We start from the raw sequence: 72089 nt of genomic DNA, 5'->3' as shown, positions 1-72089 counted from the left end.
AGCTGGCAAATCATTAACTATATGTAGGGAAAGAAGGAATTAATCACTCTAATGTTTCCCCATATAGAAAACCTGCTAACAATAGTTCAGGGAAAAATCCGATAGAATAGTAAACTACAAACATCTTTAATAGAAACATCAATTTCGAATTGCAATTACAGTCGCCATCATGACTCAGAGTTGGATGGATGTTGCCATTTTATCGCCCTTTTGCTCAATCCAGTTTTCATTTAATTTTGTTTGAAATTTTATTGTTTGATTTGTGGCGCCCCACAGCATTAAAAACCCCTCATAATTACTTAAATTAGTACCTCAACTCAAACTACCATTTTTTTTAATTTTTATATTTATTTTAAGTAGTTTTTATTATTATTGTTTTTTATTATTTTTATTTTTATTTTTATTTTTATGCAATCTTCTTAAATTATTTTGTAAATGAGATTATTGATAATATTTTTTACAAATAAAATTCATAAGCAAAATTTTAGGCAAGTAAATAGGAGAGCAAAAAAAAATGGTGAAGCCATGTGAAATGGGAATGTGAAATCTCTCCTTGTAATTATATCTTAAACATACAATTATATCAATTTTATTTTTTTTAAATTGATATCTGCAAAATTGGATTTGAAATTTCACATTAGATAAAAGATTTGGTTATTTCATATTAGACTTAATGATGTAAATTTCTATTTGCAAACATGATTTTAACAAGTACCGCAAGTACTTGCCTTTATAGTATTGTAATAAAAATATTTGTTGTAATTCCTGATTATTATAATTTTGAATTATTTTTATTTTAAAATTATATTATTTTAATTATATTTTTGTAATGTTAACTATAACTCTCACTTCAATAAAATAATATTAATAATTATACTATAATATTAATATTGGCCTCTCGAGGTTGATCTCGATTCTAAGGGAAAGGAAGCTTTTGATTGGATGAAACCAGATGTAGGATGGGTAAAGTCAACTTTGACAAAGCGTCAAGAGGGAATCCGAACCCTTTAGGTGTAGGCTTTGTGGCAAGAGATTGGACAAGAAATATTTTGGCAATTGGAGGTAAAAGATTGAAGGAAGGTACAAACAATGAAGTCGAAATAGATGTGGCTTTATTAGTAGTCAAGATGACCAAGAAATTATCATTATCCCAATTGCATTTAGAGGATGATTCTCTAATTGTTATCAATGTCATTATCAGGGGTGAAATTTCAACATGTAAATAAAATAAATATGTTAAAATTATAAGAAAACTTTTAATATTTTTTTAGGATTGTAAAATTACTCATATGTTGAGAAATGAAAATATGGTGGTAGACAGGTTGTCAAAGTGGGCGTTGTCATTAATGGAAGAGAAAATGAATTTTATTGGGAGGATCTTTGAGAGATCCAACTTGATTAATAGTGTTGGATTGTACATCGCCAATTGCAACAACCATAATCGAAAAGTGTGTAATTTAAGTGCAATGGGACATGCATTTTGTTTTAAAGGCATTTTGGCCATTTTATCGCACAACTATTCGAAATTGGTGTAAGGTGGCATGTAGAGGGTTGGTGGAAAAGATTTGCAAGATAGCGGCAAATTTTACCCTAGTTACTAATAAGCAACAATTGGCATTTTTGGTTCGAATCTCAAAGAAGAGACTATAGAGCATTCCCAAGCATGATGATCCTCTATGTGTGTAGAATTTGGACATCTTGTTTGGGGAAGAATTTATGAAAACAAAAGTACCGATATCAAACTAATATCGATATCGTTTCACTGCTTGTAGCGTGGAGGTTGGAGCTAGGAAGCAAGGAAGATGTTCAATGGGTCCTAAAAGAATTTGTGGATGAGGAGTGGATGTTTGGTTTGAGGTCGATTCTGGAGTGGGTGCATTTGGAAGAAGGTCTCATGGCACCGAAGGGTGACTGGTTGAAAATTGGAGATCAAAATCCATCGCTTCAACCTTTCAGTCGGTGAAGTGAGTCAAGTGATATGGATGAAAGGAAAGTTGAAGCCCATATTGGCTATAGGCTTTGAAAGATTATCTTCGTGAACGGAGATTGGAATGAGATGGTGTTGGCATGACGAAGAAGTAGAAAGAGAAAGCTCGTATGAAGTTCAAACTTGAAGATTACTAGGTCAATGGACCTCTCAAGGCAGCCAAAAAATAGTTTGTAAGGTAAATGGGCATTTTTTTGTAGATACTATATAGGTTTTTTATAATCCGTATATATATATGTCTCCAGATTTGTTGATATTTCGTAATTTTGTATGAATGGACAACTATAGTAATGGCCTTGGAGTATATTTCATGTATTTATGAACAGGGAAGCAGTTGATATAGGGAATGTTGCAATGTGTTAGATACAGATGTGGTGGTTTAGTGTATGGAGGGGTAGTTAGGTTTTGTAGTCCTTTGAATTTTATAGTTATAGACTTATGTATACTTTATAAAATATGAAATTTAAATATTAATAAAAATACTATATTACCCAACAACAACAAAAAATACAACATAAATATTATAATGAAAATATATATTTTTCTTAAGAATATAATTGTAATTTAATTATTAAATCTACATATTTATAATTATAATCATAAAATTAATCTTAAACTTAATTATTAATTATTAGTTTAAGACTATATATTGTTTTAATTATATATATGTAATATTAATTATAATTGATCTTAATAAAATAACTATTAATAATTATAAAATTATATAATATAAATAATAAAATGACTTTAAATGAAAAATATTTAAATTTATGATTAAATGTTATAAAATTATATTGTATATATTAAAATGATTAAAAATACAAAACTATAATTTTAAAAGATATCACTTTATTTATAAGATTATCAATAAAAAGTGAAAAATGTTAGTTAAAATAGATATTTATTTTTTAAATATAAAGAAATCTATTAAAAAACCTATAAAATTTATCATTCCTATAAATTTGTTCCTATAACACCAAAAAAAATCATCCAATCATATTGTAGATAAATAATTTCTAGTTTAAAAATATAAATCTCAACTTTATAAAAAATCATGTTTATTTTGAAAATAAAAATAACAATCACTTTTGATTGGTGCAAAAAAATAATAAATTAAGCTTAACTGAATGCAATGGTACTAACCACAACAAGTACTAATAATTTATCATAATATAATAATAACCCAATTAAAATATAATAATATGATATTTTTTTAATGAAATAATGAAAAAATAAAATATTTATTTTGATAATGATATATATCCATGTTTTTTACATAATTTTTTCTAATCCTTATTATTTAAATGAAAAGTTAAGATAAGAGTGATGTTTTCTTCTTATCCAATTAGAAATGGCAATGCCTTCCACTACCTCTTTTTTACCTACAAAACATGATGAGGGTAAGGATAATGTCTTCGAATTAAAGTGGAAAGTCTCTATTCATTTTTGAACAAACGTTGAAGGTCTTCATTGAGTTTTGAATGAATTCTTACTCTAATATATTAAGAATCATGACTTGGTATTATGCAAGCGGAACATTTTTTGTCCAAATTGTAGTTGGTATTTTGTATCTCAAATTAATTTTGTAAGTATGAAGATAGCTATCAGATACTACTCTTGACATGTTTTCCTCTTATGACAGATTATGTAGTCTTTGTTTGGTTAATTTTGGTAATAGTTGTGAGGTTTGCTTTCTCTAAATTTTGGGGTTAACTCTTGGTTTTTCAGTGGCAATGGTATGCAATTAAAAACCAAAGAACCCATTAAGGCATGAAGTGTTCATGTATTGTAGGTTGTATAAATACTTTCTGTCATGAATCGTTTTATTTGATATTGTGCAATTTAAAGATGTAATGTGATTTTGAAATTCAAAATAGATTAGATCATTCATAATCTAGTATGAGGAAATATAATATGCTTTTTACTCCTGCAAATAATATGAAATTCGATATTCTTTTGGGTTTGTCAATGCTGATAAAATTTTGAGTGCAAGTAATGCAGGATGAGGTGAAGGAGGTCGAAGGCGAGAACACGAATCAGGTAGAATTTCTTTTAACTGAACGACTTCGATAGAAAAGGGAATCTTTCACACACCACATTAGGATTTATATTTTGCATCTTGAAAATGTGGATGATTTAAATGATCTTATGGAGTGTTTGTTCAAACTGAAATGATGAAATTAGAATGAGTAGTAGATTAATTTAAATGTTTATATAGGTGCATTAATTGCATGATGTGAGTAGTGTTTGAAATAAATATAAGTTGTCTGAGTAATTGTGAAATAGTATGTTTTATGGTTTAAAGAGATATATGTGTAGATAATTCGAAAACGAATATAGACCCTAGGTTTTTATGTCCTTCTTGTTCAGATATGTAAATAGGTTTGAGGAATAATCTATTTTATAAAAATCCATAATATAAATATACATTTATATATTGAATATTTAAATATGCTTAAGTGATTATCTTCTTGATTTATGATCATAACCATTCGAAATAATGTATTTATAAATATTGTATATGTATTTATGAAATTAAACTAAGTAATGAAAATTCGATATATATATATATATCAAAGAAAGGGTTTATTAAAAAAAACAAAGTTTAAAGTTTAATATTAAAAAAGAGTCATTTATAAATAAATTATAAAATAAACCATATTACACATATAATATAATATATCCCTTTATTAAACATGCTAATAAAACATACCGTATTGTATATATATTAAACATATTAATAAAAGGTGGCGGGGTGGTCGACCGTTTGAAGCAAATGGAAGAGCCGCCTTTGTCGATGTGTAAACAGACTCCTCCACCATGATAGCCGCTTTGGTAGGTTAGTTAATAGTCTCCCTCCACCCACGATAGCTGATATCCAAGCTTTAAACGCAGATCAAACGTGGAGGCAAAGTCATTTAGGTGGGCGTAGCTTAAGGAGAGACCACCGCCTACCACCACTACCACTATCAAACATAAAGCAACGTGCAAAACACTTCCTCCATCCACGGTGATCAAACATCCGTAGAAAAAGATGGAAATTCCTTATTTATACTCTCTACCACATCCTAGTATGATAGTGAATGCTTGTTTCTTAGAATGAAGTAGGAAAAATGAAAATGCATATATCATCTAGGCATGCACCAGATTCCCTCTTGCTTTCGAATTCTTTGGTTAAACCAATTCGTGCAAGGTTGGGTATTCTTGATTGACCAAGAATTCCGGGGAAGCGTAAGCTTCAAGGTTGGGCGGAAAAAGCGCCTAATTCTTGTTCTCGTCTGCGTTTGAAAGACAGAAGGAAGCGACTCATACTAAAGATCGACGGATGTATCTTTTTGTATATTCTTAAGGCAATTTGGAAGCCTAAGTAGGAAATGAGAACTTCTTTGTATTGGATATTGTATTATTCATGTGCATTATTATGATATATTCGATGTTTGTTTATATTTTGTATAAAATATGCTTAGAGATTGAAATCATAAGTTTATTTATGAATAAAGCATAGTTTAGGGTTAGATCCTAGATTGACGTCTTTACACTTTCAACTATAATTCTGCAAAGAATTTGAGGATGGTGAAGGTTATTTTAATACAAGAGGGATTGTAGAACTTAGATCTATTGCATTCACGGGCCATAATAATGTAAGAATTTGGAGATAATTTAAAGGAGATGGTAAAGAATAGTCTCTCAATATGTCTCACTAAAGTCTTCCAAATTTGTTACTATATATTGCAAGAGGGGGTATTGGTCAAGAATTTGGAGATAATTTAAAGAAGATGGTAAAGAATAGTCTCTCAATATGTTTCAATAAAATCTTCCAAATTTGTTATTACCTGTTGCAAGAGGGGGTATTAGCTAATTGATCCCCATGTGTAGATGTCTGCAAATTGCAAGTGTGCAGATAAAGGTGATAATTAAAGTGATGCCAATACATTTTCTTTCCTAAATTCATTCTTCAACTCATTGGTTTTGTTATTTTTTTACTTATTTCATATGTATTCTCCTATATGGATCGATGGAGCCTAAATATAATTTTAGGTTTAAATATAATACTTATTTTTTTGTCAATGGACATTAAAGTTGAGGCTTTATTTAAATTGAAATTGAAGAGTTTTTAAATTTCGATGAACATTTAAGCAAATAATTTAATGTTTTCCTAAATTTTTCTTTCTTTTAAGAGGGTTCCATTATCATTTTTATTATTAATCCACAAGAAAAGAATTGTTGACAATCTTTACTTCAATTAAAATTCTCAAATGGAAAGATGCAAATTGTTTCTTTATTGTAAGGCACGAAGAAGTTGGAGCATAGTTATAAAAATGTCAAGAGCAGCATTTTTATAGTTAATGAATTCTTGATAGTTTTTAATAATGAATCTAGTGATTTATTTATATTTATGAATGTAAAATATTTTAAAAATTGATCTCTCAGCATAGATTACATAAATTTTAAAAATATAAGTATGCTAGAAGATATATGTATTTAAAATATTTGTTATGGTAATTTAAATAAATTAACTTCTTATTTTATGAAATATCATATATTATTTTTAAAATAAATAAATAAAATCAAAATAAATTATTTGTTATAGAAATTATTTTTTAAATTTAAACTACTTCAATTGCACAAATAGATAAAAGCTAATTTATTTTACTTGACAACTAATGTATGATTAGATAAAATTTACCAAGTAATAACAAATTTTGTTCATCTAGGTCAAATGTATCATAAATTAGTTCTTGTTTATATAGAAAGAAGATGTGAACCAAAACAATATATATATATCAGAAGTATAGTTGTGGAATTTTAAAAAAAGGTAAGCATTTTTGTTTCCACACTCACATCACTTCACCCCTTGTGTTTTGTCATTGTAGAACGGGTCTTGGTGTAAATATACTAGCAATTGCACCTTGGTGTGCAATGGGTACACTAAAGAGGTGTGGAAGGTCAATTAGGGAAAAAATGATCTATTTATATGCATAAATTTGTGTAGTACATGAGGTCAATTGGCAAGTCATTTAGAAAATGATGTTGTTTGTGGTGATAGCTTCAAATCAACTATGCATCCACTTCCAAGGATCCAATCATAATTGAAATAAAACCTCAGAATCGACAAGATAATCAAGTTCCATTACCAACAAGTTTGTGTTATGTTTGCAGGAGAGAGAGGTACATATAGGGATAGAAAGGTAGGGAGATAGAGGGGAGGAGAGCAAGAGAGGAGGGTAAAGAGATAGATACAAAGAAGAAGATGGAGATGGAGATGGAGATGGAGAAAGAGGAGAGATATGAAAAATAAAGAGAGATAAAAGGGAGGAATACATAGAAATGGAAGAGAAAAATAAATAGGGGGAGAGATAGAAAGATAAAGATCAGGGAAAACTTTAAGAAACCCCCCCCTTGGACAAGGTGTAAAAATATGGTGAAAGCTGTATAATTCTAGAGGAAAATTTTAATTTTACTGGCGAATTTTTGCGGTTTACGGAGAAAAAATAATAATCTCCATTAGCGAATTAGCCGTGATTGCTCAAAGTTTGTGAAAAATCCTGGCGAATTGTAATGTTTTTAAAACCAAAAAAATATTTGCATGGGCGAATTGTAATGTTTTTAAAACCAAAAAAAATATTTGCATTGGTGATTTCAACCTATTTTCAAACCATTAAAAAAAAAATATTGGCGATTTCAACCTATTTTCAAACCATAAAAATAAAATATTGGAGATTTCAAGATATTTTCAAACCATAAAAAAAATATATTGACGATTTCAAGATATTAAGTCATTAAAACACGTGGCACACAGTCGTCAACTCTCTGCCTGAAAGACTGCCCATTAGTAAATCTCGCGACCTAGCAACAAGCCCTTATGACTCTATCTCCAACTCAAAAGCTAAAAATGATAAGCCTTCATAACCTCGAGATCTAGCGACTGAGGGAAACTGAACTGCCACTCGCCAATTCTCGACCACAAAATGTTAAGTCCTCATCATCGCAGCGACTTGGAGATAGTGGTAACTTTAACCCTTTTCGCGTACTCGCCAACATAAAACTATTTATCTCTTAACCACTAGCACTTCACTCACAAGCTCATGGCTTGATCAAGTCTTCAGACATTTAACTTCGCGAGTTGGCGATAACCATAAAACTTAACCACAAACTGTCTAGTCGCTAGCTCGCGACCTAAAAATGCTAACATTAAACAAACATGAGAGCTAGCGACAACTGTATGAAATGAGTTACTCGCTAACTCTCGTGACTATAATGTATGACATCAGACCAACTCGAGACCTCGCGACCAAAGCAATTTCATTAACAATCTCCAGCTCAGTAACATAAAATGCTAACACCCAAAAAGCTAGAGACCCGCGATGTAAACCCAAACCAAGCTAGAGTCCAGGTTGATTAGACAAGTGAGGACGACGGTTTCAGAGGCATACAAGGATTGGATAGCTTCTAAGTTAGAGATGGGAGATCATGGATTTCTCTGAGAAATCAGAGCTCAGGTTGCTTGTTGTCAGGGATTCTGAAGCAGAATTTGTCCAATCAAGGAGGAATAAAATCAGAACAAAATTGTTCACAATAGATGAGCCTTAGCAGGATGCAGTGGATTTGATAGGTATGGCAATGACTTCTAGAGTCTACAATCATGTTGAAAAACACCAAAATGATGATTTTTCACGTGAATGAGCATCACTAAATGAAGTGTTAAAAGGTTATATATACAATGGAGTGGTGACTTAATTGGTAGAAGAGAAAAGAAACCTTTTTCATTTTGAGAGTGGTTGTTTCCTCAGAAAGGAAGATGATGTTTGAGCAGGATCGTGCATGGAGTTGTTGTGTGCTCTGTGATACCGGATGGGTGTTTTTTGGTTTTCTCCTATGTGAGTTTGTTTATTGTTAGAGGGGTTGTGAAAGTGAGAAGGATTGCCAAAGGGGGTGTGAAAGCCTTTTCTTATCAAGAAAGGCCAAGCATGGCACATCCTCTACTTCTACTCTGCCACATGATTTCAGGGGGTTTGAAGAAGGTGCCCGCAGAGGAATGAAAGAAGGATTTGTTTGGGTGGGGAGTGGCAGCCAATCATCTTTGTGATGACATGGAAGATGCAACCCCTCCCCAACAAATTACATTTACCCTAAAGCTCCTCTTTCCACTTTCCCTGATCATGGGCATGAAGGCTTGAGCTCCTCTTTCCATTTTCTTTGTTCCTGGGCATGAAGGCTTCCTCCTCTATTTGGAAATGATCTATTGGACAGAACGTAACATCTTGCATTCCATCTGAAGGCATCAGGGTGATAATGGCATGGCTCAAGCAGTTTTGCAAGTTGTATAGTCATTGGGGTTCCTTTTCTGGTTCCAGTAGTGATTCTAGACTCTAGGTGAAGGGAGGAAGTTGTATAGTCATTTACAAAGCAAATGAAAAGCATTTAGTCTCAAGCTTTGTGCAGGTTCTTGAAGGAGTTATATATAAATTTATTTTGTGATGATCGATAGAAGTAGTAATTTTATTCAATAGAAGTTAAATTCTGATCTATTTCTCTCTGGTGTATAATTCTATCTCTTTCAAATGATCAGAATCGTGAGTTTTAACTTTTTTTCATTTGTTGCATTGTTATGGTGTATGTAATTTTTCATTTAATGCTTCCTATTATGCCCAGTAATGCATAATATATTACTTAAACATCCATAGCATATATATTACATAAACATCCATATATATTACATAAACATCCATGGACCATAGCATATAAAATCATAAGAGTATTAAAGAATGAAAGTATCAAACACCACAATAGATAGGAATACAACATAATTAGTAAAACATGCATGCAACTCAATTAAAGGGATTATCTTTTGAGGATCCAATTCCATGATAGATGTTATAGACAAATCACAATTTCATAATCAAAGGCAAACAAGAAAACATATTCACCCACAATGAATCAACTATTATAATTGGAAGGTCACTTCACCAAGTCAACATCAAGACAACAGACCAGTGCCTTATCCTAGGGCATAGAGTCACTTACAATTCAAAGATAACCTGATAATAAACTTCAATAAGATTCATTTGTAGATAAATAGGAATAAATATGCCATTACATACACAACCCAAATTCATACGTAAACTGAAAAACCCTTGACCATTCAATTCATAGTGAAAACATAAATTCAACACAGAGACAACTATGTGAAGATCTCAAATTGCAAATGATATTGATATTATATTCATAATGATATCAAAAAGTAAATTCAAAATGTGATTCAACTATGCACTTATCAAATTCTTGAATAGTTGAACTATTATAACTATATAAGAGTTTTCAACAACAATAAAAGTTGCCAACTGGCCATCCCTCACTACCAATCAAAAAGAAAAAGTTGTCATCCCTCTCAAATTAATCTTGGAATCCTTTTATAAGATGAGGATTCAACAAGCTTAGAATTACTATGAGGAATCTTGGGTAGCTACCTCAACCTGACATTTCTTCTTTTGCTTTGTTTTTAGCATGGCTTGCCACCTATCCACCTCTTTGTCTGTTGGCCAACCGAATGCCTTTACCTCTTCCAACTTTGCAACTGAATCTGTCCATTTGGCGTCTGTAACTACCTTGGCCTCAACAATAAACTTTGCATAGTCAACCTCAACCTTGAACAGTGAATCAAGCATACCGTTAAGGAAATCAGCATGAACATGTTCATCTATATGCTTGATTATTTCTTCTTGCTCCAGAATCAATTCAAATTCATTGGTTGAATCAGAAATTGATTTCAAATCTCCATTACTAGCATAAATTGAAGGCGCCAATTTACTATAACCTTCCCCAAATGTCTGCAATTTTTCATTTATAAGCACATCCTTCCCTGTGAAAAATGCATAAGTTGCATTCATTACCTCCACCATGTCTTTAGTGTCACTGATCTTGGGAGGGAACTTGTCACTATACATCATTGCAGTATCTATCTTATCCAGTAATCTACTTCTTCTTGACCAAACATTGAACAAAGGTCCAAGAAAAGCGACAACCTCAGAGGATATTTTACTTGCCTCTTTCAAAGAAATGTGCAAATCATGCACTACCATCAATTTTCCTTTCAATACATTAATCCTGTGTTTCAAAATTCCTAACATTAGAGAGATAGCCTTGACATTTCGTTCCTTTTCAAGATTTTCAATTTTCTCTATGTATTCCTCCATTTTTGTTGTCACGTCAGCTAGTATTTCTTGTACTTGTTCTGTAATCTATATTGGAGGGGGCTCGTTTGCATTTTTTTCTTTCAACACCACTAATTCTTCCTCCAGAGCACCCTTCTTCATCAGTGTCTCTTCATATTTTTAGATAATGCAGTCAATTGGCTATATGTTTATGTGTATCATCTTGACAAATCCCCTATTTTTAATAAATTCATGAAAGAAACTTGAGTCAAAAATGAGGCAATCTCTGTGTCAGTTGTGTTCTGCAAATTCCAAATCATTATGTCAGCTTTCTTTTCTACTTGGATATTTAGAAGGTGGGGCTTTTGAGTGGAAGGGGCCAAAGACCAGGCAGCAAGTGTCTTTGACTTAGGATTAAATCATGATCCTCTTATTACATCTCCAGTTTCAAATTCAGTTTTAAACATTGGGTCCTCTTGCTTCCTAATCTAATCAATAATAAAAATAGACTGGATATCCCAGTCAAGCATCATAATCATACCAGTACTCTTAATCAATTGTCTTTCCTGTTCCACGGATATTTGCACCTTGTCAGAATCATATTCCTACAGTGCCTTAATGATCTCCTCTTTCTTTTCTACATTTCCTTCCTCTATGATCAGATTTTGTCTTAATTGATTTTGTTTCAACCTTGTCAAAAAACTTAAATTCATTTGACTTAATAAATTCATCATCTTTCATGAACTCATTTGACAACATCACACACTCATCAAAGCCTTGAGCAAGGGCTTCGTTTGTTTCTCCCTGCTCTTCATTTTGCCCTGCTTCTCTGAGATGTGTCCTTATTTGATGAAAGTATTGTCCTTGTTCTGTAACAATTGCTCTAGCAGGGTCTCTCCTCACAATTGTACCGACCTCTTTGGTTTTTTGTTTCTTTGCAGGTGACACTCAGGTAGATTCAACTTCATCCCCACTCTCTACATCATCAGCATACACACTAAGTGGCCTCTTGTCGTGTGAAGAATGTCCATCTTGGGGGTCTTGCTGTTGAGCAGCCACTTCTGGAATTTAAGGCATTTGTTCCATTAGAGTTTCATATAAACTCAGCATTTTGTCAATCCTCTCTAGGTACGGGTTATCAGGGCAAAAACCTGAGAAACTAGGGTCATCAGCCTTCAATTCTGCTTCAACTCTCATCAAATTTTTCCATTTTCTTCTCCTTTCTTGTACTTCCTCTTTTCTCAGCAAATTTCTAACCACATCTTCATCATTCAATGGTTCGTGGTCCTTTATTGTGGCCCAAGGTGTCATTTCTGGCAATGCACGTTTTATAAATTATTCAGGATCACAAAATCTAAACACAGCATTAACCAACCTATATTGTTTAAGGAAATTGTTTACTTCATCAAAGGAACTCCTACCAATGGTAAAATTAGATGCAACCTAGAGCATAGGAAGAAGAGAACCCTTCCTGTGTTTCTCAAGGTATTCTTTTTCAACTAGGGTCAATTGCCAAATAAACTCCATAAAAGCAATCCTAATTGGAACAAATTTTGGTAAAATATGGGGAGGCTGAGGACACCCATAGACTCTGATCATAGTAAAGTTATCAAAAAAGAAAAAGTCCCCCCAGTTATGTGAAATAGACCAGTTTGGAACATACTGGTAAGGTCTCAAAACTCTCCTAACATTAATTGGTAATATTTCCCAATTTATTCCTAGCATTTCCATAATTGGCAAAACAATCCAATTTTCAAAGAAAAGGAAAGAAGAATGGGGAGAACTACTGTCCCAAACGTGGGTCCATCTTTGTATTGGCATTAAGACACCCAATTCTTCTCTGAAAAGCTCCAATTCTTAATCCATGAACTCAACATTATAGAACAAGATTAAATGCATCAGTAATGAATAATGATTGAATGTAGGGTTGGATGCACCACTCTGAATTTCAACAAGAGCATTATGAATGTGTTCAACCACATAGCCCACATAATCGTAATCTTTGTTAACATCTGGGTGTTGACTGTCCATAGCCATCATCAGTAATTCAACTAATACTATTGAATCTCCATCAAAACCCAACACTCTGCATAATCCATAGATTGTACAATGCATATAATGGTGGAAAGGTGTGATGTCAAATGGTGGTTGGATACTATTTGGAATTATAATCGGTTTCCTATTCACCCTAGTCATGTATCTGGGCATTGCATGCTTCTTGACAACACCTTTGTATTTGTCATAACCCTCTGCAATCCACTCCAAATCTATATATGTACATGCAACACCAGTAATCTGGAAAGCTTCAACAAAGTTATCTCTATTAACTGAAACTAGGGTAGACTGGTTCTTTCTTCTGATTACCCTAGATACTGGGCAATAGCGTTTGGCCAACTCTTTGATCAAATCCACATCAACATACACATCTAGCACAATTAACTTTGCCATATTTAAATCCCAAGGATTTGACATCGGGATACCCTTAACCCTATTATTCCAGAAATAATGAAACGGAGCAGAAACAGTCATATGAAGCGTGGTCAGGTTTCTGCATTGGCTCCATAAATCTTTCCTTGCCAAATCATTTGTATTCAAAGCAACGGAAGTCCCTGGCAACAAATCTATAAATTCTTCTTTGTATTTATTAACCGCCTTTTCCTCAGTGGCCTTGGGCTTGGAACCTCCAGGTCCTCCACTTGTCATGGCCTTGGGCTTGGAACCTCCAGTTCCACTCGTTGCCTTGCTCATTTTAGCTGCAGGAGAAAAAATTAACCAATTTTCTGAAATATTCTCACACCCAACACTCTGAATTCTCCAACGTTGTTGCAGAGCTCAATTCACTGGATTACCTCAAAGATAGAATGCATTAATGCAATTATTTTTTAAATCTTGGCTCAATCATGCAATTTATGGTATTTGGGAGCCGTCACTTCTCTCAAGTCTCATTAATTTCCACACTTGCAATGTGCATGAACTTCAACTAGCTACTATGGCATTAATTCAAAGCTGAAGTACTTGAGCAAAATTTGAATTCATGTCATTGATCTGCATCAACCCCTTCAGTCGCAACTTCGCAACAACATTTGTAATATTCTTTCCTTACCTGCGAGCTGGCGACCACTGCAAATCTAACAAAATAACTTATTTCATCGCAAGCTCGCAACTCAAAACTTAACTTGACTTAAACCCTTGCGATCCCGCGACAACAAGACACTTAACCGCCATCGCATGGTCGCAACACTTTTACATAACCCGACAAACAAGTCCACGTGTCAATCCCCATCTTTAATCGCACACTTGTAACCGGTTATAACAATTTGGAAAGTAACCAGCGAGTTAGCGACAATGCTACCAAATCCTCTTAATCGCAAGCTTGCAACCCCTTTTACGAATCCTCAAAGAATCTCGTGACTGATCGAAAACTGTTGATCTTCATCGAGCCCTTCATTCGCAACCTCGCAACAACATTTGTAATATTCTTTCTTTACCTGCGGGCTAGCGGCCACTACAAATCTAACAAAACAACTTATTTCATCGCAAGCTCGTAACTCAAAACTTAACTTGACTTAAACCCTTGCAATCCCGTGACAACAAGATACTTAACTGCCATCTCATGATCGCAACACTTTTTAACATAAGACTTACAAACCCGCAAGCATGCGATGACCACAAAATGACCAAAACTTACTTGTTGCCAGATCGCAACATAAAATGCTAAATAACTTCAAAACCTGCGAGCAAGCGACAAAACCAACTAAGCTACGATACCAACCACATCGCATGATTTCAAATTAAAATGACTTAACCGCGAACACCTCGTGACCTTGCGATAGCATAAAATCACACCCAGTCGCAACCTCGCAACATAAAATGGTCAAGTGCAAAACATCTTGCGAGGTAGCGACAACTAAAATCTCCCAGTACTCGCAAACTCGCGACTTAAACTGACTTGATGATAAAGGACCTACGAGCTAGCGATAACCATAAAATCTCAAAACTATTTATCTCTTGACCGCAGTGACCCAGCGAGTACCAACAAAAATCGATGTTTTATGTTAATTACCGTCATAAACAAATGCAAGCAATGGCACACAAACCATTAATGACTTACTCGCTAACTCTTGCGGCTATAATGCATGGCATCAAACCAATTCGAGACCTGATTGCGACCAAAGCAATTTCATTAACAATCTCCAACTCGCTAACATAAAATGCTAACACTCAAAAAACTAGAGACCTCGTGATTTAAACCCAAACCAACACTCTCTAACTCGCCACTTAAATTGTTAAACATGAAATTTATCTGCGAGTTAGAGATGAAACATTAAACATGTCTCATTGTCTCACCAACCGGTTGACCACACTTGACGTTGACATGGACAAATAAAGAGAGGACAACTCAGATTTTCAACGCACGACTTCGGTTTACTAGCCAACTAAGACAAAAAAACCAAACACAAAACCCTAATTGCCATGAACATCATGTTAAGAATTTAATGTAGAACAATAGAAAGGTTCTAAGAATTATGCAATATGATTCATTTTATGGACCTTGTGACACAAATTGTTGCATTTCATGTTCAGCATAATGTGGAACCAATTTACTAATAATTCAATTGTTTACTAATAATTCAGAAAATAAATTCTAATTGTTTACTAATAATTCAGAAAATAAATTCTAATTGTTTACTAATAATTCAAATTCACAATTAAAAATATGAAATAAGTATCTGTTCTGATTGACAAATTCAAGGAATACAATATAAAAAATCATCAAAAACAACTATAGTATTGCAAATTGAAATTGTAATATGACTCAAGAACTGTAGTATAATTATAAATACCTGTAAACTGACTGCTAATTCACTTCAGTGACTCAGTCTGAGGCTTCTATATCCCAAATGGACTCAAGATCCGGAAACTGACTAGTACTAACAAGTTCATCTTCATTCTGAGTTGGGTATTCAAAAATTTCTTCGTCTTCATGCTGAGTCTGAGTTTGCAATCCATCATTTTTCTCAGCACTAGCACTAGCACTAGCACCACCAGCTTTTAAAGTGTTGCACAACCCTCGTCTTTCACGCATGGAATTCCAGATTGCAAGTGCCCTATCATATGGAAAATCTCTAACATTATACTGAGTTACAAACAACCTCAAGCAAGTTTCCAATTTTTTGTCTAATTTGTTTCTGATCTTTGATTTCAAAAACCCTAATGCACTGAAAACTCTCTCATCTTCCACCGACCCCAATATCATTGTTTGACATAAATCAGCAAGTTTCAAATATTCTGGTATTGCAGTACGCAATGCTTCACTTTGATCTATCCTTTTCCAAAGCCTTGTGATTGATCCAGGTTCAAATGGATTCTCCAGGTCAACCAACTATTATTTCATAAACAATGCAAAGTGTTTACATTGTTTTTTAAAATGATCTGAATTTCAAATTCCTTCTATTGGTTGTCCATTGCAATATGCATCTTTTGTAAATGTCAATATCAATTCCTCTAGTTTTTTATGAAACATCTTTGCATCATTTGGATTATCTCCAATTGAATGCCAAAATTGAGGATACACACAACCCATGGCTTCAAGTATTTCGTCTCGAGGGAATCTTTCACGAATCTCGGTTGAAAGTTCATATGCAATAGACTTCAAATTATCACTAACAGATTTAACAATCCTGTCAACATCTTCCTTTTTAACTGGTAGTGCTCTGCCTCGCTTGCCCGTCTTAGATTGGTGTATTGGTATCTGAAATCCTTTTACAAAGACACATAACTCATTTTTTGTATGGAAATATAGAAAAAATTCAGCATTATTTAAATCTGTAATTATCTGCCACCTAAAAAAATTTGGGCTTCGCCCTGTTAGATCTGAATATAGACCATCCAAGCTCAAGCATGTCATTTTACGTAAAGTGCTATACTCATTGATATACATAGTTCTGTCTTGGGCTTTCTTAACAAGTTTTTTCATTGAATCCAACATGGGGAGAAGACTAGCTAAAGTTAACAGAGTCTCTATATCACTTAACTTATGTAAGAGATCGGGAGCTTTGTCTACTGTGAGGCGTTGCTCATACATTAGTCCGATCAAGGATTGATATTCTGTTAGAACTCGTTCCACTGGTCTATGCAAGGAGATCCATCTAGTCTCAACATCCTTGAGAAGCTTGTTTCCTATTGTTACTCCCTCAGCAAAAATCTCAAATTATGCAAAACGTTTAGGACTTCGGCAAAAGTATGAGTGGAGCTCGTGGACCAGATCTTCAACTTTTGACACTGTAGCATTCAACTGATCTATGTCCATACATTTTGCATGTGAAGCAATGACCTTCAAATTTCTTGGATACATACCTAGCATTTGTATTGTAGCTTGCATTTCCATTAGGTTTGTTTCTACAAACATTTGCAGTGTGACTAGGTTTATGGAAAACAAAACAAACAGGTTTAAAGACCTTCTTACTGGTAGGCTTTTTGGCCTTAGGAGGAGATTTGTTCTTATGAGTGTTTCTCTTGGTACCGAAGCATTCTCCTTTTTCAGATGTGTGAAAACCAAGTCCAGAGGTATCACCATTCATTCTTTGTGATTGAATTTTCTCTTCTAGCAAGGTAGAACTTCTGTTGAACTTTTCCACTTTCCCATTTGTTTCAGTGAGTTGTTTGGTGAGATCTTCATTATGTTTTTATAGGCTCTCTCTTAGGGATGATGCTAATTCAAGATATAGTTGTAAGTTATCTTTTTCTTCTCTCTCTGCATTTAAATTCTCATGCAAAGTAGTGTTCTCTTGCTTGATCTTGGTAATCTCATGATCTCTTTCCTTTATGAGATCTTCAGCAGTTCTCCTAGCTTCCAGTTCCTGACTCATGTGGATAGTAAGACCTTCTAGCTCTCTCCTCAGATTTAGCTTCTCACTATTTAGGTTTTCAACTTCCTTAGCTAAAGCATCAATATTGGCCTCATCTGAAGAACTATTATTAGATATTTCTAATAGTTGTTCAGTTAGCTCTCTTCTTTTGACTTGAGAAGCTTTTAGTTTGACCCTTAGGGTTTCAAGCTCATTCCTACTAGTCTCAAGCTCTCTAGCCATCTCAAAGTAGCTCATATCCCCCATGGTAGATTTAGGGTTTCCTTCCAAGCGATTAGGCTTTAAAGAAGTTAAGCTCTGATACCAATTGATGGACTTGTAAAGCACTGAGAGGGGGGGTGAATCAGTGACACCAAAAACAAAACTACTTTAAACACTAACCGGTAGAAATACTTAACAAGTTTGTTAAACAATATGCATGCAATCCAAAATGATATAACAGCATCCACAATAAGTATAACATCCACCATAACACGGGTGTTTATACGTGGAAAACCCAACTAGGTAAAAACCATAGTGAGATGGGACTCACAAGTTAACTATCTACAGTAATAGATAACTGACTAGTTAAGGTCTACAAAGTGCTTTTCTATGAGAGAATCCTATTAAAGATCCCAAAGCTTAGTTAAAAGTTATAACCTATAAAAGGTAATACCCTGTAAGGAGTAACCTCGATGGAGGATTTCTGAATCCAAACTAATGGATCACCTGGTTAGAGGATTTGTACAATGAAACTTATTAGAGCTTATCTGGTTAGGGGATTTGACTATTACAATGATTAGAAAATAACAGGTAGTGTGATCTAATAGTAGCACAACTTGCTTGTATAGATCCTCTTTTGTGCACTCAACACTTCTTTACCATCATACTCTGCAACTTAATACTTCTGCCTTTGCACATAACATATCTCCTTCGCTCATACAAAATAATTCATTGTGTTGTCAATATATAGACATTTAGATTTCATGTCGGACTCTAGAAATCATATCACAATTACCTAGGTGCAGTGTATCTAGTCAAACAATCATAGCGCATCACAAAAATACTGCCAAGAATTGTCGGTAAGAATAACTCATCACGACTAGTGATAACTCATCACATAATCAATGAATACCGGTTGGAACAATCAATACCGATTGGAGTTAAACATATAAACCATTTATCCTTTGATGCTCCTTTGATAATAATCTTTGGATCTTCATGTTAATGTCGAGTTAAGTATATTCACTGGTTGTCTCCATGCATATACTGGTTGTCACCATGTACCAGTTAGATATAAACCTCTAGTATACTGGTTGTAATATAAACAACTTTGAAGTCACACTGGTAGGCAATATGAACATATGTGTGTGTATGTGTTTCATCAATGACAACATATGATGAAGTTAATCATTACAATCATCATCAAACCAACAAGGTGTATCCATGAAGCCTCCCCAATCGTAAAGGGAAGAGGTAGGAAAAAAAACTCATGTTGAATGGAATCTCTGAAAATTGCTCAAGTGTCCCCATGTCAATGATGAAAGATACCCCCTCCAAAGGTGGTGAACTGCTTCACACTGCTGAAAAAGGCACCCCAAGATCTAGTGGAGAAGAATGTAGAACAATATCCAAAGACTCACATGTCTCCTCTAAAGATAAAGAGACCTCCTCCAACTGTTGTACAAAAGTATCCACAATCATGTCAACCTCTAAAGAATGATCATGTAGAGAATGCACAAGAGGGTCATAGTGTGCCCTCGCAACAATCAAAGAAGGATCATCTTCATCAAAGAGAAGATGAATATCATCAATGATGTCTCCCAAATCTGCAATGTAGGACTCCAAAAACAAACTTGCAATATATGTCAAGTAGTCATCCCAATCAACTGAAGCTGGAAGACGAGGAATATCCTGTCGCACTAAATCACAAGAAGGTAAAATTATCGCACTAGCTACATCATTAGGTGCAAGAGGCGATGTGATATCAATAGGAGGAGATGAAATGTAGGGCTCAAGAACGGGGTCACATGTGAGAATCCTCAAGTTCAAGTACCCAAAGTTCTCCTCAATCAATCATCATGTGAAGAATCAACCTCATCAATAAGACCAAAATGTGAAAAGGAGTACAACCAAGATGTATGATCAACCACCCCAGTCGCAATGATAGCTCTTGTCTCCAAGTCTCTAATGATAATTAAATTAGGTGTGAACTCCACGGTTTTTCGTGTTGCCCCATGTGTGATTTGATAGATGGAAAGAATATTGTTTGTCAAATGGGGTACACACAACACATCATTGAAGGAATTATCCCCAATGGCAATATATCCTTTCCCAATCACATCCATGTATGTATGATTGCCCATCAAAATTTGTGGCATGTGGCAAGGCTCAAATGAAGAGAACATAGACTGTGAAGATGTCATATGATGAGAAGCCCCTGAATCTAGAAGCCATATCCCTGAATCATGACTTGTAGTAGCACAAAGAGCTTGTCCCTTTCCTTTATCTGTCCCAAAAGAGTGATCCTTTCCTTTATCCTTTTTCTTGGAAGAAGAAGCAGATGTAGACATTCTAGAAGGTAGGTTGATTTTGTTCTTCTCAAGAAGATTCTTCAACTCATCAATATCCTTCTTGTAACAATGTTGTTCATCATGTCTTGACTTCTTGCAATATGTACAAAAAAGATTGTCCTTATAGGATTTCTTCTTAGGTGAGAATGTAGAATCACCTTGTTGTGGAGAGGATGATTGTGCTCCATCTTGTTTAGGCTTACGTTGCTTTTGGTTCTTGCCTTTTCTTTGATTGCTTTGATTCCCTTTGTTAGCCACCAAAGCTTGTGACTTTGAAGATTTGAGAATCCCCATCTTGGTCAACGTAGATTGCTCAACTATCAACATCTTTGTGAATGCATCAAAAGACAGAGAAGTGTATGAGGAACCTTGAGCTAACCTATGGGTGTGAAAGCTAGATACAAAGGCTGCATACTCTGATGGAAGCTTTTCCAACAAGTTGTAAACCAATTGAGCATCCTTTTTGTCAATGCCACAATCCTTTAGCTTTGCTCTTAGCTCATTTGATTTTGTGACATAATCTTGCATTGTATCAAAATCCTTGGGATCCAAAGTGGGAGTTCACTATCAAGCTTGTAGCCCTTAATCTCATCAACTTGACCATACAATTTCTCATAAATAACCCAAGCCTCTTTAATTGTAGTACACTTATCAATGTGAAAAATGAGGTCATCTGATACATACTTTCTAAGAGTTCCAAGTGTCATATCATTCTTAGTGATCCATTCAATTTGAGCATTAGGATCAGGTGGTGTTGTTATAGTTCCATTTACATAATGAATGAGTCATTTTTCTATTAGTTTACTCCATGCCTTAATCTTCCATGAAGCATAATTATCAGGAGTTAAAAGTGGAAATTTAGGAGAAACCATAGCACCAAAATGAAAAAACAAAAGATAGAGAGAGGCACAGTCACAAGACACCCCCCCCCCCCAAATTACTCAATCAAGAAACCCCCCCCCCTCCCCCCCCCCCCCCAAAAAAAAAGATGATTTGGCACTTTATACTTGGTGTGTATACAATGGGCCGCTTGCAAAGCAACGAAAGGTGGACATCTGATTTCAACTTTGCAACTGCCTCAAATAGGCTATAAGAGACTCCAACAAATAATGCAAGTGATATAAACTGAGATCCAAGTACCAAATAGGCCAAAAATGACCAAATACTAAAAGTACAATTTCTACTCAAAATCACTACAAAATAATGGCAGATTATGAAAGTAGACAAAAAATTATGCACTTTCAAAAAAAACGGCACATGAAAAGGAGGTCGTATGACCCCGAATGAAGCCTCTGAAGTTGCAAATTCTGGGATTAGACAGGTACAGTCATGAAAATCTGTAAATTCTAAAAAATTCATCCATTAAAATTAGAAAATTCCTCGACCACTACGAAAAGCACAAAATTCTATCCCATTTCAAAAAAAATTGCACCAAAAAAGGAGCAAAAATGAGCAAGATATAGGCATTTGAAGTTGAACTGCAATTTCAAAAATGCAAATGAGAAAGGGGGTTAAAATTTTCAAAAAGTGCTGACGTGTGCTAACGTTAGCATTTGACTACATTAAAATTGACAGTCATATGCCCGTCAAAATGACCGTCACACCCCCTGCCCATACTGTACAAAAAAGTGATGACGTGGGAAAGAGCGATTCGTTCCTTACAAGATGACGTGGCAAAGCTGCTCATTGGGCAAGGTCTGTGTGGCGGAGAGCTAGCAAGCCTGTGTGGCGAATAGGAAGACGCCACATGATGATGTGGTATGTGTAGGCACCCAAGTGGATTGGCGTGGTAGTCGTGTGGCGTAGGCCGAAACAATGGTCATCGTCGGGGAGGTTGTCGGTCAAGGAGACAAATAGCAGCGGTGGGAGGAGACATCACTGAGGAGACCAAGCAGGCCTAGAGAACAGGAGAAAAAGTAGACCAAGAGAATAGGAGACCGATGGGGGCCAGTTTGTAGGGGAGTTAATGTTGGCGGTCCTAGCGGGAGGAGGCCAAGCAGCCCCGACGGGAGGAGGCCCAGAGGTCGCCTGTAAAGGAGCACGGAGCGGTCGGAACGGGCGGCGAGTCGGAGCACAGGCGACGAAGGGCAAAGTGGCACCAACGGAAAGGGGCACAACCAACAGGACTGCTCTGGTCGACGGGGAGCTGCATGGAGACCACGGGAGCGGAGTGGAGCATGAGGGGCGGGGGCCCCAAAATGTTCTGCAGGCCCTGCAAAATTTGTAGGCATGATAGTGTACGGGGGTCTGCGGACCCCCAAAAAAACTTTTTTATTTTTTTTTATTAAATAAAAACTTTTACAAACCAAAAAATTGCGAATTAATACAAATATTTTTTATTTTTTTTAAATCCATAGAAAATAATTTTTATTTTTATTTTTTTGCAAAATCCGTACAAATATAGCAAAATTGGCAAAAAAAATTCCCTCACCAAAATAGGTCGACTTTATAGTCAAAATTCATGGAAATGGCCACCTGAATGCAATTGTGAGGTCGAAATTGCCATAGGACGCCCCAAAAAATAGCACCTCCCCAAATCTGAAAATTGAAGCCTCCAAAATGTCTCCAAAAAGACTAAACGAAAAAGCCCTTTAGGCTCTAATACCATGTGAGATTTTTCCAAGATCAAGAGCTCAATGAAAAGTACAAAATAGTGAGACAAAATATTGATAGGAATAAACTGTATTCTATCAAGAGCAAATACTGATCAACTGGATCATCAATCCATACATACAATGAATATGAGTCTGCTTATATAGGCAAGGCTATATGGATATGTGAGCACACAAACATGACATGTGGCTCAATGAGAAACAAGGGTAGGTAGAAAATAGGTGTGGTAGGTAGGAGAAACGATAAATTATTCCACATGAGGTGGATCACCCACTGAATGTGGAATGTAACAACAAGATAAGACCACAAAAGGTGGAAATTCTCCTACACACACAATCCCAATGTGACACAAACACCCAAGTGTCTCATACCCAAAATACTATGATATGCATGTACCTAAGTAAACTTAAGTAAGCTGTAATAATACCCAACGTGAATAAATAAGTACACCAATTTTTAAGGCTACTGAAATCTTATTTGATTTGAAGATCTAAAAAATTGGATTTGATTTAGAGATTTGAAATATTAATTATGAGTTAAAAAAAAATTAAAGTGTAAGATTCCCAACATGAATATTAATTGTGAATCAAAATTTATTTTCACGCCTAAGGTTCTCCGTGTGAGAATATTGAATTCTAGTCCATGTTGCCCATAATATATAGCCTATTGGCTAATAAAAGCTAAATGGTGGACTTCCACATTATTAAAAAAATCAACAAAACTCTTTATAATTTCAAATAATAATAAATTTATAAAGAGGAAGACTTATGATTGAAAATAAAGGATATTTCACAAAGATAGGTTTGATTGGACATTTTAGAGGGTTTTGGTCGAGCCTCTTTGAATTACATCAATGGATAATAGTCACATGGTACCCTATTTTAGAAGGTGATGTTTAAATTTACCCTTGCACATGGGGGCTTTTTGTTGTGATTTCCAATAATTTGTGGGACAGAAACATAATTCTCTATAACTAACAATAAAGTTATGAACAAAATTTATTGATGTTGAAACCATGGTATCTCTCCTTCAATCCTATCACTAAATATTTCAATGTTGCTACAATCAGGGTAAGGCTCTCAAATCTTCCTTTGCAATTTTTTTATAATGTTTTGAACCCATGGGTAATTTGTTGGGGAAGTATCTGGGGGTGGATGAGGGATTTTCAAATTATTTTCACACTAGTCACACACGTATCTTGGTGGATATCGATATTGCCAAAGATCCTCTAATAGATATCTCTTGAAAACTATAAACGAGTGTTTATATGTTTATCCACACAAAATGGGTGTTTGTTCATACACTACAAGCATATAATTATATGAAATATGAATATCTCCATATGGGATAGATAAACATCTATCCATTTGGAATAGGCATCTATCCATGTAGGATAGTTTCATGCTTTGGCTAGAGACTTAGACATGTCGTGATCAAATGGATCTTGAGTCACTCATTGAAGACTAACTCTCTTATTGGAAGTGCACTGAAGTCACCATCTTTTAGGAGTATATTTTTTATATATGTTCAAAAATTAATAGGCTTGAGTCCTTTATCATAATTTGGTCTAAAGCCTTAAAGAATCAAATAATCCATTCAGAAATCTTTTAAGTATAAAATAAATATGTTTTATAATGTAATTTGTCTTAATGAATTCATCCTTAGATTAAATTGAGTGGTTCTCTTGAACTATTAATTAAAATCAATGTTGAAGTTGATAGTTCATTTATTGGATACTTCCCCAACCTCATACTTGAACACCTACATACTGGGAACCTCCTTTGTTCAATAAACTATCCACATACACCACTTCCAAACTATAAATAATTCTATTTTCTAAACTATTTTAATGAATTATTTATTGTTAAATTTTGTATAAACTATCTTCAATCACACTCAACATATTTGTGAGTTACAATCATGGCCCGTGAAAGAGACACGGCTCTCCATGTATGTTAATTATTTAGAGAATTTTTAATCATTTTATTTGATAATAGAGTATTTATATATTTGAAAATCTTCATTTTAATTAATTTTTATCAAAGCAAGTTGTGACATTGATTACAAAGATTGTGTTGAATCTTGAAAGGAAAAATGTAATATTATTTGCAAATATTAAAAAATTTAAAAGTTTATTTTGATGATAAAGATCAATGCAAATGATAAATAATTTATTGGGTGTAATTTCTATTAAGTTTATTGGTGTTAATTATTATGGGGAATGACATATCATCAAATGAAAAATATTTTTCTTTTATCAAACCTCACCTCTATTGTCAATGTAACTATAGACACCTAAAATTGTCCTCTCATAATTAAATAAATATTTTTATTTATTAATTATTTTTATCCTAAGCCTTCTATTAATTAAATATATTTTTATTTATTTATTTAATTCATTTGTCCTCTTCTAGCCTTCCCTATTTAAATAAATATCTTAATTTATTTTAACCTTTCCCAAAATTAAATAAATATTCTTATTTATTTAATTGGTCTCACTTCTTCTATTAATTCAATAAATCTTTATTTATTTAATTAACTCATTAGCATTTTCCCTCCATGACACATGTCATTTATCTTACCTACCCCCTTCATATTTTATTATTTCCTCTACCTACCCTTTAATCCTAGCTAACCATTTATTCTTTCACCTCTTAACCTTATCCCTCCATTTTCTAAGGTGTCTTCTATATAAGAGGATTTCTTCATTCGTTCATAACCCTATCTAATCAAACTAATAATCCTAATGCATTTGTCTAGCCTTCAAGAAACCAAGTGACTTTACAACCACAATTCGTTCTTTGTTGAGCCCTTGTGCACACATACAAAATCTGAGAGAAAATATATCAAACAAGATCAATGGAGATAGAAGACAATGGAGATCAAACCCTACTTGGCATGTGAATGGTATTATTGTCTTATTTGTTGATTTACATGTTCTTAGGTTTCTTCATTGGTGTATGGGAAATGCTTTATTGTAGAGCTAGGGTTTTGCTTGTGGTTGGACATTTTATGGTTTCGCAATAGTTTATCATCATCATTTTTCACCGCACACAGTAACTATAACAAGACATCCCAAAGATGTTCATCTACAAGAAGAATTTGACAAAAAAACATGTCAAGTGTTGCTTTGATTAACTTCTATATTGGTGGTACATTGATAAAAAAAATGTGTCAAAACCAACTGCATTGAAGGGAGCTTGGGATGCAATCACTGTACAGTTTTTAAACACAATAATGATGTGGTAAAACACATGCTCTAAACTCAATTATATAATCTAAGATTGGATGGATCAATAATTGAGCATGTATCAAAAATCAAGGCTATTTTAAATCATCACACTAATGCAAGTGAGACTATAGCTAATAAAGGTTTTATCTCCATAACTATTAATTGTATCAAAATCATTTTTAAAAAATAAACTACTTTGACATCAAGTGGAAAATTGGCAACCCAAAAATTCAATGATCTAGAAGGTCTACTATAACTGTAACAAGACATCCCAAAGATGTTCATCTACAAGAAGAATTTGACAAAAAAACATGTCAAGTGTTGCTTTGATTAACTTCTATATTGGTGGTACATTGATAAAAAATGTGTCAAAACCAATTGCATTGAAGGGAGCTTGGGATGCAATCACTGTACAGTCTTTAAACACAATAATGATGTGGGAAAACACATGCTCTAAACTCAATTATATAATCTAAGATTGGATGGATCGATAATTGAGCATGTATCAAAAATCAAGGCTATTTTAAATCATCACACTAATGCAAGTGAGACTATAGCTAATAAAGGTTTTATCTCCATAACTATTAATTGTATCAAAATCATTTTAAAAAAATAAACTACTTTGACACTAAGTGGAAAATTGACAACCCAAAAATTCAATGATCTAGAAGGTCTACTATTGCAACATGACGAAAAATTTAATAGAGATAATAAAGTTGAATCAACAAATTATTTTTCCTTTAAGTTTAAGGACCAAAAGCCTTAATAAAAAAGATGTTATATTATGGATAATGATGAACAAGGCAATGGAGTTTTTGTTATTATTACAATCCACTTGGTCATTGTTAGAATCTATGTATGGACACTTAGCCATGAAATGTCCTACTTTGCCAAAATTGAAACATTCAAAGGTTAACTTGCCTTTATACTTTTTGGAATTCATAGTTAATGTATTCAAATATTTAGCTTAACATTTAGTATCAAATTTAAGTTCCTTGGAAGAAGCTTAACAAATTAAGGTAGATCTAGGATGACACGGTCGGCTGCTCAAGAAGGTCTCTCTTCAAACAAGGTACCACTTTTTGATGAATCCAATTATACATTTTGCAGTGTAATGATGGAACCATATTTGATGGCCCTAGGGTTTGATGTACGACAATCAATTGTAGATGGCTATGAATTCCTTGAGAGTCTCCCAAGAGATCAGACCAAAAAGAAGGCTTATGAGAACAATGTCAAGACAATAAATTCTATTTTGTATGGTTTATCAAACTCTGAGTTTGTAAAATTTATGCATTACAAGAATACAAAGGAAGTGTGGGTTAATTTGCACAACGTTTATGAAGGAGATGATAAGATCAAACAAGAAAAGCTTTAGACCTAAAGAGGTCAAATTGAGAGTCTAAAAAGGAAGGAAGAAAAGAGCAGCGTCAAGGTTGAAGATTTTGTAGAGAACATAAAGAGTTTGCATGAAGAGGTGAATTCTCAATCCAAGACTAAAGCAGATTAGGAGTGAAAATTCAAGGAGTTCTATGTTGGAGATGAACTCATGGTTCACCTAAGGAAAGAGAGATTCCCGATGGGAAAATATAACAAGTTGAAAGTGAGTAAATTTGGACCATGTAGGATCTTGAAGAAGCATGATTCTAGAAATTCTTATGAGCTAGATTTGTCGAGTGGATTAAACATTTCTCCTCTGTTCAACATTGTTTATTTAACAAAATATAATGGATTCATGGATGATGAATCAATAAGAAAACAATGAAATATTATGGCACCTACTTCAAAGAAGGGGGAGATTGAAGACATCTTGAATAGTTATGTTGGATGAAGTACAAGAAAAATCCAATATGAAGAATACTTAGTTAAGTGGAAAGGAAGGCATGTTGAAGATTTTTCATGGCTACCTAAGGTAGAGATTGACAACATTGGTTTTCCTCAAAAATCTTGAGATGTGACAAGGTCACTTCTCGAATTATCCTGAGTGTCTGATGCAAGAGCATCTAGGGTGTTTCAATCTTGAATCAAACAAAAATATTGTTTATTTTTCAATAAGGATTAATAGGCTAGGGTTTTGCACCCTTGCTTGGTCTGTTTAAAATTGATAGCCTTTTGGCTATGTAAAGGGTCAGCGCCCTAGTTAACATTGCTTTTTTAATCAAAAACAGGCTAGAGCTACTATTTTTAGTAAGGTGGTATTTGTGCATATATGGACTTAAAAACTCACCTCAAGGTGAGAAACTAAAATATGAAGTAAATGGTGGAAGAATCATCTCAATGTCATGTGAAATTTGAAAGATATTAAAAAAATTATTATGGGAAATTTCTCCAATACATTTTCAAATTTAAATTTGAGGCCCTGAAAAGCCTTGTTCAAGTTTGAAAAACTACACATGGGGATAAGTATTAAATATGCTTTTTTGCAAATTTGGATCTCAATCTTATTGATTTGAAGGTTGGTTTGAAGGTTCATTTTTAAGTTCACTTTTAGGTTCCTTTCGGTCCGCTCTTTGGATTGGATTGTCAGCATTTACAGATTTTCAATTGGTCGCGAGTAACTTCTTTCCTACTAGAATCCATTTCAGCATTTACAGTAAAACTAATCTACTTGTTTGCATAAAATTTTAATATAAACTTTTAAAAATAAACATTCAAAAACCAAACCCACCTGAACCATAAACCCTTGATTTGGGAGAAAAACAATAAATTAATAAAAACAGCTGTAAGAAAATGGATGCCTGCAAAGTTGGATTGTAGCAGGGCGGGGAGAGAGGAGGCTGGGTTGAGTCTCTGGTAAAACAGATAACTGGTCGTTACATTTTATTTTACTTTTCAAAATTGCTCTCTACAAGGATGCTGCAAATTCATGTACAAGAATCTTAGCACCAAACTTTGTTATTCAGGAGTCTTAGTAAATGATAAAGTTGAGACTTTCTGAAACCCAGATCATGAAGTGCACTAAATCCAATTACGAAACGAGTCATAAGTAGTAATGCCAGTTACCGAGCTTGAATGCTATGATTGCTACAACAATGGAAATATGACATCTGAAAAATCAATTACAAGGACCACATTATATGGATTGGAAGTGGTAGAGCAAATGGAGCACCTAGTACCAAGCTTGTTAGTGGCAACAAGATTACAAGAACAAGATCTGAATAATGTATATACTAATATGATAAATCTTACTTAAACATACTTCAATATTAGTGCACTGTAATGTTTTTTTGTTAGCTATTATCAGTACAAAGAAACAATTAACAAGCACGTTCAAAACAAATATGGTAATCTCAATTATGTGATCTTTAGTGTTAATTTCTATTAATGTTCATTGCTGTCGAAACCAGCATTGATCACAATCCAATTTACTATCTTCAAAATTCGCAATCCAACACAGACAGGAAGAAAAGCTCCAACCAGCATGAGATCAAACTTTGTTGCTGTAAAAGAACGTCTCTAAATCTTATATGCAAACAAATAATTCCAATCATAACTTAGTCCCTCAACTACCAGAACCGGGCATACCATTAAGCAAAGTCACCAAAGCATAGTTATTAAAACAATCACAAGTATCTCAGAAACACGTACTACCAATTAATGAGGCCTACGAAATTATTCAGCTATAGGTGCACATCGTCAATCACAAGGGTTGTCCCATATTCAATAATTACTTGCACAAGTGTTCAGTTGCTATTTAAATTACAACTCTTAAGAGAAGCAATTGAATACTGTGCATGTATCTTATATTGACTTATAGTACATAGTTCAACGTTTATGTATTTATATGAAAGAAAGAATTCTGAAGGAGCCCAAAACAATGGTGAACTCGCCTGTGCCCAAAGTCCCTTTTTGGCTCAATTTTCCATCATTGGAGAGTTTAATGGTATTTGGCCCGCTAAGGCAGGAATAAAAAAATGGATCTCAAGAAAACTTTGTAGACAATGTTTCAACAAAAGTCCTTCCGAGATTTTTTTTTTCAGGTGGTGTACCCTAGACCTAGACTTGGAGAGGTGAAACTCTTTTTTGTCTCCAATTTCCATCATTGGAGAGTTCAATGGTATTTGGCCAGCTCGGGTAGGAATTAAAAAATGAATATAAGAAAACTTTGTAGACAATGTTTCAACAAAATTCTTTCCGAAAGGTTTCTTTTACAGGCGGTGCACCCTAACTAGACTCAGACTCGAAAAAGTGAAGCTCCTTTTTGGCTCAATTTTCCATCATTGGAGAGTTTAATGGTATTTGGCCAGCTCAGACAGGAATTAAGAAATGGATCTCAAGAAAACTTTGTAGGCAATGTTTCAACAAAATTCTGAAAGGAGGCACATGGCCGATGGATGGAGCTGGTCTATATCTACAGGAATGGATTTACATTTTGGATCCCTTGTCTTGCCAAACTGAGGAGGCCCCTGTTTAGCTGAGACTATATAACTTGCCAGAGGAATATTGGGATTCCTCAGTTTTACAACAAATTGGGAACACACTCGACCATTTCTTTTGTGCAGATGATCATGTTCTGATGGAGATTCTATGGTTAACACCCGCCTTTGCATTAGGAAAATTCTCTCCCCACTGCCAGGTCATATCTCTGTGGAATCTAATACAGGGGTCTGGAAGCAAGTGGTCAAAGTGGAAGGTTGTATTGTGCTGAGAGCAAATTGACAAGCCATCAGACAAAAGGTTGCCTCAAACGCCTCCCTGAATGCTCCAGAAATGGATCAAAATTTGCCTGAAGAAGCCCAAAAAATTCATGGTGAACCTGAAAACTCCAAACAGGGAATGGTGAGAACTTGTATTGGTCAGCTCCTTCCCATTGAATATAATTCAAACCAAGTATTATTGTCAATACTCTAGCTAAAGAAGACATGGGGGCAAAGGAGATTGTAACTCCAGCAAGGGACATCTTTCAGTCTGATAGGTTATTTGAGAGGATGATTCTATCCTCAATGTGGAACCAGAAATATTTATGACATGGTCTCCATGGAAATCATCACCATCTCACAACATGAACCCCGAACGACAAGCCAATTCTGGATCCAAAAACAAAAAGGAAAGTGAATCTACTGTAGAGATTACTACTAAAGAAATCAAATTAAGTTTTCTACAAAGAAATAAATCCTGCCTGAGATCTATCAAATGGTTAATCTCCTCCCAGAGATGTAATGAAGCTCCTAACAGGAAATGTTAAGGGTGGGTCTCCACAATGCCCCTAACAACCAATGCTTGCTCACATGTCAACTGGATTTGCAAAAATCAGACATCATACTTTTGCAAGAAACCAAGCTCAGATTGGATGAGGTTGCCACTTTGATCCAGCGGTGGCAAAAATGGAAAGGGTCTTTTGTCAAAGCAGAGGGGACCTCAGGCAACTTAGGCATCTTATGGCTTGGAAAGTCGGCGGCAATCAACATCAAGAAATAAGGTCCCAACTCCCAATTGTGCCAACAGTCTATGATTAACAAAGGACCTGAAGTCATGCTAAAGACTAGCTTTCTTGATGCCTCATTAATAATATTTAGAGCTCAGAATATCATTGAAATTTGAAACCACCATTAACAATGAAGTATTCATTTTTTATGGATTGTGGTGTGCATGTTCTAAAATGGGTTCCTACCAAATGAGTTGTGTCTTTGAAAGATTGCACTAGGCATGTTCAACGACAGAATTCTACCAAACGTGTGATGGCACATGGATGGCTGCCCAAGGCTAGGGCCTTCACATGGACAGCCATTCCAAATAAGGAGCTGATAGGACACAAGCTGGTAAATTTTGGTTTTGCTGGTCTATCCAGGTGTATCATTTGTGAGCAGCATTCAGTCATCAAGGGATCGATCTGTAATATCCACCCCGTGGTCACTACAATTTTATTTTATTTTTATTTTTTTGCATTCCCAAGTACTGACTTATTCAACCAAGCTTCTTGTTCTATCTTATAGAAGCGTCATCTTATCATCTTAATAATTTCTTCAATTACCAAAGTGGCGACCAACCTACATCACCAAATAAGCTTGCACTCAAAGAGGGTATGCTCTTGAGGTCTGGCTCCCTATTAAACCTAAACCTAAGCCTCGATGGTTCATTCTAGATGACCCTGCCCACGTATCCCTTCAAGGGAAGTCAGAAGTTTCGTAGTTCATCCCCAAAGGTTAGAGGGAGTTCAGTCTCTCCTCTTGTATAAGATCTTGATCTCTCTTTATGCAAGTGGCGATAACCATCCACAAACAAGGGGGTACGGTTGACAATCTACCGGCATAGCACGCTTCTTGACTACTGTCAATCTCGAGCAGATAAGCTTATCTTAAGCAGGCCATAGCATTTCCATCAGTGATCACCTAAGATGGAGAAGGGTAGCCTATGTATTGAGGTATACAACCTCTACCTATGCCCTCATAGGGCCCTTACTCCATTTGTAGTCGTAAGTCAGCACCTATACATGGCTTAGCACTATAACTGGAAGAGAGGTTCCTAATTCAGAACAAATAGATCATAATTGACTAATCCAGGAGTTTACACAAGTCTTATAGGTCTAGGGTTAAATCATACAACTGCATAAGATCACTTGGATCTAACATAATATTATCTCTACTCAATAGGTAAACAACTGACCATAAGGTGGTCTACCTTTTCACTTTATCAACTAATCATTCAAAGCATGATATATATCAACTACGAGTTATAATGCTTTCTTAACCCTTTCATAATCTTCTAATGCCAATTAAGCCTCCTTGACTTTTTTTTGACAATGTATATGTGAACGAACCATCCATTATCATTTATAATGAACAGCAACACTGTGGTTTAGTATCTAACCTGGCAGTGCCTACCTCTCATTTGGAAGTATGCTGGCAGCTACTGCAGAGCCTGGCTTTTCACCTACCGATTGCGTTTTCTTCAAAGTTTCCAAAGCCTTTTCAACAACTCCAAATTGTGCATATTCTACAATCATCGCATTCCATGAAACCCCCTTTTTTTTAGGCATTTTGTCAAACAATTTGCATGATTTGTCTATGCTTCCTTATTTGGAACACGTCTACAATAGAAGTTGCAGCTACACCATTTGGCCAAACTCCCTTCTTTTATTCTTTTATGGATGTCCATACCATCTTCCAGAGCTCCCAATTTAGCACTAGCCATTCCTTCTATATACTGCACAATTCCTTTTCCATGAGATGATATTTGTGGTTGGTTCCATGCAGCACATCAACAAAGTCGGCACACAATCACCATACTAGAAGACCCAGTCAGCACCACAGGCACATCAACCCACTGTTCACTAACACACAAGTAAGGGCACAGTTGGCATGAGCCCTAGCTCATTTTAACGCTGCCCTCAATTTCTCATCATCCTCTGCAATTTTTCCTCCATGTTGTTCCTCCCTCTAAACACTGTCTCTCCTCTTCACGCCATTCAATGGCCCTTTATATGTCAATGGATTTCCATACATGGTTCCCAAGCTCCCCATTTTGGCTTTCGCAAGGAATATAATGGAATTGTCTGCGGAATTTGTCTTTTACACTTAGCAATTTTATTTGCCTGGCAACTATAAAATCCTTCCCAAATCCATTCCATTCCTATCTCTCCTTTTCTGTGCATTCCATGAGACCATATTCTATGCTTTTTCTTCAATTCGCAGGCTTCATTGAGGTCCATACTTTTGTCAGGACTCCCATGCTGGCACCTTTCCCAAATGTACTTAGGAATTGAAAGTTGAAAGGGATATACCAGACTCTGTACCCAAGAGCCCCTACGTAGCCCATACCACCTTACTTCAGATACTTTTGACTATTTTAGTTTATTTTTTTCTAATTTGCCGTCAGCAGCTTTGTGGGATGTGACACGATCTTTCTTTGTTGCCTTCTTGCTGCAAAATGTTGGGTATTGTTACGTGCACAACTAACTGGTTGTTAGACAACCCAGACACTATGCTCCAATATTTCAACGAATTGTCATTGGTGAAGCCCATGCCCAATCTTCTATAGCCTCTGGATCTCAACCTCTCTATTGGTTATTTGATATATTTGTAGGAAGGTATGAGCAGACTTTTCAAAACACTCTTGCACAAGACACATTGCTTGTGAAATCAGATATTGCTATTTCTGAACTATGATATGTCAAGTGATATCTAAATCTCAAAAGAATTGTGGCTTCTCTTCTTAGGATAGGAACATTTTGAAAAATAAGGAGAAACTTAAGTCTGCCTCTTGTTAATGAGATTTGCAAGTTCACTCAAACATGCATTCCATGTGAAGGGGTATCTGTCCGAGTTAAATTTTGACGGACCCTCAAGAAGCAACCCAGGATCTTCTAGAGAAAGTTGCATGATCAAATTCCATTGGTACATTGGTGAGACAGCCAAAAACAAACTTTCATAAGGTATCAATAATGAAGCTAAGTTTTCAGCTCTTGTTTTCGGTCTCCAACGGGTTTACTTGTGTGGAATTGAATCAGTCATGGAACGAGACTTGATGGTAATCATTCTCATGCTTGACAACTGAAGAGCTACAAAGTAGAATATTAGTAATATCCTTAATGAAACTCATCTACTAATAGATTCAAAAATTCAACAGAGCAATCTAAAGGTTAATGGAATTAATAAAAAAAATTACGAGGACTTGAATTCCACTTTGGATGATACATTCCCGTCCCGTTAAGAGTTTATGGTGCATTCATTCAATAAAATGGTCAAACTTCTTGGTTTGGGGTGCTAGTTTGACAAAGCATCCTAAAAGAACTCTCTCCCAGGATATTTTAAGTTCAAGGATAAAATTTCATTTATGATGAAATCCTAGTGTTAATATTAAGTCTCCTGTGAATGCAAGTCAGGGATAAACTGATAAGATTTGCAGCAAATTATAGTTTTCCAGCAAGTCTCAGCCTGTAACAGTCTTTCTGTTTATAATTCAGTTCTTTCAAGCTGACTGGTTCTTGCATAAATGGTCCCTTGCCACATGGTCAAAACCACAAATGTAGTCTTCTGATATGATCTAAATATAAAGAGAGAGGGCCCTAAGCCCCTGATTAATTTTTTAAATATGCATAATTTATTTGTGTTCATAAATATTGAGAAACATAGACCATAATGCTTTTGATAGCTCTAATCTAAATAAAGCATTCCATCTCATTCAATAGCAGAATCCAACATTTGACAAACCAAAATGTGTATTTCCCAAATATAGACTAAACTGATACAAGCGAAGGTCCAAGTATTCTCAGGTTAAAAGGCGAGATTGTGCGACACCGATCTAGTCCTTGCTTTGAGATATCATTTTTCAAATTAGTCAAAATTAGTTGTTCTCCCTCTAGAGCTAATGTGTCCCACGACTTACAGCAGGATATCAGTATAGCTTTCATTATCATAGGAGGAAAAGGAACCCGCACCAAAATTTCCACATCCTTTTTCAGATGATATTGCCATTTTGAAGCTCTTTCTACATAATTATTTCAAAAAAACTAGTAACCAATGATGGTTTGTTTCCCAAAAGAGACTCCCTTTTTGCATAATTCAAATCAATGCTTTATCATAATAAACCTTGCCAAAGTTTATGGGGCTTCAAATGTGCATTACTTCAATCATATGGATTTAACCATTTGCATGAATTCTCCAAGAAAGTCTGCATCCATAAAACAGCTACATTTCTCATATTCATCTTGTATGCAAGCTTTATAAACAAAGAAATAAGATTAGACTTGCTAATAGTTTACATTATTGCATCCGAATCATGATAATCATTTGGTGTGTTATAATATGCTTGGCTCCAGTGAATGATATAGTGGTTGATTTTACTGCATTCAGTCATTAGCATCTAATTTCTAGTTATAAAAGTTTTCCAGCTATAAATTCAATTAATTTAAAATTTCTAAAAAAAACATGATTCAAAAATATGAGACTGCATCCCGCCATAATAAGAAATTTAACAACCCAAAGGGATACCATAAATAGACTACACTCAATGCTCCAAACTCTTTTACTTGGAAACGAAATTCCTGTAAGGATTCAAAGATTTCATTGTACAGCCTTAATGTCAAAAAGAATATGCCAAATATTATATACATATCCTAGTGACACAAGGTAAAACCATTCAATTTTGATTCGAGTATTTCATAAGGTTTACATCTAACAAGAGTAATGTAGCAACCAAAGCAGCAGCCAAAATATGGCCAGCCTTCAGGAACCCAAACAGATGTTAAGACTTTTTATCAAGCCATACAAACAGGTCACACAGAGCAATCAAATAGTTTTGCCCCGCCAAAACATTAATCCTGCATCAAGCCTTGACACTAGTAATAAGCCTTTCTTGGATTGTTCTGCACACACACACATATCTCACATTCAGTATACTTATTAGCATACATTTATATGCCTTCAACATACAAAGCACACTAACAATCCATGGACAAGATATTAGATAAGATGACCAACTATAGACAATCTACTCACAAGAGGATTGGGCCTGTAACGGTATCCAAGCATCATCCGTTTCTTGTATTGTTCATAGATATCATCCTCTGGCGTCACTTCTCCAGGTTGTGATGCTCCAACACCTAGGTTGTTCAATTTCACATTACCTGCCTCAACAGGATCTGCACGACCTGTCTTCCCACTACCAAGTCCCTCACCTACTCAAAAATTTCAGCAAAATCTTAAGTTATAAAGAGGCATATAATGAAACAAAAATAAGAATTGACAATTATAGAAAGATCATCCCACCTTCTTTCCAGCCCATCTTGGATAACAACCTATGACCAACATTATCTGCTTGTATTTTGGCCCTCTCTGTTGCTTCCTTATTGGCTTTCAGGGCAGCAGCATCATTGCAGGCTGCTAAAAATTTCTCCAACTCTTCATTAGGAATGTAGTCACCCATGTGGTGACCTTTTTTAGGGGGACCTGAAAAATAACATTCAGAAATTAAAAATAATGAAAGCACTGACTTCAACCTGGTTGTTAGAATGAGAGTATTTTCAGACACAATCTTTTTTCATTAATAAAATTCAACCACCACCATACTTTTAGCTGTAATATCGACCAATGTAATATCAAGAACCTTTTTCAGATTTCTATAATATAGTCGATTGAATACATCTACGATGCACAAACAACTCAAACATAACTAAATATTGCTAAACTATCTTTAGCATAGACCAATAAATTTTCATGTTCACCAAAATAAGTTCGTTAAGGCAAGATAACAGGAGAATACTTAAATAGGAACAAACATAATATTTTCAAAAGGAATCCTTATTCGTACCTTGAAGTGATGGTGGAGGTGGCATTTCATCCTTTGTCTTCTTGGGTGGTCTCCGGCGCTCCTCCTGTGCAGCTTTTTTCATATAATATTCCATCATTGCCACTGGATCTGCTGAGGATGGTGGCTCAGCACTACGTTCTCCTGTACACATCATCAAACCAAACGACGAAAGTCCAAATTTGAGATATGGAATCATACAGCAAATATAATACCAAAAAGTTGGCTAGAAATACATGTTAAGCTAAATATCTGAAGAATGTAATTCATATCATAGAATTTAACATCTGAAAATCAGTTTTGCATCAATGTAGCAAGTGGAGCAGCAGATACAGATGTGCGTATGACAAGGCCGTAAACAAGCACTACACAATTGCTACCAATTTTTTTTAGTGCTAATAGTTGAAATTGTAGATCTAAAATTTGGCTAACATTACAAGCTGTAAGACAACCTGAATTGCCACATTTTTAAAAAATTCAATTTTCAACCTAGTTAAATCACCAGAACACTTATTTTACTGAAACTTCTAAACTCAAAAATTTGCCACAATACTCAATACTAAATTAGATCAGATTAGTCTAAATTTCATGTTATGGTAGAAAATAAAATTAATTAGCCAATAATATCATATAATTATTGATTACTTTAGTGCCATAAGCCATTTTTTAATCACCATCATTGATTTAATTTATAATCTAATGGCCAGGGTTGTATTGCACGGGTTAAAATGTACTCACGGAGCACTCCAATGCCCATCGGGCCCAAATTTGTATATGGATTGTAAATGGATCATTGAAGATTTATAATCTAATGGCTGGCATTAAATTACATGTGCCAAAATATACCTGCAGATCTCCAATGCCAATGGGGCCTAAAATAAATAAATTCAAAGGTGGTGAAACGAATTTAGGGATGAATTAAAATATTTGATTTTGATTTAAAATATTAAAGAATTATAGACATGAGCACTATTAGAATATTTAATTATATTTTAGTCACCTATATTTAGTTCCTTGTTTAATGGTCATTTAGCTTTTTAGTTAATTAGCTTTTAAGCTTTATTTAGCATTTAGCTTTTTCTTTTTAGTTAATTAGCTTTTAAGCTCTATTTAGCATTTAGCTTTTTAGTAGATCACTTTAAACGACTTGTTCTTAATTTAGAACGTCGTCCTTGTAATCTCTTTATCTACGCTTGTATATTGTTGAATAGATTATCCGATTATTGAATCATTCATTCAATTTATTTTTCATGGTATCAGAGCGGGTCGATGGGATTCTTTAAAGTTTGGCGAATTTTTTAATAAAAAATCATGGGAGGGTTTTCACGATTTTTTCCTCAAAAATTGTTCGCAGGGTTTATAATTTTCCCTTAAGAATTATCTCATCTGTAATCCGCGATATTTGCGTAAGATTTTAGTTATCTGGATTTTACCGTTTTTTTCCACAAAAACGATGATTTGTAACCCTCAGATTTCTTGGTTTTTTTATTTTCTCCTCAAAATCGTAAATTCTCTTTTCAAGGGTTCCTATTTCAAGGTTTGACAATTTTTTTCCTCAAAATCGTACTTTGTTGCAGTTAGTTTGGGTTGCACCTACTAGGGCGAACATCTGCAACCGTGATATATTGCCGTGAGTTTTGGAGTTGATACTCTTTTGCAAAAGGGTTTGCCGATTTTCCTCAAAATCATGGTTTCAAGTTTCAGTTTGGTTACCCAACGTTAGGTTGGATGGATTTTGGTATTCTTGGTCATTAACACTTTTCAGATCCAGGGAGGGTCTCCACCACAGCAGAGTGTTCTTTTCATTTGTGATCAAAAGACTTGCAGTGTCTTCTGTAGGGTGGTTGGTAGATAGAATGACCATTAAGGGAAGGTATTAAAATATTTAATTATATTTTAGTCACCTATATTTAGTTCCTTGTTTAATGGTCATTTAGCTTTTTAGTTAATTAGCTTTTAAGCTTTATTTAGCATTTAGCTTTTCTTTTTAGTTAATTAGCTTTTAAGCTTAATTTAGCTTTTAGCTCTTTAATCTTTTACTTTGACGTTATGTTCTAATTATAGAACGTCGTATTGTAATCTCTATATATACGCTTGTATATTGTTGAATAGATTATCCGATTATTGAATCATTCATTCAATTTATTTTTCAAGCACTACACCTTAATGCTTAAATTGGTCAATCACTACCATCCTCAAGCCCTTACTTTTCATATTTATTTTTTTTTAAAAGGAGGAATCACCGTAGTAATTAATGCATTTGCCTATTTTTCATCAAGATTTGGCACGATTTTCTACAGCTTCTGTCATGTCCCCAGTTTGAACCCCTAATTGTGATATCCACATCCTTTTCACATCATGGCAACCAAGTACTCCAATTTTTTGAAATCTCTATAGGAAGTAAGCACAATAGTGATTAGTCTTCAAACACCGACGACTCCATGACAATATTGATTGGTATTATTTCAGCATTACTAATAACCATGATTTGACAAGCAGCAACCTTATAGCCACAATTTAATGAGCCGGCATTGACAAAGACAAGTATCTTAAGCCAGTTAAAGCGACCAGTTATAATTGCCTATCATCACAGAATTATTGTTTAGCAATGTGACGTTGACAGATTAACATCTATAGTTAAAAATCGATCAAGAGGAGAATTCAGAAGATGAATCAAGTAGCACAAACCATCAAGTCAATGATTGATGAGCAAGAATTAAAGGAATAAACCAATATCGCTGTGAAAGGAATTGACTAACTAATCACCAATTAGTTGAGGAAAACTGCGATGACAAGAGGTGCAATCTGATTTAATTAATAAAGAATTGCAACCACCAATAAAAGGACATGTCCCTCCAAGCAATAAAGGTCATATTTAAGATCCTTACAATGCATTCCAGGAGGCATCAATCAGATTTAGTATTTTTATTCTGATTGTATTTGGTATTGATCGCTCATTGGAGAATTTATTGGAGTGCACAGCCTGGTACGCTATATCTGCTTTACCATGTGAACAATTAAATAATACAATTTCATAAGTTAATAATTAAAAGAAATAAAGGCCTATCTATGATACATAACGTGAGCAGAATTATATCCTTATATTCAGATAATGAAAATATTAAAGTATGTCATATTCATTAATGAATCCATTCTAGATAGAAGAATATATATTGATGTATATATATAATGGATATATGCAGATTGATTAATATAGTGAATTCATATCAATTAATAATTAGAATATGCTCATAACATTTGCATTCTTAATACATTAAGAATTGTTATATGGCAGCCTAATCTTTAATCTTTCCTATTGCCCCTAAGAAGGATTGAATGTGGGAATGTTAGGGGAAGGCAGTATAATACCTCACAAGATAGGTAAGTCCTGCGGTGGAATGGACCATGCTACACCATACAAGGGCAATAGATAAGACATGCAGTGGAATGGGCATGTGTTACGTCATACAAAGGCATTTGTGAAGGATAGTTTCTAATGCCCTAACATAGTAATTCCCCCATCCTTTGTAGGGCTGAGGATTAGGTTAGAGGTAGGGATTGGGGCCTAAATATAATAGTTATAAAATGTATTATGAAAGCTAAATGTTCATTAGTTGCAATAATTGAATCTCAACATAATAGATATGATTGAAATATGTTGAACTTCCTAGTAAAATGTATCATAAACCTTACTTAGTCAAGAGTAATTCTTGCACTATTTCATTATAATTATAATTCTAGGGCAAAATTTGGAAGGGGCCATTACAACTTTCTAGTGATTAAAAAAGTTGCCAACAAAATTAATATATTTTTCAGTTTTCAAAAAGGGGAAAGATTCACCAGTAGAAATTAATATTTTTTCCAAAAAAATTAAAGATTTGCCAAGATTTCCAATCCTTTTTCAGGGAAGGTTTCTTAAAGTTATCACTAATTGCTACTGACATGAGAAATTGTAGCACAGCAATTTGCTCAGTAAAAACAAATGCCCTCAAGATGTGGAGTCACTGATGGGTGGACACAAGAACAGAATCATAGAATGACCAAGTAATTTTAAAGAGTGAGAAGGGATTTGAAACAGACTTAAGGTAAAATAAATCATACCCGAGTTGCCTTCACCCCTGCCATCATACAGCGCAGAAGCTGGAGTTTGATATTTCCCCCCTTGATGAGTTCTTTTTTGCATATTAGGCTGTGGAGATGATACAGTGCTTGTACTAGCTGCAAGTCACATGAATAAAGTAAGGTCTACAGTACATATAGCCTACGCATCTAGTTACTAAGACCCATCAATTTGTAGTATAAGCTCTACAGCTGTGAAACACTTGATATTTGAAATATTAGAGAAACCTGTGAAAAAGTCATATTTCCTCTTTAAGAGGAAATGACTTCTAAAATTTCAATAGACAAAACCTAAATTCCCAATATATAACAGTATATATTTGCAAAATTACTAATCAGATAACGATATACTCTTTTATGTGGATGCCAAGAAAATCTTATGACTAAACTGTGATATCTTAAGCCACATGACAGGAACAAGATAAAGAAGGAATCATGATATAGACCAGACAACAATATGGCGCATACATAAAAATAAGTAATCATAAAAAGAGTTATAATTAGTGGCCACTCATGGCAAAAAAGGATTTCAAGAAATGAAAAGACAAGACTTGAATGTCTGAAAGCAGAAATGAGAGGAAGTGCAAAGCATGACAGTAGACACACCTAAGAAACACAATCACATAAGTTTTCATCAAGCAGACCTTAGTGAATACTCATGGCAAAGCATGGAAAATACTGCCTATGCCAAAATGAAGAAAAGTACACAGTAAAATAAGAAGATGAGCACTCAGAGAATACTTGACTAAGAAACAGAGATCTTTTGCATAAAATTATATGAACAGGACCTATTCCTAAAATTACCAATACGAATTGTCAAACATGTTAATCTACAAGAACCTGCAGCTCTCTCACATAAAAATGCCTTGCCGAAAAGTTTATGGAAGGATTCCATTAGAAATGTATATTTTAATACTATAAATGTACCATTATAAGAATTCTGGGGCTCATTTGACTGTGCAAGGGCTCTCTCTTCTTTGGCAACACGATACTCATAGTACTTGTAGTCAGCACAGTGAAAATCAAACAAGAACCTGCAATGAAAAAATGCTGTAAACATATTAAAACAAAAGAAAATAAATCTCTCCATTTTTCACCAAGGAAAATTAGCAGGCTGCAAACACTGACCACTTTTTCAAATTGATAAAAAAACCCTACAGTACAGAAGGTAACACTATTTTTTCTTTAAGCAAAATATTATTATAATAAATTGTCCTGGCTGCCACTCAAAATGATAGCATCTTTTAGCAAATTGTTGAAGCTTTGACGCATTGACTTTAACTTCAAGAAATGAAAAAGACCTCTTGATAATCGATAGAATAAACCATGCATATAGATTTCAGCTTCATTACAAGAAAAGAATTTGTTGACCTGAATATTCTCCCGATCAAAACAATTGTTTATCTCAATGCAAATTTTGCATGAGATCTAACTATCTAAATCCATGAAACAAATACCTTTGCCAGCAGGATTGACATAACTGTTACCATGAGCTAAGAAAACCTTAAAATTGATTTCAAAGGCAGAATAAATGAGCTGATAACTAGTCTTTCTATTCACTTCATGATAACAATGCAACATATACTTGTCAAATCAGATGTGCTCAAATTATAAATCATTAAAACTTTCGTTGCAGACACAGATGATTAAATCCCCAAGAGACATGTTACATGTTTACGTGTACAAAATTTTATCCATTGAATTGGATATCTACCACACTCCAATTACTAGTGTAGCATTCCCCAACATGAGACAAAGTGCAAGTCCTGGGAGAATTTGATGGAAGAGGAGCCCAGTCATAGCATCTAAGCCAAAGGGCACCCCACAAGGGAAATTCCCGAATTTACCAATCAAAAGAAAAAGAATTCAAATACCCTTTTCTCACAAGTTGGAAATGTCAAAATTAATATATCATTCATAAAAAGCATCTTCATTCATTTTTTTATAGTTTTGGCATTGACATTTGATTTGCTCTGCTAATTTAGCATCTCATACACCAGCTGCAAGCCACATACACACTATAGCAAAAATATATCTATTTAATAATTTTAGTTCACACTGAAACCAAGAATTTTTAACAGAAAGTATAATCTCAACTTATGACCTTGAATCATATTATGTAACTATTTTCAAGCTCGCTCTCTTAGCAGCATATAAATACTTATTATTCATTGAAATTCTATTGTTCTGAAATATCAAAATGTGGACAAGCTGAATTGCAAAACGAAATTTTATTTTCAATAATTAATAATGCCTTTTATCCAACGTTCTAAAGCAAAATAATCATCTTGTCATCTTAGATGACAAGCATTATACAATGTAACAGAACCAGGAAGAGAAAACAACAAAAATTATGTTCACCTTTATGCATTCCAATGTTAGTGTGCTTACCAAAAAATCACAAAATTCTACTTACAACAACAACTAGAAGAGCTAAGAAATCATTATGAAAATTTTTTAGCCCATATAAAGCTAATACTAGTTACTTGCATTAAATTATAGAAAGATTAGCCAATATAAATATTTGCCCACGATTGAAAAAGAATATACCTGAAAGGTGTATCACCGGGATTCTTCTGCCTTGTAATATTTTCAAATTGTCTACCATTTTTGGCCACAAAGCACGCTAACTTATCAGCAACTTTCTTTACTTCTGGATCATTAGGAGGTGTAGGTGGTGCTGCACGTCACTTACAAGATTGATTAATACCTAGCGCATGAAACCAAACAAATTGAAAAATAACTCAGAAGAATAATATCCAAAAAAATTGGTATTCTCTTCTGTTACATCAAATTTCAAATTGAAAACAAATGAACTTCAACATAAAGAGACACAATAACAGAATAAGAACTTGTTCATAGAATAAATGCCTGTAATAAGTGACTACAAATGAAGGACCATTTATAGGGAGGATTGTTCTGAAATAATATCCTTGGGATTACAAGTTTCAGTAACACACTTTTTTTACTTTTCTTGGGATTCCAAGTTTCAGTAAAACGCTAAGAGATTCTAATTTTGACTCTTTGGGACCAAAATTTCCTGGACACAAACAAATACAGATAAGGATAACAATATGGATACAGTATACAACAAGGATACAGTATACAACATGGATTTGGCTATTTTTCAAGATACACTAATATCTATACAGATGCATACAGCAATTATATTTACGAATTTACCAATCCTGGTTCAGGTTCAAAATTACCATAAAAATTAAATCCATAATTCATAAATTATTATGAATTAAATAATATTTGATGGTGTCTGCAGTTTCCTCTGGGTCCATGGCTCATTGGGAAGATGACAGCACTCCAACAGGTAAGGTGGAGAAGAATCTGGATGCTCCCCCTCATACTAATCAAGATTGTATTGAGGTGAAGAGGAAAAAATCACAACAAAAGCTTCAAATGATGCTAAGGTCTTAAAAGAAAAAGGAAAAATTTTCAAGATTTGTAGGGGAAATAGTTTTTGGCAGATAGTTAGCAACATTATGCACCCCTATTCTTAGGGCATGCACTTTAACTATTAGTATTTTTTTCATCATCAATTTTATGGGGTCACGCTTTCTTATGCCTAGCTTACAGATCAAATAAATAATATTAAATTTTAAAAAATAAATGATATTATATTAATAATTTAAAAATATTGAAATTTAAATATAATTGTATTTAATATAAAAAAATTTAAGTTTAATTAGAAGCTCAAGCCCTAAACTTACCATGGACAGTAAAAATTTTAAACTTCTACATAAGGGCATGAGCTAAAATAAAACTGTTCGACTATTAAATCTGTTCAACAATGGCACCAAGTTTATAGAGGTAAAATATATTTGATGAAGAGTTACAGAGTTATATAAAGCGGTAGAAATCAACAGTAGCACCAATCTGTTCAATGATACTGCCAGTCTGTTCAGGGCCAGCATAGGAAAGGCACATAATTTGCACTTACAGCAGGACCTAATTAGAATCAGAGATTTTTAAATGCAATTTGCAGAGGATTTGGTAAGGACTCACAATATTTCTGCTGGTTTCTTTACAGGTTCTTTCAGTTTCATCCGACATAGTAAGTGCAAATTAAAAAATATATTATTGAATAACTTTTTATTTTTAACCTTACTATATAAAAAAAAATTTTGATCGGTAAAAATTATTTTATTAACAATAAGTCGGGTTTTAATCCTGGCCCGAACAAGGTGGGGCTACAAACAGGGAGCCACCTCTCCAAATTACAAAGTACCAAAGATCCAAGACCCATCAACGGGTCAAAAATACTAGATCATCCACTAACTCCACTAGAAACAAGGGGACGAATTGATTGAAAAAGCGAGACATCCTTCATTGCTCTCATGTTCTTCTTCCCAAGCACCTCTATCCACTCCTCTTCCACCTCAATAACACCCTGAGGCACTCTGACAGATCCACTGGAAGAGGCCACAATACCCTGCCTTTCACCAAGTGAAACATCATGACTACCTCCCACAGTAGAAACACCAACAGGTTCATTGTTTATAACTACAGGCATCAACTTTCCTGGTTCCTTATCCACCCTACCCAACTTTTTCTTCTCAGGTTTATCAGCAACCATCGTGGCCGTAGCCTAGCTTGGCTTAACCTTAGCTCTATTGCCATCGTCCTTCCCAAAATCCCCTTCCTAATGATACCATCTTCCTTCTCCACAGAATAATGATGGGGAGAGGCCTCCCTCCACCAAGAAGCCACATCCTTTGATTTCTACTTGGCACAATTAGCTGCCAAGTGACCAGTTTGAAAGCATCTTCTACATCTAAAAGGGATATTCTCATAATCTACTGACTACACCCAAACCCCGTTTGCAAGCTTCAAAGATATCTCAATAGGAGGAGCAGTTGAGCAATCCATCTCAACTAAAATGCGTGCATACGTGGTATGTAAGTAATCCAAAGAACCCTCATCCACCCCCAGAAACTTACCTACAGTGTTACCAATAGCTTTGAAACATGCTTCAAACCAAATCTGTAGAGGCAAATTAGGTAACCTTACCCAAACTGGAATTTTATCAAAGGCCTATGTCGTAGGGTTAAAGGCATGATGCCAGGGTTTTAATAACAACATATAATCCTCATCCCACCACCATAACTGTTCACATAGAATTGTCTTACTATCTAGCTCATTGTCAAAAACCACCACAAAAAAGCCCAAAGCACCCGAGTAAATCTGCACATCACATTTCAAAATGGGCTTCAACAATCTGTAATCCATTTGTGTAATTCAGCCAGACTTGGCCAAACACCATGAAAACGCCCAATCAACCCCATCTCTGCAAAATAAAGTTCATTCTCCTTCACTTCTTCAAAGATCTCGACATCAAAACCCACCAATGGCCTGTTAGGGTCCAGACCAGTCTGAAAAATAGGGAACATAGAAACCCCTATGTCACTGCTTCCTGAACTATCAAGCCCCTTGCACGCCCTATTAACCAGAGTTGAGCAACTACCTTTCCGCGGCAACATTTTCCCACCATGCAAATCCTCCTTAAACAGAGAGGCGAACTTTGCATTCCCACCACGCGATCCATTCCTAACAGCAAGGGAGGCACGGTCCGTACCATTGGAAAAACACCCTGAAGCTCGCCCGAAGCCCTTAGCCTGTACGGGGAAAACAGAAGCCACTCCCGTAGAAACCCTAACAGTCAGCCAAAAACCTTTCAGCTGCATCGTGCCTCCTCACACCCCCTTACTATATAAGTTATGCTAAATATTAAACTTTTAAATTTAAATACTAATAAAATTACTAAACATAGATGAAATTAAAATTAAAAATAAATGATATTAAACTTATTGAATATTAATAAAATCTATGTCAATTAAGTAATAAAAAACATAAAGTTAATATTAATAAAGTTATTAAATTAAGCCAAGGTTACTCTTGATTTAGAACTCTATACAGACTTGGTGTTATCAATTTAAGTTTAAAGTTTAAATCAAGCTTAATAGTGTAATGTCCCCAAATTTTTATAAAGTGACTTAGTTAAATTAAATTTAAATACTAATAAAATTACTAGACATAGATGAAATTAAAATTGATAATAAATGATATTAAACTTATTGAATATTAATAAAATTTATATTAATGAAGTAATAAAAAACATTAAGTTAATATTAATAAAGTTATTAAATTAAGCCAAGGTTACTCCTGATTTAGAACTCTATACAGACTTGGTGTTATCAATTTAAGTTTAAAGTTTAAATCAAGTTTACAATTTACAGACTTGGTGTTAATTTAAACCAAGATCAATAGTGTAATGTCCCCAAATTTTTATAAAGTGACTTAATTAAATTGATTGATTAGTTGTCCCAAAATTAATTTTATTTCTAAAGGATGACTTTAATTAACTAATTTAATTATAAAATGAAGTGATAATAATAAAATAAGTCACTTTATTAAATATAGTTCTCCAATTATGTCAAATATTAAAAGTAGGCCTAATCTTCTACATGTTTCCTAAAGGCCTTTATAAGGAGGTTCTTAGGCTTGTAGCTAGGCATGGTTGTGGATTTGATATGATGATTTGTGAGAAGCTGAGGACGGAAACCTTCACTTGATCAACAAGAGTTGGATAAAAACCTGACTCTTCCTAAAGGTTATTATATTCTGGATAAGATAGGCTCTGTGGGAATAAGGTTATTATATTCTGAATAAGATAGGCTCTGTGGGAAATATATATATATATATATATATATATATATATAATTTTATATTTTAGCCTTGGCATATTCAGATGTGTTCTTGGCCGTATTTGACCTATGTGTGAGGTGCAAGCTCCATTGAGAAAAGAAGATAATTATACTGGCACAATAGTTAAATTATTTCATTGATGGCAGGCTATAAAATCATTTTTCCATGAATATCTTTATGATATGAAATGCCGCATAAAGGAGTTTGATTTCATTGAGATATCATATCAATCCCTATAGTTGGCTGAGTAATAATTGACGGATGCTGAAACTATTACCGAGTATTGTCAGGGCTGCCATACAAGACATTCCCACACACTGCTAACATACTCATCGCAAGTATTCTTTGGCTCTCACTTCTGTTGAAGGTTATTGTGGAAGGAGTATTCAGTACGATTCCCAGTATTCCTTCAATTGAGAAGTTTCTGTATACACGGGATTGCCTGGGACGTAATGGAGAAGTTTCTGTATACACGGGATTGCCTGGGGCGTAATGGCACTCATAGCCGTTAGATCTTACCCTCTCGCGCAGATGTTTTCATGAGCAGTCATTTCGAGCAGAAGGGGACCACATAATATTCCAACTGATGGAGCAGCAAACACAGGTGTGGTGTCAATTCTGAGTGGAGCTCCTTCTCTACCAGACAGCTTTAATTCCTTGCGGCAAACTTAATTACTGGTGATTTGAGATACATCTGGGAAGTGTCACCTATCGAACCTTGAAGAGCTTGTTGATTTCAACACATGGTATTTATAATTCCTGTAAACATTTTCCCTTTGGCATTTCTGTTTATAATAAAGATCTCTATTAACATCAGCACTTTGGCAACACTGATTACAAATATCTATGCATAATGTACTGGGGTATTTTTTGAGCATGAATAAATTTGCTCTGCAACCTGTGTCTGCCATGAGGACATCATAACTTCCAATAATTATGTGATGTTCTATTGCAATTCATGTATAATTTCTGTTCGTTGTCAATGCTACGTTCTGGAAACCTTATTATATCTTGGACAGAAAGCCACAACATTCAATTTGCATTCTGAAATATATCAAAGGTGAATCTGAAACCCATGCATATTCAGTAATAGGCATATCTGTCTAAGAGAGGACATATCAAATAGGTACAGACCTGGTGTTATCGCTTAAGCATTAAATGATTTGTGTTCATCCCCCTTCTAAAACTAACAACCATTCAAAACTCATTATAAATGTCAAGTCTGGACCATAAGTCAGTATAATCCAAATATATGCCCTCTTTTAGTAGTTTATTGCGCTACAGACACAGCACGCATTTCAAATTTTATGCACCTACATGCTACAGAAAACAGGGAAAATGGAAAAGAAAATCAATCAAAGGGCCTACCTCTACTTACAACTAGATTATGCAAAATATTACAGTTTTTATACATTTAGGGTTTAGATTTTTTTGTAAATGTTGACTTGGATATGACATAGTCAACTAGGTCAATGAAGGCCAGGTTTAGATTAAATTGTAAATGTTGACATAGATATGACATAGTCAACTAGATCAATGAACCAGGCCCACTCTAGGTTTGCTCTCATTTTGAGTACCAGCAGGCATTGCATCCAATCTGTATCCATACTGCATCCTACACATATCCATAATGGGTAAGCTGGTACATGTAGAAGGGAAGGGGTAACATTCTTCCAATAACCATGCTTGCGGTATTAAAAAATCCAAAAGAGGAAGGATAATAGAAAACATTTTTTAAGTTTTTTTCTTTTAACACAATCTTGTTTCTTACATTCCCAAAATATACCAAGTTCTTATCTAAAGGAGGCCTGCATAAAATCAAAATTTTACCAAGCAGTCGTACTCATAACATCATCCCAAATCTCATTTCTTAATGCCTTTAGACTTTTTGTGTTCATGTGTATTATTCATAATATGAGATCCAATCCTATTGTTTCTTAAGTAGATGGTAAGATATCCATAGTGCCAACAAGAGACATTAAAGGACCCAAGAGACTCTCTCCTTTTTCTTACCTAGATGGTAGATATCCACAGTGCCAACAGGAGATGACAAAGGAACCCAAGGCATCCAGAAAGATGAAAAGTCAAAGCAATAACAAGAACACATAATGGCCATGATAAACCAATAAAAACCTGCACCACAGAGCTATATGAGGCCAAGGGGCAAGAACTACCAACAAGCCCATGTTTAACATCATAAAAAATCAGCCTGTTAATGGGCCTGCCGAGGTTAATCCAGACTCCAAAGAGAGTAGAATTGTAGGATGGAATGCTCCAAAGCAAGGATGGATCAAAGTGAACTACGATGGGGTGTCCAAGGGAAATCCTGGCCCTTCAGGTGTGGGATATGTGGCCAGAGATTGCACGCAAAGCATCATCGTATTTGGGGCATCAAGATTGTGGTAAGGGTCAAATAATGCGGCAAAGGTGCAGGCGGCATTGTTGGCTATGGTGATGGCTAAAAAACTGAATATCTCTCGACTTCACCTTGAGGGAGACACTCAAGTTATTAAATATGCTTTGATCATATGGGAAATGGTGGCTTGGCAGCTTAACAAATATATTCAATTTGTGAGGAATATGCTCTCAACGTTCACTGATTTTCGAAATTCTCATATATTGAGAGACGGTAATACGATGGCTGACCAGCTTTCCAAGCTGGCACTGTCTCTTGACAAGGACGGGTTACATGGTTTGTCGGAGGACTATCGTGAGTTGAATCTAGGAAAGTGAGCTATAGCGTACGCCGCCAAAGCCAAATTCAATAATTGTTGGGGAAGGGCATTTATGGTGGCACGTAGGGTGCTAATTATGGATTGGTGTGGCAAGCGGCTATTTATGAGGCAGGTGGCATGGATCGAGGGCAGAGTATCGTGTCGTGTTGGGAGGTTTTAGTAGTGCCATATGGAGGCAACATTTACTCTCTACACAGCAAGGCAACAGCTTGCCTTTTTGGGGATGGTGTCTAAGAAACTGTTGAAGTGTTTAAATTTGAGGATCCCATCTTTCTGCAGATCATGGAAATACTGCTTGGAGAAGAATTCTTGCAAATAGAGCATCGGTATCAAACGAACATTGATATTGTGTCAATGGTGATGGCGTGGGAACTTGAGTTGGGTAGGAAGGAGGTGTTGTGGGTGATGGAGCGGTGCGTGGATGCAGACTGGCTGTACAGTATGCCCTCTATTATGGTGAGGGCTCAATCTGTCATGGGTTTTCTGGTTGACGGTGATGATACAAATCAGGACACGGATTCCCCTCGCCCACTCCAATCGTTTATCCAGTTGAGTAATTTTGCATGCCAAGAAGAGCGTCACACGGAATTGATGGGATGGGATGAATTGATAGTGTTCTTGCATGAGGAGGCAGAGCAGGGTGGAGCAATCGCAAAGCATTAAGCAAAGGACAAAGATAAACGGGCTTTCAACCTGTCGGACTACTGGGTCAATGGCCCTCTATTGCCCAGTGTGAAGTAGTTTGTTTTGCAATTATATATTCCATAAATATTTATATGTACGGGGTTTGTTTTACGTGTTGGTCCCTCTGTAGTTGTTAGGGTTTGGTAGTGCTGGTGCAAATTTTCAATGATTGCACTGTAATGGTGGTGTTACAATCTTTTTAGCCATAGGGTTGTAGTGTTTTTTGGTAGTTTGTTGGCCACATTTTGATGAGCAGTTGGAGGCTTCTTTGGCTGTAAGGGTTTGTCTCTCTAATATTTGCAGTTCAGCAAAGAATGTACTTGATCTTTTTACTATTAATAAAATATTACTATTATCGACCAAAAAAAAACATTATAAAAAAATCAAAGAGATTTGAGGATTTTGGAGTACAAAGGGAAACTAAGTAGGAAAAATTATAAGGCAAATTCCGATGCCTATTTGGTTATTAAACCTCAGCTCCTCATGACTCCTCAGCTTAAAAGAAATCACTAATGAATGGATACGAAAACAACAAAAGATGAGCATTGATAGTCACTAGTAAAATCAGCAAGGAAATACCAAATTAATATCAATGCCCTTGAACTACATAAAATTTGACACAGCCAGATCATTATCTTAAGTTAATCAATTAAATGATGAATCACAATAATTCACATCCTTGTGATTAGTTAAAAGATTGATCAGGTTGGTCCTTGTCTTATACACTAATAGTATATAAATCATAAATTTTCAATTTTTGCACGACTGTAATTCATGGGTATTTTCCTTCAACAATGCCTAACGTGTACTTACAAAACACAAAGGACAAGAACTGCTGAATATTTTTTTCTAATTATCTACCAATACTATGAATTTCTCTATTCTACTAATTAAATTGTTAACTACAAAGCAGAAATTGCAAACACAAAGTTATTTTCTGTATATCATTTCTAAATTGAATAGATTGAGCAGGAAAGGAAGAAAAAGACAAGTCACTTACCATTTTGCTGTGCATCATGAGAATTTTCAGAGTTATCAGACCTCTCCAATTTTTGTCTCTTCTCAGCTCTACCTGATTGACCTTTTGCATCTTCGCTGTAATCTTCATCTTCTTCATCACCACCCAGCTTAACCGGCGCAGCTGCTAGTTTTGATTTCTGCTTCAGACTAAAAGCAAGTTTCCCATTTGCAGGAGTAGCACCAGCCTTTGAAAGAACAACTGGTTTGAAAGTAGAAGCCTTTTTAATCACCATACTAGTTTTTGGGGCATCAGCAGATTCTGATGAAACATCTGTTTTAGAAGATTGTGAAGACGTCTGTTCTTTATCCTGTTGCTGCTGCTGCTGTTGCTGTTGCTGTTGAAGTTGCTTAAACCTTTCTAAGAAGGAGCCATCATTGGCAAACAGGCTCGAATTACTTTCCCCCTCCATCACCCCAGATTAATGTGTTTCTTTCAGTCCCAAATACTTTTACTAAAACCACTCACTACTGCAATCTGCTTGTCTTGCATGCAAAGGTAAAAGCCCTCCACAGCTGATCAAAGTATATGTCATGTAATAATGGACTGCATTACTCAAGATTAAAGTTAGAACAGATAAACAAAGCAATCCTCATTCAAATACATCCAAAAATATTGGCCACCATAATCAACTTGATAGAATTACCAGAGGTAACTTAAGTCCATTTGAATTTCAGACACAATATAATTCCTAAGTCATTCGTTGAATCTATGACTCTAAGCCCTCTAATTTTCATTTTTTCCTACACCCTAAAGAGACAAAAATACCGTTACTTAGATTGGCATAGCTAACAACAATTATCAATACAAATTAAAGCGGCCACAGAAAATAATCATTATCAGTCAATAATGCTAAGAGAGAGGTATAAGGATCACTCTCCCCCCTTACTTTCTCCTGTATTATTTGATGCAGATCCTCGATGAAAGCATCTACTCAATACGGATGATCCTGGATCCCAGTCTTCCACCCTGCTCAGAGTTCCGGTTAGCATCCTACAAAAGAATCACTAAAACTCAACCTACAGTTACATATGTCTTTTTCTACTACCCACAATTTTGTAGCCATGCAACGTACCTAAAAAATCAAAGACAATAAAAATTTGTATTTAAATGTTATCCTCTAATTAAATTGATCTAATTAAACCTACAATAACACACAAATATATCCATACAGCACCCACAATTTGGACTCCACAGCATCATACCATCATAGCCACTAAAGATTCAAAAAACTTAATTCACATGTTCCTCCAACCATAAATTTTGGTATATTAACCCAATAAAATCAACAGTCAAAGTTCAACCTATAATTGCACAGACATTTAAATATCTATCTACAGCCCGCAAATTTCTAAATACGGAAAATGAACCTACTGCAACAAACCCAAAACCGTCTTAATAAATTCCTCCCACCCAAACCCAAATGCAATCCACACCAAAACTACAAAAGAAGCATCACGAAAAATCAACCTGCATTATATATATCTACAGATCACAATTTTTTAACCACGGAGAAATCCGCCCACAAATAAAACGAGAATCGAAACCTCGTCTCGTTCCTAATTTCCACTAAAATCTTATTCGACTTACATTAACCGAACAAAAAAATCATTTCTGAAATTCAGACTACGGTAATACATATACAACTGCAACCCGTAATTTTCCAAAGCCAGTGCAGGATACCCACAAAAATTAAAAGATTCAAACCCCTTATTTAATCCATATTTTATTAGAAAACCCGATAGATACTAATTAACCTAAAATATAAACCCTAATTAAGCTCAAAATCCTCGAAACCAAGACAGCGAAAGAAAACCCTAAGAACCAATCAATTCCAAACTGGCTTTTCAAACCCTAAAAAGAAATCAGGCCCAGATTTTGGTTTTCACGATATATAGGAGCCTAGAGAGGAAAAAAATGAATATATTGCCTTTGAAATTTAATGCTGCGACGATCTGGAGCCATCAAAAATAAGTTCAAAAACCAGAAATTCGTACCTGGATAGCAAGTCAAATGGCCTAGTTGATTGATTAAACCTATACGGGCGTATCTCCAAAGAGATTAAAAACTGAGTTGGTCTGCAGAAAGCTCTGAAAGGCAACCGAAATCGATGCAGAAAATTTCAGATAGGTTAATAATTCCTCGAAAATATTTGCATTTACTAACAATGACGCCTATAATGGGTGAATAATTCACAACTTTTTCTGTTTTAAAATATAAGAAAATGGACCATAGTAGCCCGACTGTTTTTGTTTTTTATGTCGAATTTTCGCATCTATATGCAATAGTTGGGATTTCTTCCGATTGGTTTTTCACCTTGAAATTAGTTTAAAGCCTTTCGACCGACTAGGTGCTTGTAAGGTAATATTTATTTATTTTCTTATCAATTTATTAAATTTCTTGGGGCATTTTAGTGAGTATTAATGTGGGATCTCACTTTTTTAAGAAAGGATGTGAATAGCAATTTAAAGGTGCTTAAATTATTGGATTTGTCAAAATGTTTCTATATTAAAAGCAATCAAAATTAGGGGGCTGACCCAGATACAGTCACATTAATAGCAAAAGAGCAATTGTTATTAGTAAAACAGCAAAGTCACAACCTCCTAAAACTTTCCTATATCAAAAACCTTAAACATACTAACCATATTAACAGAGTTTAACAGAGTCGTAGTAAGTAATAAAATATGTCACGCAAGGCTCAAGATAACCAAGTCCAAGATTAACCAACAAAGATTATAATCATAACTAAAACACTAAGGCCACCGAGGCCATTCAAAAACTCAAAAAACCACCAAGTAGCAAACATCCCTGTTTCTTTTTGCCATAACTAATCTTGGGTAGGAGCCTCCTAGCCCATTCTTTGGTGAGAAATTTAAAGAGGTCTTTGTAGTCCTCTTCCTCCTTCCGTTTTCCTTTTTGGGTGTTCTCGTGCAAAAGAAAAAGGGTGGTCACAGAGTTGTGCATGACTTTCAGCGCAAACCTAGTGACCTCATGAAGCCTTTGCATCTAAATATTATTTGTCCATACAACTAATATTTAGCAACTACATCTTGGTTTGTAATGGGTATGTCGAAGAGGTGTGTAAGGTCAATTGGGAGAAAAAGTTGGTCTATTTTTTTTGTATAAATGTGTGTAGCAAATGAGGTCAATTGATAGGCCATTTAAAAAATGATGTTGTTTGTCCAACAAAGGTCTCAATAGAAAAGTGATAGCTTCAAATCAACTATGCATCCACTTGCAAGGATCTAATCGTAAATGAAATAAAAACTTTGAATCAAGACAATAATCAAGTTACATTACCATTAGGCTTGTGTTGTATTTGAAATAGGGTGGGTGGGTGTGTGTACACATGCATGCACGCATGTGTGTGTGTGTGTGTGCAAGAAAAAATATGGAGAGATAGATATAGAGAGAGAGGAGAATAGATATAGAAATAGATGTATAAAAAGAGGTAGAGGAAGATGGAGGGAGGGAGAGAGAGATGGATGGATAGATGGAGACATGTCTAGGGATAGAAGGGGGATAGGAAGATAAAGGTAGAGATAAGGATAGAGTGAGAGAGGAAGAGGGGAAAATAGATATAGAGATAGAGAGAGTTAGAGGGAGAGATAAAGAGAGAAATACAAGGGGATATAGATGGATAAATAAAGAGGAAGAGATAGAGAGATCTATAGAGAAAGAGGGAGAGATAGAGAGATATGTAGATGGTGAGATGGAGTGACAAAGAGATGGAGATATAAGGAGATAAAGAGAGAGGGAGGGAGGGAAAGAGATGAAGAGATAGAAAAATAGAGAGAACTGGAGATAAACAAATGGAGAGGGAGAGAGGGAGAGAGGAATAGAGGGAGATAGGGGGATATATATATATATATATATATATATATATATATATATTGGGAGAGGAAGAGAGAGAGAGAGAGAGAGAGAGAGAGAGAGAGAGAGAGAGAGAGAGAGAGAGAGAGAGAGAATATGTGTGTGTGAACATACAAAGGGTGAGAGTGAGAGAGAAAGAAGGTGATAGAGACAAGTAATAGAGAGAAAAGTTTAGAGAGATAGATAGATAGAGTGGGGAGGGGGAGCGGGGAAGATAGAGAGATAGAGATAGGAATAGAAAAGAAAGATAAAGCAAATATTGTAGTGGTGAGGAATAGGGGTTAGAGATAGGATTAGGATGAAGAATTGACTCTTTCTATGTGTACATGTTTGATAACCTGATTCCGAGAAAGTATGCAATAATATAGGCTGAGACTAACCTGCAAACCAAATTTGAGGCAAAAGTGCAAGGACTCAATTGCCCAACTCGACCCACTCTCAGTACTCAATAACCCAACTCACCCAACTCTTGTGAGTTTTGGCTCTGATGAATTACAAACTATAGATCTCTACTTGATTAGTTTGTACCTATTTCATAGCTTCACCACTTGTTCTTGCACACTAAAAAGAGAGGAAATTGTTGGGGAGAAAGGGGTTTGCATAAGTCAATCACTGGTTTTGGAATTAACCTTCAAATGAACTTGAAAGGAAAGTATGTCATTGGGAAAGCACGATTAGATCTGAGAATGGAAGTGTCTTATACCTTGATGATGCAAATGCTCCTTTAAAGACGGTAATGAATGGTGATGCAATAACATGACTCCACACAAGAGACCTAAAAGGACATCACAAGAGACATGCTTGCATGAAGGTTGTTGAAGGTTGCCACAATGAAGATTATGGTGAGATGAAATGCCTTGAATGTTGAATACTCGAATGCTTGAATACCTTATCCTTCATGTATTCATGTTACCAAAAATGAGGGAGGATACCTTGCTCGTATACCTCTCCTAAGCATTTCAAGGTGCAAAACTCGAAGCAGGGCGACATGGGAAAATATTTCCTGCTCAGACTAATTGAGCATGCCATGGTTTAAATTTGGGGCCAAACATCAAGGAGTGGGGTGCCCTAGGTACCTTGCTCCCCCCAATGTGGCCTCAAATTGGAACCTGGAGTCTAAAATGAGAAGGAGAAGTTGGAATGACATATGGAATTGAGTTGTGATGAACAAAACCAGATGCGAGAGGCCATACATGCTAAAATAGGGCCTAGTTGAGCAAGAAATTGCATAGGGATGCAATTTACAACACTACAGGAATAACTTAAAAAACATAAAGGGGGTGAGAGAGTGAGGGAGAGATGGAAGGAGAGAGAGAGAGAGAGAGGGAGGGAGAAATAAATATAGAAAGAGGGATATAATGAGAGAGAGGGAAATAAAGACATATGAAGATAAAGATATAGGAAGTGGTAAAGAGAGAGAGAGAGAGAGAGAGAGAGAGAGAGAGAGAGAGAGAGAGAGAGAGAGAGAGAGAGAGAGAGAGAGAGAGAGAGAGAGGCAATGATGGAAAGAGGAAGAGATAGAGAAATAGATATGGTGGAAATGATAGAGGGAGAAGAGAGAGAGATATATATACAGGGAGAGGTGAGGAGATATAGATAGGGGAGAGAGATGGAGATGGAGATGGAGATAATAATCAAATGGAATGCTACCCAAAACATAACTCCCCAAGGACACATGATATCCTTAAATCATTAGTATGAAACAAGTAATCAAAAGTTAGAACTTTCTCTCTCTTGCTCTCTCACTCTAAACTTTTTATTTAGGTTTCAAGTTGAAATTTATTTATATAATTTTTCTTTAATAAATGAAAATCTTAAGATGAAATTTTTTATATATATATATATATACTCATCCTTTATAAGATAGAATAATATAACTAGAAGATCCTCAAGGAAATTAAAATAATTATTTTTTCATCTTTCCATGTGGGAACTTTTAGGTTGTTTCTTCTTAAACTGTCATCTACCCCACCTCTCCTATATGTGCACCCATTTGAGGCGTGTGTTAGTAATATATGTAAGGAAAAAAATATTTTTGAAGGCATTGGTAAATAGATTTATCACTTCAATTTCAATACTCCCTTGCCCACAAAGTAACAAATCCAGCCAACAGTTGAGTCACTTGCAATGGTATTTGCGAGTGCTCTCTACTTGTTTTACAAGGCGCAACTACCTTCAAAAGATGTACAATGAATAAAATGGGATATGCTTTTAACCTGAAAGTAGAAAGGTACTAACATCTACCCATAACCATGAAAGTAGATGTGGAAAACTGATTTTAAAGGAAGTGAATGAAGATATATAAAACAAAGTTTAATTACCCACACCCACGAATAGTACCCGCATGAAATAAACAAGAAAAATAGCAATCCCTTTCAGACAGTGTAAGCATTCAAGATTCAAAGTTCATCAAATACCCACACTCATAATCTATCATAACAGATCGAGTTATCCAAAAATGACTGAAACTAAATTCTGAAAATAACAATCACAAAGAAGAATAAATAAGCACAAAGTCTCATAAACTCCTCCTTATTTCTTGGACAAAATTGCAGTCCAAAGCCTCTATTTCTGTATAATAAATCAAGATTGGAAGCAGAAAACTATCTCCCCCCACCCCCTTTACCAAGATAAAAATTATAATAAATAGAGGCTCGGAGAGACTTCCGTTTTGGGTAACCGTTTCTTGAAAAATCTCTCTTCTTGGCTTCCCCTTACACTTAATGTTTTACGAGAATTAGAATCGTAAGGCTTACAATACAAATGAAATGACACACATATCTCCTTCAACATGTGGCATCATTTTGAGGTGTCCTAGGTTAGACCATCATAAACAACTAGGAATGCTTGATTCTATACTCAGGTCTATGACTATATTCATAGTCTATATGCACAAAAACCCGTTCTATGTTAGAAAGAGATTCTATTTTTTCTTGAAGTGCTTCTCCAATGTCACGAGCCTTTTGCAAGGACAAACACTGGGTATAATGTCAACTTCAACAAAGTAACTAGAGTCAAATGTGTAAACTCTGACTGTATCAATATGTTGTATGTCTTTATGATGATTCCTACAAAGATATATCAATTTCTGTGAATAATCAGGTGAAGTTATTTTTCCCACCAAGGAATTCACATTTTCCAGAACCATGTTCGACCATGTCTCGATTGTATAGAATGCTAGAACTATTGCTCCATCTGGTTCCATCCACCACTGAAATTTCCTTGCGAGAACTGCAGCGAGGAGACCAAATGAATTGATCATGACATCAAAGAAACAATCTCTGGCAGATGCCTTTACAATCTCATTTGTAAAAGTCTGGCAATAGATTCCAAGCAATGACTTCGTGAGAGTGACTGAAACCATAATCCTGATGATCCTGTGCCACTCGTATTCATCTGATGATAATCCTCGCTTCCCCAAAGCAATCTACTTTCAAGTCTTCACACTGTGTGTGTCAACTAGCATGTCTGCACTTCACTCCATGGTGAAAATAATCTCATCACACTGATCCTGAGTGTATCCCATGGCTTTTGAGTGATGTGTCGGGAGTCTTGATATTTATTTGAATCATGTCAGGGCTTTCCAAGAGTTAGGAAAGTATGAATATCGCCCGACAACACATGGTGTCAATGAATCGGGGGATTTCACAAACTTGGAACCATATGGTTTAGTTCAAGAGTTTGGGGCAAGGCCGACATCCTGATTACATACCGGATTACAAACATTTCAAGTTTATCTTCAAAATATGCTTGATCTGATGTTAGGATCTATGACTGTTGCACGTGTATGATTAACTATTATAACGATAAAATAGAAGGTCTTAAAAACGTAATTACATGCTTAAAGAAACACAACAATAATAAAGTGATGAATTTAACTAAAGAGAGAAGACAGGAACACGAGTTGATAACGGAGTTCACCAATATGGTTACGTCTCCGGGTCCCTCTCCAACAGAGTGACCGATCCTTGATTATGCTCCAATAGTGGTTACAAGGCCTTCAACTGGACAAAGTTCCAAGTCTCTGATTACAAAGAGTTACAAAGTTCTCCTCCTTCAAGTGCAACAGTATGAATCTCCTCTGATGCACAAAGTTGAACACTCAAACTCTCCAAGAAAATTCTCTCACAACTCACCACACACTCAAACTCCTAAGCTACCCCCTTTTATACACATTTTTTTTTTGCCAAATTTGGTTCATAACCATATGATTTTTGAAAATCTACCCTATCTCCCATTTACAACAATAAATCTTCAAAAATCCCCTTTAAACAACATTAAAATCTTTTAAGAATAATCATAGCTCGTTAAAAATATGTCTTGATAATATATTTGGGTTTATATGTTTTATTTTAGAGGGGCTCGAGCTTGACCCGAGACCTCCAATTTCGGCCTTATCCCAACGTGCTTCTTTAAATAACTTATTTGCTATTTAAATGTCGAATTTATCGCATGCCTTAATGGTTTAGAGCCATCTGCGGGAGCTAGGAGGTCGGGGGTTCAATTCTCATGCATCTCCTTTTAGCGATTTGCTAGTCATTAAAACAAACCAGCCTCCTATATTAGTCAGCGGTGATCTCGCGGTTGAGTGGTGGAGCAAAGAACTTGTATGTGGCTGATCACGGGATCAAACCCCATAAATATCTTTTTTGGTAACTGTTACCGAAACTATTGGAGCATTGTGAATTTTTGGTGGAAAATATATCCACCCGGATCAATCCTCCCCATTGGAGAGCTTTTGGACCTCCGAAAGCTTGATTACTCAGAAAGTAAGTGAGGATACAACTCCCTCACTCTTTCAACCTCCATCCATTGTGCTTTGCCAGGATGCATTCCTTTACGTCCTACTTTAAGGTACTCAATAGCACCTCTTTTTGAAGATCTGACATTTCTGTCAAGAATGACATCCTCTGGCAGCTCTGACATATACTCAGGTGAAAGGTCATCAACTGATGGGACCTGAACATTAGCCTCTTCATCCAAAATCATTGGAGGCTCGTACAACTTCAGGTTTTCTACATTTACAACTGAGTAAATTTGCATATATGGAGGAAGATTAAGGCGAAAGGCATTGGTACCAATCTTTTCCAAGATCTCAAAGGGACCATATCTGATAGGCTTAAGCTTTTTACCTTCACCTTGCATCCTTTCCTTGCTGATATGTAACCAAACACGGTCGCCAACTTGAAAATGATGATCTATGCGATGCTTGTCATGTCGAGCCTTGTATTTGGCTTGGCTCTTCTCCAATTGAGCTTCTACTGCCTGATGAACTGCTTGGACTTTCTGAATGAACTTCAAAGCCTTCTCTGCATCATGACGTCCATCTTCACCATCATCTTTTCCAAAGGCAAAGTCCATTGGTGTTCGTGGCAGATAACCAAAACATATCTCAAATGGAGACCTTTTTGTAGAAGAATGTGCTGCATGGTTGTAGGCATGTTGTACATAATGTAAACTCTCATCCCACTGCTTGGGATGTTTGTTGCAGTAGCCTCGAAGCAAGTGTACAACTGTTCTATTTACCACTTCTGTTTGTCCATCGGTTTGAGGATGAAAAGCTGTACTTTTCTTTAGCTTTGTGTCCATGAGATCCCACAATGTGGACCAAAATTCTCCTAGGAATCGAGAATCTCGATCTGATACAATGGAAGTAGGGAGCCCAAAATGGACCCATACATACTGGAAATACAAATGAGCTGTCAGGTCGGCTGTGATCTTTTTCTTACAAGGCATTAGAACACACATTTTGCTGAATCTGTCAACTACTACAAACAGATAGTCATTTCCCTTTTTAGACATGGGAAGTCCTCCAACAAAGTCCATCGAAACACTTTCCCAAGGTCGAGACGGAACAGGAAGAGGTGTGTACAACCCCAATTTCCTGTTACTGGGTTTACTAGTTGCACACATTATACATCCTTTGATATATTTAGTTACAGTTACCTGCATGTGAGGCCAATAACAATGTTTTTGCAATTGAGTCATTGTCTTGCTAACACCAAAGTGTCCATCAATCAATGATGTGTGAGCTTCTCTAACTACTTGCGCTTGTTCACCTTTAGGAATGCATAACTTTCCTAAATGATACAATAGTTTATCTTTCACATAGTAGTTCTTTTCTTCTACTTGTTTGCCTGCAATTAGAGCTGTATAAATTTCCTTAAAGTTATCATCCATGGCATATTGTTCTTGAAAACTTTCGCGAACCATGGAACTTCCTTGAAGGATAACCAAAGCATTCATAACAGGAGGTCTAGAAAGCATATCTGCTACCTTATTATGGACACCCTTCTTGTACTTAATTACTAAGTGAAATTGTTGAAGGAATCCCATCCACCTAAAGTGCCTACTTTGCTGCAATTTTGATTGTGAATGTAGATATTGTAGTGGTTGGTGATCAGTGTGGATGATTGTTTCTTTGCCCATTAGATAGTGCTTCCATTTTTTAACACTCTGAACTAGTGCATAGAGTTCCTTATCATAAGTAGGATAGTTACTGACTGCAAATGTGAAAGTTTCAGAGTGATAACATACTGGCTTACCTCCTTGCATTAGAACTGCTCCCATGGCAAACCCACTTGCATCGGTTTCGATCTCAAATGGTTTTTGCAAATTTGGCAAAGTCAGAATAGGTGCGGTGCTCAACTTCTCCTTCAAAGTGTTGAAAGCCTTTTGTTGAGGTCCTCCCCACTGGAAAGTTGCCTTTGTACTTGTCAATGCATGTAACGGCGATGCTATATAGGAGAAGTTAGAAATAAACTTTCTCCAGTACTGAACTGCACCTAGGAAACTTCTGACTTCAGTTACTGTACTTGGCTTAGGCCATTTTACAATTACCTCGACCTTCGCAGGGTCGACTTTCAATTGACCATTTCCAATGACATAGCCTGAGTACACTAGAGATGTCTTTGCAAACTCGCATTTTGACATCTTTACATATAGTTTTTCTTTTCTCAAAACATCAAAAACTTTCTTTACATGACTTACATGATCATCCCAAGACTTACTGAATACAAGGATATCATCTAGGTAGACTATTACAAATTCATCAATGAAAGGACGAAATACATCATTCATTACACGCATGAAAGTAGCTGGTGCATTGCACAACCCAAAAGGCATTACCAACCATTCATATAGTCCTTGCTTAGTCTTGAATGCAGTTTTCCAAATGTCATTTTCTGCAATCCTAATCTGATGATAACCACTTCGCAAATCCAGCTTAGTAAAATAAACCGCATGCTTTAGCTGATCAAGTAAATCATCAATACGAGGAAGAGGATACCTGTTCTTTATCGTGATCTTATTTAGGGCTCGATAGTCAATACACATCCTCCAGGACCCATCCTTCTTTGGCACTAGGACAATTGGCGAGCCACATGGAGAAGTGCTTGGTCGAATTACTCCTTTCTCGACTAACTCTTGAACCTGTTTCTTGATCTCTTCATTTTGTAGAACAGATAAGCGATACATGCCGATATTAGGCAGAGGCACGTCCTGCTGCAAATGTATCTCATGCTGGATCTCTCTCTTGGGGGGCAACCCCTTTGGTTCCTGAAAAAGGTCATCATATGTAGATACAATTTTGACCAACTCGACCTTATGTTCTGGTTTACACCCCTTAAATGCCTCGGATTTATTATCATCCTTGGCTTTTACAAGCATAAGAACAAAGTTTTTACTCGCATTTACTAATCTTTTCATTTGACCAGCATTTACTAATGCAAGACTAGTTTTGACTTTATGCGATCTAACTATGTACTCTTTACCATCTTTGAACAAATGATACTTATTCTCCCCCCTGTAAAAGATTGCCTGTCTATCAAAAAGATATGGAATTCCTAACACAAGCCCACAAATATCCAAAGGTACCACATCTACCTCTACCTCATCAGTAAAATTAGTAGTAATGGCAAAACGTAGTTTGCACTGTTTTGTCACCTGCAACTGTGAATCATTACATACCCATCCTAGTGGATAGGGCTTAGGATGAGGAGTAGTAGTTAGATTTAATTTCTTCACAACCTCTTCAGAAATTAAGTTGACTTGTGAACCAGTATCAAATAGAGTATCAATCTTAGTGTGTTTAGTTACCACACGGATGTGAAAAAGTTCATTCCTTTGTTTATCCACATTAGGAAAAGAAATTGCTTTACTTGTACTTGCATTAGAAACAATTGCATCTGATGAGAGAGTTTTACCTTTCACTGTACCTTGGATGCTAGTAGCAACTATCTGAGTTTCATCTCCAGAATCAGATCCAAGATCTTGTTGGATCGCCGCAGTAGTCTTCTTTGGACCTTTGTTACCTCCGTATCGCTTTGGCCTCAACTCTGGATGCAATTTCCAGCACTTAGCATCTTCATGCCCTTCTTTCTTACAATGAGAGCATGTAGGCTTAGCATCCTCTTTCTTTAATGTAGCCATCTTCTTCCCTTTACCTTTATCCTTTGATTTTCCCTCTGGTGGTTTCTTGGATGATTTCTTAGCAAAGCTTTCACTAAAAGTGTTCTTACCCCTAGACTCAATATGAGTAGCTTGGACACATACCTGATCCAGATTACTAGGATTCAACATGAGGATAGTGTGTCGGAGGTAGGAATGTAAACCACCTATATATTTAAGCAGGGTATCTTGGGTATACAAGGGTACATTCAATGCTATTGCCCGTTTTCTAAACTCGTGGGTGTACTCCTACACTGATTGGCCTTTTGCTTGCCTAAAGGTTTGCCAATTCATAGTTAGTTGTTGCATGTGTCCTAAAGGATAGAATTGCTCTTTAAGAGCGGCAACAAACTCCATCCAGGACATCCTAACTCTACCATGACGAGCAAGCTCCTCTTGGGTCCTACTCTCCCACCAGGTGAGAGCAGTACCTCCTAAACGGAGAGTAGCCAACTGTATCCTAGAGGCATCTTCTAACAAGCCCTGTATCCTACAGTAAACCTCTACTTGTTGTATCCAATCATCAAGTTTTTCAGCACTTAGTTCCCCACTATATTTAGGCAATTCAAATTTTACATCAAGTTTGATTACGGGCTTATGTGTGCCCTTAAAAGGATTAACAGAAGAAGATGGAGAAGAAGGGGGAGAAGGAGAAGAAAGAGGAGAAGGAGGAGTTTTTGGTGGGGAACCACCACCTCCTAGTCTTTTTCCTTTATCCTCTAGTTTCGATGCACCTCCTTTCTCATGTTTCTGTCGTTCTTGTCTTTCCTGGAAAAGAACATCAACCATCGACTTCATATCAAGAAATGCCTTTTGTAAGGCTTCCCCATCGAACTTGGTTTGGCCTTCTTCAGCTGCCATCTTTGAACGTGGGAAAATCCTTCTTTTTCCAATCTCTGGATTGTATTCCGCGAGTGTGCCTTCACCTCGTTGGCTCTTGGCTCTTGTTATCATTCACCTCTGCAAACACTAGTCACAAGAAGCTCTGATACCACTTGATCTGATGTTAGGATCTATGACTGTTGCACGTGTATGATTAACTATTATAACGATAAAATAGAAGGTCTTAAAAACGTAATTACATGCTTAAAGAAACACAACAATAATAAAGTGATGAATTTAACTAAAGAGAGAAGACAGGAACACGAGTTGATAACGGAGTTCACCAATATGGTTACGTCTCCGGGTCCCTCTCCAACAGAGTGACCGATCCTTGATTATGCTCCAATAGTGGTTACAAGGCCTTCAACTGGACAAAGTTCCAAGTCTCTGATTACAAAGAGTTACAAAGTTCTCCTCCTTCAAGTGCAACAGTATGAATCTCCTCTGATGCACAAAGTTGAACACTCAAACTCTCCAAGAAAATTCTCTCACAACTCACCAAACACTCAAACTCCTAAGCTACCCCCTTTTATACACATTTTTTTTTTGCCAAATTTGGTTCATAACCATATGATTTTTGAAAATCTACCCTATCTCCCATTTACAACAATAAATCTTCAAAAATCCCCTTTAAACAACATTAAAATCTTTTAAGAATAATCATAGCTCGTTAAAAATATGTCTTGATAATATATTTGGGTTTATATGTTTTATTTTAGAGGGGCTCGAGCTTGACCCGAGACCTCCAATTTCGGCCTTATCCCAACGTGCTTCTTTAAATAACTTATTTGCTATTTAAATGTCGAATTTATCGCATGCCTTAATGGTTTAGAGCCATCTGCGGGAGCTAGGAGGTCGGGGGTTCAATTCTCATGCATCTCCTTTTAGCGATTTGCTAGTCATTAAAACAAACCAGCCTCCTATATTAGTCAGCGGTGATCTCGCGGTTGAGTGGTGGAGCAAAGAACTTGTATGTGGCTGATCACGGGATCAAACCCCATAAATATCTTTTTTGGTAACTGTTACCGAAACTATTGGAGCATTGTGAATTTTTGGTGGAAAATATATCCACCCGGATCAATGCTTGTCAGCTATGTGAAGTATCCAAAGTGGAGGATTCAAATAAGAAATTTGTTTCTAAACTCAAGTATACCTCCTCATGTTCGTATTTGGTTCTCAATATAATTGCAAGTGCCCATCTTCTGAATACCTTGAAGTATTTCCACTGGAGCATGCTTCAACAGTTTTATATGTTGGCTAACTAATAACACATCTTTCTTTTAAATTAGTGTTGGCTCCAACTTTGTATTGCTAGACATATTTTTATTTTTTTTGCATTTGATTCCTCCATAATTGTTTTTCCCACAAACTTCGTCATAGGAGGTATGCACAAAGTAACTAAAAACATTCAAAGAGGTGTAGGAGGGTTTGAGATTTGGATATAGCGGAATTTAAAAAGAATTGTGTGGAGTTTCAAAAAGTTAAAAATTTGGCCAAGCTTCAAAAGATGGGTAATAGAAGCACAAGTAGAACAATTTCATTTAATGATGATTAACTCTTTTCAAGCACAGTTATTACCCTTCACAACATATAGTAGTTGGAACCAACCTTATACAAGCATACTCTTTAATATATTAGAGTTTTATGGATTGGTTAAGTATTTGCATGCATATAGTAGCTTGTTTAGAGTATGAAATAAAATATGCCAAGTGAGCATGTTAGCATCTGAATAAGGATTTTAAGGTGTTAAAAATCAATTATAGTTACATTGTAATCATATATTAGTTCAAGATAGGTTTAATGTTATTCAAGTAAACCTAGAACTTGTGAGCAATAAGTTTATGGAAACAAATCCATGTTAAGGAATTGAAAGGAAACTAAGGTGCAAAATATGTTTCCTAATACTAATCTAGTGGGGGAGATAAAGCAAATTTGTTTACAAATCTTAAATTGTTACAAATAAGAAACACATAAAAAAGGAGATATGTAACATTGTCAGCCCCAATTTTAAAATTAGAAAATTTTGAAATTTTGGCCTTTGAAATCTTGCGTGTGATAAATGTTCGCCTAGAAAGTTTCCTATCATCCAAGAATGGAATCATGTTGATATAAAGAGTTTCCAAAAACAAAAACTTTTATTTTGCTAGACATCAAGGTAATGAGTTTTCATCTCGTTCAAGACAATGTTCCATTTCAAGTACTTGTAGAATCAATTCCAAATGTGGACAAAGATATGTTGGATTGGTCTTTATTGCCAAATTGACTTGAGTTTCTAACACAAGTTGTGGAAAGTTCATCAAATGCCAATAGCAAGAGAAGGTTAACTCCAATCGGCCTACTACTGAGCTGAATAAAGAATAAAATAAGCCAATTCAATCAACTAACAAGCATACATGAAACTGCCTATGTGGAAAACTTCGACAATAGAAAGATACACTGACGAGTTAGAGTGAAGGATGAAGGGGCCGATATGTATTTGCGGTAGGTTGGCAATTTCATTCTATTTGCACCATCATCGACAGTTCACCTAAGTTTGCAAAGTTGGAGGTTTGTTAAAACACTTTCGAGTGAGAAATTCATCATCGGCAAGCTGGTTTACTTTCAAAAAAGGCCAATATACTTGCATGTGGCATGTTTCCAAAGTTTCATTTATCCATCAGCAAATTTTGTCTAGTTTCCAAAGGCACCGAAAAACATTTGAAGAAAACTTAATGGTTGCTTGTGCTACTTGTAAAAAAAAAAGTCATCGGTATCATTTCAAAACAATTTGATATTTTGATAATAACTTCTAAGTTGCCGAAGATGTTTATGCAAACCAATGATGGAAGCTACAAAGAATAAGGTAAGTGGTTCGATGAGTTCTATCTATCGGCCATTAATGGTTTTTCAAGAACCCACCAATGAAATAAAGAATGCAGCGCACATATATTATTGTTGGAATTGCTCCAGTCGGTGTGTATGCAAAATGAGGAATCATAGACAAAGCATCGAAATTATTTGACAATGTAGACATGGTTCTTGGACAGTTTGGCGACATAACTCAAAGAAATGTGGTCTCATGACAAGCAAAGATTGTAGAATATGCACAAATCGATTTGTTAAAATTAAGAAGTCTTTGGAAATTTTCAAGTTGATGTAATTGGTGGTTGTAAAACCAAATTCTTTTCAAATATTCTTTCCATTGATGTCAAAATGGAAGACTTCGAATTGAAAATGTAGAGCATTGACACCCGACTTCTTTGGAGTCCAATGCCTATTGAATCTTACTCTCGGGCTAGTGGTGGAGTCGCTACGTTGAACATTCTTCCCAACTGTCGGCAGACTCATGTTATGTATCGACTCTTGACTGCCCAATGATTCAACACCTCTTCGATTCATTCAGGAATGTACATTTACAGATTTTTTTAATCAATTTTTGTAGTTGCAATGCCTTGGCCGATATGTATGTTGAGCATTCAGTCTGCATTCAAACCCAAAGTTCTCTCTCCATTCAAATCGGAAACTGCATCGATCTCACTTATGCATGAAAGATATCGGCAAGTTGACCAAAAGGATAAACAAGCCGAATATAAATATCAATAACCGACTAACAGTTTTAAGTTATGTTTTGGTTGCTATCGGCAACTTGGCAAAGTTGACTAACATGCCGATACTTTTCTAACTGGAAAATTGCTCCACCAAGCTCACCTGAAACCCCAGTTGGTGGAAGGAACCTACCACGTGGCTAGGAAGGAAGGCGAAAACCGGTTTTATAACTACTTCCATCGTTTGCTTTGCATGCCGATAGATATGCATGCTATCGTGCTCTTTAACTCCACTCGCAGGTATTGAATATGAAATGTTTAAGCGCCTTGTATTCTGCAGATACGTGGTATGTGTATCAGATGGCTCCTTTCACGCAGATGCAACTGGCGGGTGCTAGTTGATATTTGACTAGTTTCTAAGTCATTTCCTTTTCTTCATGACAAAACGTTAGAAATATCTTGCCATTCTTGGTAGTATTATTTCTGTTGATACGTATTAGTGCTGCCAATTATATAAGATTTTACAGTTACAAATGCTCTGGTCGACATACATACAAAAGACGACAAGGTGTTTTAGGTAGAGGATTTCGATAGAAGCAGGGTACGGCAATAGTGGATCCGGATGTAGAGTCATCAGTAACAAAGGCAAAGACACTTCCTCAAATAAATGTGGTCGCAACACAGAATGAATTAGTTGAAGAGGTTTTAGAAGCTTTCAAGTCTGTAAAACGTACATCCAAACATAAAGAATGGGTATGCATGATTACTTTCTGCACTGACAGAGTTGTGTTAAAAAAAGAGTTTTAAAGACTTCCTTGTGATTAAAGAAGAACTTGTGTAAGTTTCAGTTCAAATCGATATCATTCATGCATTGAAGAATACTGGGTTGGTTTACTTCAAAACCCATGCTCGCTATCTCAAAGAGCTTTAAATATGTTATGAGTATTCTTTTCAAATACAGATTGAAGAAGGAGTTGTGTCAGATACTGTAGCGTCCTAAAATTGCGACACTTGCAATTTCGACCGCATTTCAGTCTTCACAATGGTGACGCAACACCCAACCTGAATGGAGACCCCGAAACCTGATTACGACACTAAAAACTGCATTTTTCAAGCACCCTGGCCTGAACCTCCTTGCACCTTGCTGTCCCGGGAGGTGGGACCAGAGCACCCAGCGCCCTGGTCCTTCAGGACCAGGGCGCCCAGTGCCCTGGTCCCCCAGGACCATGGCGCCCAGCGCCCTGGTCCCTAGGTCCTATTTTGGGCACGGTCTCCTTTGGACTTCAGGTCTTTTTGTTTGCAATTTGGAAAATAAACTTTCCTGGTCGGCCTAAGGTCGGGAAAATCAGTCTATCAGCCCTAATTGACAAGTATAAAAACTACATTTTTCTCTTTCATTCGACATGATGGAAAAGGCGTGGAAACTATACTCAAGCATTCAAGCATTCAAGCATTCCTTCAAGCAATTGATCATTTCAAGTCTCCATTCAAGGCTAAGTGTTGCATTCAAGACAAGGATTCAACCATTGAAGAGGAGATCACATACTACATGCTACAACATACAACATCTATACCTTCGCACATAAGGATACAAACATCCTTAGAACAAGGTATTAGTACTTGTTTTACAGTCATTTACATTTACAGCACTTGCTCATTTCTTGGTTAATTCCAAAACCGGGGTTTGACCTAAAGGCAAACCCCTAATCCCTAACCCCCCAATCGTCTTCGCTTTTCTGTGTGTAGGTTGCAGGTACGCGGCTGAAATTGAAGATCTGAAATCCTTGTGCAGAGACGAATAGATCCCCCTTCATTTCGCGGATTTTTCGGAGGACCATGGCGCCGGGCGCCATCGTCCCGACAACTTTTGCTCAAATTTGTAGGACAGCACCGTATCGACATTCTACTGCTAATTCCAGGTCCGCAGCTTCATACTGTATTCCTATCTCAGTTTATAAGCGAATCTTTGTCACTTTCTATGCATTCCTAGCTTAATTCTTCTATGCACATTCTTTACAAAAGAGGGTGGCCTTGCTTTCTTAACCCCTTGAAACACATTTAGCATCCAATCTTGCCTTGTGTGGGACTGGATCTTGTGAGTTTCAACCCCTCTTTTGAATGTAAAGTCTCTCCCTTAAGTGAAAACCATCAACCCTAGAGTGAATCTCCCTTCTCTCTCCTTGGAGTTGGAAGAGGGGAGAGCAACTAGGGTTCGATCGCGATTTTCCGCTTTACATTTTAGTGAACCCGACGTGAACATCCTTTCTGATTTTTCATGCTTAGATCTGAAAAAATTGATTACATTTCCATGTTTGATCTTTTGCAAAATTTTAGAGGTGATTGCATAAAAACCCTAAATTTTCTTTTTAGTAATTGAACTTGTGAAATGTCTAAATGTTAATGCTTGTTTCAGATCTGCCCTCCTATTACAAATTATCAA

At 35.7% G+C, this 72089-nt stretch overlaps 2 protein-coding genes across 8 annotated transcripts in view; both read right to left on the bottom strand.

The window, feature by feature from the left end:
- Positions 1 to 81, bottom strand: part of LOC131028688 (potassium transporter 26) — a 5834-nt gene extending 5753 nt beyond the window's left edge. Inside the window, exon 1 of the mRNA XM_057959024.2 lies at positions 1 to 81. This exon is cut by the window's left edge and continues 415 nt beyond it. The gene's annotated coding sequence lies outside the window, so the exon portion shown is untranslated.
- A 36259-nt stretch (positions 82 to 36340) lies between these two features.
- On the bottom strand, positions 36341 to 55203 carry LOC131028635 (SURP and G-patch domain-containing protein 1-like protein). Of its 7 annotated transcripts, none has more exons than XM_057958949.2 (10): positions 54920 to 55203; positions 53812 to 53891; positions 52905 to 53468; positions 44319 to 44448; positions 42696 to 42802; positions 41751 to 41867; positions 37653 to 37793; positions 37112 to 37291; positions 36842 to 37020; positions 36341 to 36708 (listed from the first exon to the last, which is right to left on the bottom strand). In XM_057958949.2, exons 3-10 carry the CDS (start codon positions 53332 to 53334, stop codon positions 36682 to 36684), a joined length of 1311 nt encoding a protein of 436 aa, XP_057814932.2. In that variant the 5' UTR covers positions 53335 to 53468; positions 53812 to 53891; positions 54920 to 55203; the 3' UTR covers positions 36341 to 36681. The 7 variants fall into 7 exon arrangements, with proteins under 7 accessions (XP_057814932.2, XP_057814934.2, XP_057814935.2 ...); XM_057958951.2 differs by having other exon boundaries at positions 53812 to 53915; positions 54920 to 55176; XM_057958952.2 differs by having other exon boundaries at positions 52905 to 53437; positions 53812 to 53915; positions 54920 to 55176.
- Between the last annotated feature and the right edge of the window lie 16886 nt (positions 55204 to 72089).

The sequence above is a fragment of the Cryptomeria japonica genome, chromosome 4 (genome assembly GCF_030272615.1).
Source record: "Cryptomeria japonica chromosome 4, Sugi_1.0, whole genome shotgun sequence".
Classification (NCBI taxonomy): domain Eukaryota; kingdom Viridiplantae; phylum Streptophyta; class Pinopsida; order Cupressales; family Cupressaceae; genus Cryptomeria; species Cryptomeria japonica.
The sequence above is the reverse complement of the archived record's forward strand: the minus strand, read 5'-3'. Positions and strand labels throughout refer to the sequence as shown.

Coding starts and splice junctions, on each gene's coding strand:
- LOC131028635 (XM_057958949.2), bottom strand. CDS start 53,334: ATGGAGGGGGAAAGTAATTCGAGCCTGTTTGCCAATGATGGCTCCTTC. Junction 42,803..44,318: donor CCCGGTGATACACCTTTCAG/GTATATTCTTTT, acceptor TTTTCATTGCAG/GTTCTTGTTTGATTTTCACT. Junction 37,292..37,652: donor ACCTCCACCATCACTTCAAG/GTACGAATAAGG, acceptor GTTATTTTTCAG/GTCCCCCTAAAAAAGGTCAC.